We start from the raw sequence: 72,089 nt of genomic DNA on the forward strand, positions 1-72,089 counted from the left end.
GTAGAGGTTGTCTTCTTCGTAAACTGTATTAAGGGAATTGTGCAGTCAAAAAATATTTCAAATGATTACGATTATGGGTTCCTAAGTTAAGTGATACGTATTGTTAATGGTTCTAAAAACGAGCTTAAAATAGGAAGGAAATCTAAACAGAAAAGGCAGTGTTTGTGTTATAATAACACCTGATTTCTCATTTAATTTTTGTCATAAGTGCATACCATTTTTGTTTGTTAGGCGACATAATTATCAAATTTATATTTATAAATTAACAGTGTGTATTACTTTTGTTTATGTCCCCATTGATAAAATGACTCACAGAAGTTGTTTTTTTTTTCATTCTAATCAAATGTGTTTAAAACGTTTATCTGACTAATTTCTGTATCTTTTTCAGGTGATTATAATTGAAACATTCCATTCAATTGGACTCTCTATACTGGGATTTCTTGTGTTACCTGTGTTTGATCCAGCTTCTGCGTCTGTCGTTTATTTAGCAACTGGCGTTTTCCCGCCTTTATTAGACCTTTGTGATAAGATTGTCAATGCGATTGGTATGAAATTCCCTGACACATTGAATAATAAAAAAAATGCCAAGGTCCAGAATCAAACAAATGAGCAAATAAACGATGGAAATTTACAGGGAAGTAGTTTAGATAATACCGTAGGATCGCCTGTTAAAACTTCATTCTGTAATGAGACATCAAAAATATCCTTCTTATTGCCATTTATAGGGTTTACATTGCAGATTGCTGGAATTATTCTTATAACCATTTACATTAAAATTGGATCAGTGATGGCTTTATTTGTGCTGTCCGTCCTTTTAGTCTCAATTAAGTACTGGGAAAACTTCATTTCAATGGGGACAGGAGATTCGACTTTTTTCCGCAAATTAAAACGAGAACTACATATAGGAAGAACTAAAACCTCGTGTATAGTCAGTCTCTGGAAAATGCTTATAACTTTTCTTGCACTTATCACGATTATTACTAGTCGAGGTAACAACTCAATGCTGGTTTTTAGAGCATTGTTTAATAAAGGAATAGCATTGACAAATACCTTCTTTGGAGAGCAACACATAGGATTTAATCCAATTTGCCAAACTAATGTGCCATTTGTAGCAGCACTTATTTGTATTATATGTGACTACCTGTGTTACAAGACATCAAAAACCGTATGCGTAATCAACTGTCAACGATTTGGTTTTAGTCTACCCATGGCTGTCATTCCACCTGTCGTAACTATTGTAATAGGAGGCTTAATCCATCATCCGGATATTTTGAAATTAGACTCCTGTGATTTACTTTTTTCTGACTGGTGTATCAAGGACAATAGTCGTTTAGCTGAAAAGTGCAAAGAATTATTCATAGCATTTGTTTTGCTGTACTTGTCCTTTTTGTTAATAGCAAGACATATTTGGAAATCAAATGGACGGAAAAACGGCGAAACTGCAAGGTAAATATATTTCTAAGCTGAAACAAATGTGTAACTTTAATTAAATAGATGGATCAGCCAAAATAATGTGTTATGTATTATAAGATTTTTTTGTCAGGTCTGCTTAAAAAGCTTCAAATACATACATCTGCCTGTCCTAGCAAGTAATCACTTTGCATTTCAGTTGAACGTAGTTCGAAGATGTAGCTATGATACTGGAAAAACATTAATTTTACACGCGTCGTATGTTACATCTTTGCAACTTTTGTAAACACATCATATTGTATTAAAACCAATTATATTTCAAAACTATAAATAAAAAGCAATATATTTTAGTAAAGAATGAAACAACGATTGATTACCCAAATTTAAATTAAAAAAAAGTTGTTCTTTATTTTCTAAGGGTCCTATAAGCCTACTAATCAATACAATTATTGCTGCTTTAAAACATGTATTCTTAAATACTGACAAATATAACCCTTTCCTATACATTTTATAGAATATTGATTTCACCCTTTTACTGTGGACTTTTAACTGATTTATCTTTGATACTGAATCGCAGAAGAAATGATGATGAATATGACATTGTTCACCGTGAGAAGGTAATTATTAAGATAAACTTAACCTGTAAAAAGTAAAACATAAATACCGAACTCCGAGGAAAACTCAAAACGGAAAGTCCCTAATCAAATAGCAAAATGAAAATCTCTCATATTCTTGACTTGGTACAGGCATTTTCTTATGTAGAAAATGGTGGAATAAAGCTGGTTTTATAGCTAGCTAAACCTCTAACTTGTATGACAGTGGCATAAAAACCGGGATTTTAACTAGATAAACCTGTCAATGAAGTTCAGAGTCACAGAAACACGTACTAGTATAACGGGGTTAATGGAATTTAAAAGGCATATAATGTCGTATTCTCCATAGTTGCAGTTTAACTATTGCCATTTTTAGTGACCGGAACGAATAATCTCTAAGTTAATAAATGTTGCCGACAGTTTTACATCTGTTATTGTTAGTTTATGGTATTTTTGTTTCGTTCTCCCAAAAAATGTTTGACATTAAACCAATGCATAAAAAATTGTAGGAAAATATGTTCTCAAGTGAAAAAAAAACCCCAAACAAACAGGACAGCTTCGTTTGGAACTTGTTCGTGCATTTTAATGCAAAGAGAGGCCTCAGTTCCACCTCACAATATAAATAACTAATGTTTGGGAACATACATGAGTTAAAGTTATTTTGATGTGACTGAATACGTTTTACAACACTAGTTCAACTAGTAAAATGTGTACGCAATAAAATGTCGAGCTTTAAATAATGAACTTCTATCTTTCTAAATCCAAAAACAACTAGGATAGGAAAAGAAACATGATTGACAAATAAAAATCAGTGATCCAGTTGAAAATGACAAGCATGCAATAACTTACAATTGAAAATAAAAGGAAGACCTCTCTTCCGACGTACCATGTTAGTGCTGATTCATATAAAAGTAAAATAACTACCTCGCGTAATAATATCAACTGATCCACATTCGTCGAACATTGAAAAGCGAAATACTATGGAATACCTAGACGTTTATATAAAAAATTCCGTTTCATCTCTTTCTGCCTTTTTACAGAAACCCGACAAAGAAACTAAGAAAAAGAAAACTCTTTACGCCTGCTGTGCCACAATGTGGCATGAGAATGCAATTGAAATGAAACAGCTAGTTACATCATTATTAAGGTAAAATAAAAAATGAATAACTCTTCTGTTCTATTTATAAACAAAATTTTAAACCAAAAAGTGTGTTAAAAACAAGGTTCTACACACAGACCAGGCTGTCAAATGATCCTGAAATGTATATGAACCCTGACAAGATGTATAAACAGATATTATCATATGGCTTTTTTAATATAACATCCTTATCAACCTGAGACACCAATATAATCCCAAGAGCTCGGTGTGTGATATTGAAAAAAACATAATATATACACTTTATTATATACCTCAAGAAGATGTTTTATGTGACATGACGTTATACAGATAATTGGTTTGACAAAGCCTTTGCAAAGTGATATCGATGACTTGACGTCAAGGTGTGATAAAACCTTTGAAACGGTGATTGATTGATATCGATATCATCACGGATGGCTTGTACAGCCCGATTGCCGATGACCATATTACACATACAATTTATCTGTATTTACTACTAAGTATATGATAAACGAATTTACCAGCTCCTACTACGGATGTGCTTAAACTATTTACTGTAAAAAGTTTTAATACTAAAGAAAGCAGTTTAAACAGATAACAATGTCACATGTTTGTTGGTGGACAAGCTGCATAGATGACATGTGAGTTAAGAAATCCTTTTTTTGTTAACTACCTTAGTGTTTGAATATATGTGATGATTTTAAATGGCTATTACACGAATAGCGCTGATATTTGTATTAGCTCAGACGCGTTATCTCGAGTTGTGGAAAAGAAAACTAAATAACAAAGAATTTTTTTGTTACATACGCAGTTTGAAATCGCTTACAAAATATCATAAGCAATTACGGATCATGAATTTGCTTGTCATAAAAGTGAAAAAAAAATCTTTAATACATTTAATTTTGCTCTATTTAAGACTTTGTATATATTAACGAAGCATGAAATATTTCAGATTTAAGTATTGTTAAATCGATCATTGCAATATATATGACTGCATTGAGAAACATACATAGCATTATTTACATTATGTTTTAGAAAATAGTGATTATGGAGCAATTTATGTGGAAATCTTTTATTGCAAGAACAAGGCTTTTATCCGATATTTAAGTAAATTGTCGAATCTCAAATATCATGTGTATAATGGATGAAAATAAACTCTATTATTGATAATATAAAGACCGATAAGGAGTGTTTCATCAAATATTTAAGTGTAAAACAGACAGTTGAATTTGCGAATGTTCGTTGTCTTTATTGTCATTGAGTATAATGACATATTTAGGTGACTATCTAAAAATGTTGTTTTTGCTTTTAATAGTTATTGAAAACTTTTGTTCAAAGTTTTATTCATTTTAAAGGCCTAATTTGTTTTTGAAATAATCACACACTATTTAATAAATAATTTTGTGCAGATGTTTGAATTAAATATTTCTATAAAATGTATAATACATTTATGAATTTATAATCTCTTAACATATTAAATTATGAAGCAAACAGAGTACACTTAAGATGATATTCGTTTTGAAATAATCTTCATATGAATGGAAGTAGACAAGTTCATTTAAAACCATTTTAATTGAGCATGCAGTAATCAACACAATCCATTTTTAGTGACTTAGCATTCATATAAACAGGCGCACATTAATGCAAAAGATAGACGTTTTAGTAAGGCCTCTTACACAAAGACAAACCCTATCGTTAAATTGTTACTGGGAGAAAAAAAAATCTTTTTCCTTTATGTCACGTCTGAGGGGATATATGCTTCCAACATGTCCAATATAGACACCAAACTTTGACTTAATAAGTGCAAGGAAATATTCTATAAAGTCAAAATGAAAGTAGAGCTGGATGAATAAGGTGCCACATTTATTCCCTGAACCCTATATCACAGTTTGTTGAAAATAATTCATTTTATATGTAAACTTATTTATATATATATATACAATAGGACTTTAGTGCAGATAACAGCATATTTACCTAGAAAATGAGAGGTCAACGATACTCAATGGATAATCAAACTCATAAGTCGAAAACAAACGGACAATGAATGCCATGGTGGTAACAAAGAGACAAATAAAAAAAACAACAAGTCTTAAACATATGGCCTTTGTAATTTGTCTACGAATTTATCCACACAATATTTTTACAATATATTTTTTACAATATGTTGCTTGAAACTTAAACAAAAAATTGTGGAAAAAGAAAATCATACTATCTTAAATCTGTCTAGTTCAGTTTATAGAAAAGTTAAATGACACTTACATCACCAAGAAACGTGCATTAATCAGTCTGCATTCTTTTGGAAAGCAAAACTCATCGATATATTACTCATGCCTTTTTCAGCGATTCTTAAAAAAAGGTTATCAATAAGAATGAAAATAAACAAGTACTGAACGTAAGTGCAAGTTTTGTATATTCATTTCAGTTTAAAATTGTTCATTGAATCATCGTCCTTCTTCATTTTTGTTTGTTTTGTTTTCAATATGTAGTAGCAAGTTGCAGCATTCGTTTTGTTTTGTTGGAACAAATAGTTTTTCCATATTATTTTTGTTGAATCAAACAGTTTTTCCCTGTTCGTTTTGTTTTTTTATAGGTTAGACCAGCGACAGGCTAAAAACAAGTTTTTGAAAGAAGAGTTTGTCGAAGACGTCGAGACATTCGACTTAGAAGGTAGTGTAGATTTTCCATGTGCTTGAAAGTCCCCAAAAGGTCAGATGAGTTCGTATTCTTTCATTAATAGATGGTTGTTGTTTGTTATAACGTCTAGTGGAAAATATTTCAGGCATGTTAAGGACTAAATCAAAAACTCCAGACAAAGACGGTTAAACAATCGAGTTCTATCGACAATTTTGACCGAAATTAAAATATATTGTACTGTATTTATCTAACGCATGTTAAGATAAAGAAACTCTATCTGACACCCAAATGACTAGGATAAAATCATTGATTTAAAAATTACAAAAAAAATTACCCTGTGTCCCTAGATAATTTCCCTCCAATAACTATGTTGAATACAAATGGAAAACTTACCACAGATACTTTTGCACAAAGACTTAACAGAAATCTACCCCTACACAGAGAACAAAATGGTTATGTTAAAAATCGCTATATAGAATTCAACGTACGTCAAATTCAAGATTTTATACATTATGCTGAAAACTTTATTATTGATGGAGCTATACTATTCATACACTTTTCTAAACATTCGACTAACAAGAATGGGACTTAATGCTGGAATCATTGCAAACATTTGGATTTATTGAGTCTTTTCAAAAGTGAGTCACAACACTATATCATGATATAAGAGGATGTATTCTAAATAATGGCTGGATCTCTGACACCTTTTGGATTCAACGGGAAATAAGACAAGGATGTCCTTTAAGCGCTATTTGTTTGTTTTATCAGTCGAAATACTGGCTTGTAGAAAAAGGGATAATAATGATCTGAAAGGGATATAAATAAAAATAAACTCTCACAACTAGGAAATGATACAACTCTCTTTTTAAGATGAAATAAGACATGCTCTAAATTAAATATAAACTTTTGGATCTTTTTCTAGACTTAAACTCAATAGAAACAAAACAGAAGGTATATGGCTAGGTAAACTAAAACATTGCAAAGACTAATTTAGAAATATCAATTGGCAAGATAAAGTGAAAAGTCTTGGTATATATTTCGGCCTTAACAAACAAGAATGTGAAACACTTAATATAGATGAACAGTTTAAAAAAACAGAAAAAAAATACTAAACGATTGGAAGAAAATAAAATTGAGTATGATTGGTAAATAAATATAATCAAAACACTATATTCCCAATATATAACATATTGCTTTATTGATAAATCTAAGCAGCGAGACTATAAGTCAATTTTAAAAAAAAATCTTATTTAAATTTTTATGGGAGGGTGGTAGTTAGAAAGTTAAACGCTCAGTGTTAAGAAAAGATTAACCGAAGGGGGACTGAAAATGACAGATATTGCATACATTCAGGCTATCAAAATAAATTATGTTAAAAGATTAACTGATAAAACTTGTGCTAACTGGAAAATCATACCAATCTATTACTTCAGGGAGTTTGGGGATAATAATGTGAAATCTAACGTGTCTAAAATGAATCTCAATTCGCATAAGTCATTAGAAAACCCAAACAAATTACCTACATTACCTTAACTGAAAAAGAAACAAAACTGGATCGCTGAACTATGTACTCTTCGAGAAGCCTTACACAAAAGTTGGTCCAAAAAATTAAAAGAGTAATATATCAAAACGTACTAAAATTAACATAACACAAGACATTAAGAAGGTTTGTGATGGGTTGTATTACAATTTAGATAAACTTTAGTTTAAAGAAATTTATAATATTATATTCAGGTCTTATAAAGAGTTTCTAATGGTTTATGTTTTTCCGTTAGGTTTTTGCTCATGGATAAACCAACTATCATGCGAAAATGTTATTTATTTTATAAAAAGAAATCAATCTTTTACCTTTCTTTTTTTAAAAGATAATAGATTGAAAATGTTTAGATGGAAACTTTTTTAGCTATCAACCATAATCTGTATCATTGGAAAGTAGTTGATAATGAAAACGGTGAGCTATGTTTCAAATCTGATAGTTATAACCATTTCTTCTTTGAATGCACATGGATTAAAAAATATCGGACATTACTACACAAAATATTTATGTATTTTAATATTGGTCAACATGTTTTTTGTCTTAAAAATCATGTAATAGGATATAAAACTGAAGATGATGAATATAATTTACTTAACAATTGTTTGCTTTGTAAAAATCTGAAACTAAAAGCTTATCAAAACACGGTCAAAGTTACGCTTTCTTGTATCTCAGTCAGTAGACCCCCACACAGTATACATGTGTGTAGAATTACTCTGTAACTTAAAACTAACACGTAATAATATAGATGTATAAGAAGTTTGCTAATGAAATCCCTTGGAATTATTGGTAACTATTAATACTAAAAATAAAAAATAATAGATACAAAAAAAACCAGGATGACAGATGATGGGCGGGATAGTTGGAATACCACTAGAAAATGAGGGTATGTTGGAAAGGTACGAGCCCTCATGAAGTTGTTGCAATGGTTCTTAACGTTCAGAGAGCGTGGTTCTTTTTACCCGAGAGGCATCAGATTTAACATTCCTAATATATCCACAAATGGCGTCTCTTTTATACATCCCGCGCAGTCAAGAAAGATCTGGTAAGTCTATGTTCAGACTATGCAGCAGTTTTTATTAACCAGTACTTGGCCCATGCAAGTACATACCGACAACTTACTATATTGTGTGAAAAACTGCTGAATAGCACTGAAGTGACTGCAAGCAAACTGTCTGAACAGTACTGAACTTACCATAAGGGGAAAGGTCTAAAATTAACTGAATCAACACACATGACCTAGTAATTTGTTGTTTAGACTATTCAGATGACAGTAAAATAAAAAAAAAAAGACCGTTTCACACTAAAATATTTTACTATTGACCCACGATATTTTGTATAATTCAACATTTTATCACCAGTAAATTTACAGAAAATAGTTGTATCAATACTATTGAATATATCATGAACACAGAGGTGCTGGCTACTAAGCTGGTGATAGCCTCGACATGGTGGTTGTGTATGTTCATAGTTTTGTACGTCAGACGCCTGTTCGTCAAAATGTTTCACTTGGGTTCGAATAAAAAAAATTGGAATGCTGTATCAATTAGGAATTGATTATTGTTGGATAAGAGAAGTCCATGCGACCATATTTATTCCTAAATTCAACCTTTAAATTCTTTACGAGTAATAGAGTACTAAATAATGAAAAGAAAATGATGTCGTAGAATGTTCATCATTACAATGCAAAATACGTTTTTTTATTCACTCTAATATCAGCCAATATGTGTGCAATATGTTGCAACGAATTCATCATATTAAACCATATGTGGAACTACAAGTTAAGTTCCAAGTTTTCTAAAACTATTCACAGGCAACAGTATAATACTAATTTTCGATCTCATTAGTCCCTTTCACAACACATGAATCACGGAAAATATTAAATCTGAGAGAATCTCATGTTATATAGAGCGAGACTGTATGTGTCTGTAGGAGAAACGGAACTATAAATAATTCATTGCGTCAATAATATTTCGTTATATGAGTTTCCGTGATATCACCTAGTATTGCTTGTACTTTCGTCATTTGAAATCTAGTGGATAGTTGTCTCATTGGAAATCATACCACGAACACAAAACATTATCAAGAAACTCAAGAACGAAAAAAAAAAAAAAAACACAATAAAGTGAAATTCAAAACGACGAGAGAAAATAATTCGACTGAAACAAAAAAAGATTTAGCAACAGAGCCCCCATCACACACCAGGGATGAACTCAAGTGTTTTTAAAAAGTAATTAGTTCTGGCTCTACATTTGGCCCATGCAAGTACACTTCGATGGTTAGCCACAATTGGTAAAGTTACAATCGAATAAAAGAAGACAGGGTTATTGTTTCGATGAATTGGAAATAACCATGGTCATCTGCGACACAGATATTTAAGAGCCGTATATTAAATTGGTAACCATTACTTAACACTACCTTACTCATACCTTGCAAATAATAAGGTATTTATACAAATCTAAATATAATATCCGCAAATATTTTAACCGTTTAAGATCTTCTTTTGATTTTTAAGCTCATGTGTTTTTTGATGATGCATTTCTACCAAAGAAAGGTAAAGACGACACAAAGAAAGTAATGAATTCATATGTACAAACCTTTATTCAGGAATTACACGATGCTACTAGGTATGTTAAATATAAACACCTTTACACAGTCAGATCATTTCCTTGTTTGTTACAAACATGAAAACATAAAATACGTAAACGATTTGATTATGAAAAACCCTAATGTAATTCCTTTGTCTAGTAGAAAGAGATTAGATCTTCATTTTCATCTAGGCAATGGTCCAATTCATATTTTGGTCTTCATAATATCACACAATATCTTGCAATGATAACATATCAAATATAAATTTGATTAATAGCGTGTAAATTGCAGATGCTATGTAACCTTGTTGGATAAAGAAAACAATTGACATTCAAAAAATGATTTTCTAAACGCAATAGTGATAGGAATGTTTTTATCTTTCTATTGGGATCATCTGTGCCGATCTCTGACAGCCTTCATTTGGCAATGACTTATTTGTCATTAATATCACCACGTGTCTGTATATACATGTAGCTTAATTGTTTTGTATATATATACAACATAAGTACATCCATCGAGGTATTGAAAAGTGTCCCACCACAAAAACAATTGTTCAATTGTTCGCCTAGTACCATATACAGAGTCAAGTATCACTGCTTGATTTAAAGCGAAACAATACTATATAATATCATCTTCAGCAATACAAGGTAAATACACCAGATGAAATATTCAGGGTCCTTGAAGCCTGTATTTCAATTTTTAAATGATAACTTTGTTCATAACCGTTTTTATCCAATAATTCGGACTAAAATAATAAACAATATTAGACGAAACAATCGATTATAAACACAAGAAAAACAAAACAGAATTGAAAACACTAAAGTCTTCTTTTACAAACTAATATCAAAACTCCTGTTTGTATATCAACCCTAGTTCACGTCTACAAAAAATGTAGTTACAGAACTGTTCAACTTCATCAAAGCATAACAAGTTGTTGAAGTAGTTTTGAATATGTTTTAACCAACTTAGATACCAAAAGATCTGTACAATTAAAGGCAACAGTAGTATACCCCTGTTCGAAATTCATAAATCGATTGAGAAAAAACAAATCCGGGTTACAAGCTAAAACTGAGGGAAACACATCAAATATAAGAGGAGAACTACGACACAACAGAAACACAACATTAAAATGTAACACACACAAAAACGAACTATAATATAACAATGGCCATTTTCCTGACTTGGTACAGGACATTTTAAGAAAAAAATGGAGGGTTGAACCTGGTTTTGTTGCTTGCAAAACCTCGCACTTTTATGGCATTGTTAAATATAACACTACAATGACACCATTACATGACATGAATACAGTACAACATTACGGACAGAGAATTACGCAAATAAACAATACAATATAGTACATTTGGACAACGAAACAACAGAAACACTGAAGTGAACAAACATCAAACAACAATGCAGCACACACAGAAACAAACTATACGATAACAATTGCCATTTTCCTGACTTGGTACAGGACATTTTTAAGAAAAAAATGGTGGGTTGAATCTGGTTTTGTGGCTAGCCAAACCTCCCGCTTTTATAGCAATGTTAAATATAACATTAAAATGCCAACATTACATGACAGGACTACAATACAAATACATAGGAGAACATATAGGACAGAGAAACATACGAATAATAGCTAACAAAAGGTACCTGGTTTAAAATTTAATACGCAAGACGCGCGTTTCGGCCACACAAGACTAACCAGTGACGCTCAGATAAAAAAAGTTCGAAAGCCAAAACAAGTACAAAGTTGAAGAGCATTGAGGACCAAAAGTTCCAAAAAGTTGAACCTAATACGGCTAAGGTTTTCTGTCTGGGATAAGAACATCCTTATTATTTAGAATAATTCATACTTTTGCAAACAGTAAATTTATAAAAATGACTTTATAATAGATATACATGATAACACCGAAGTGGTGACTAACTACAGAATAAAAACGGATACATAAAACAACATAAACCAGCACCTAAAAATTCACAAACATTTTAAGCGTCATTTATATAGCCTAGTATTGTAGGTATTGCAGTACGACATTTTAACGGGTGTCTCCTTGAAATTCTGGGTCCTTAACGCTTTTAAAAGTTGTACTTGATTGGCATGATTTGGTCTTTCAAATAAATTTTATTTGAGCGTCACTGATGAAGTATTCGTAAACTTAACGCTCAGTTTCCCTTTTGTTCAAACACTCGGAAAGCATTTTTTCTCCAAATAACGGACGTGAATCACAAAACGCTTGAAAAACTCTTCAAAACAATTGTATAAACCAGAATTATCCAAAATACAAGGTGTTATATATTTTTTTTTACATAGGGAATTTTATGAGAAACAAATTGAATTACCAGATGGCGGTATGCTAAGAACTCCTTATGGTTCTAGAATTGAATGGACACTTCCTGGAGAGAATAAATTGTTTGTACATTTAAAAGACAATACAAAAATTCGAAACAAGAAGCGTTGGAGTCAGGTACTTGTATTTGTAAAAAATTTAAAACTATGACACAGTTTGGCATCATACTTGAATCAGTAATATATAACCGAAGTGGATATATGTAAGAAATAGCTGGTGACAAAAACATTATTAAAAACCTGTTGTCTGTGAAATGTTTAAATAAAATGGTCGAAATACTGCAAGCCTTACTCAAAACACATCTGGTTTTAGAAAAGTTATTATTGCTCATTCGTGAAAGTACCTTCCTTTTAACATGGTTGTATTGATTGTTCAACTGTTATTTTTCAAATATTTCCTTTCTTTTGGCCACAAACATGTTTATTTTTCCTCTACGAAAGCTTTTGACTGAATTCCTTGTTTTCTTCTCTCCTATTAAAAAAAACAAAACTTTTAAAATCAAAAGACTAATGCAAACTTATATTGGTGATTGTGCTGGCAGTGGTCAAAGCACATCCTTTTCTAAATAGGTTACTGTAGTTTATATCGATATAAAGTACGAATCCCTACCAACACCAGTATGTTGAATGTTGAATGTGCTGCAATTTGAAAGTGCTTATTGGTTGGAGCATATAAATCAAATTCTAACATTCTTCTTGAGAGTAACCGTTACGAAAAGATATGTGCCTGTTTAAATCATTTCGTTTTTCTTACATTCATGCTATCTTAAACCCATCTAAATGTATAGATATTCACAAATTATTTATAAACTAAACATGGTTTTCAATAACATTCATCATGCCAAACAAAAATATGTTTCCCCCTCCTCAACAAAGAGGGGCGAAAAATACCAAAGGGACATTCAAACTCATATGTCGAAAATAAACGGACAATGAAAATGAAACTGATAGTAAAACTACTTTTACGCGTACAAAACGTCGGGTGATTGTTCGAGTGTATGAATGACGTTGCGTGCATTTCATTGATGAACACGTGACGTTCCTAGACTGGTAAGTGACGTCATTGTCTAATATTTTCGAGAAACAAGTTCTCTCCATGATATAAAAAAAAATTTGGCAGTAAGATCAGAAGGAAAATGTACAAATTACCGATTAAAGCAAAGTTAATGTGAAAATATACCATCCAATTGAACAGTTTTTATCGACCACCTATCACCAATGGAATACTCATTAAGGAATCCGATTTTGTGCAGTGAAAAAATAAGTGTCATTAATGTTAAAAGACAATGAAGACTGATTAACTTTGCATTGCAGGTGATGTACATGCTGTTTATTCTAAAATGGAAAATTAAACGTAGATTCAAAAGTAAAGGATTAAAGAAAAAGGAAAAAAAGAAAGCAATACAGGAGGCCGCTGAAAATACATTCCTACTGGCACTTGACGGAGATGTTGACTTCCAACCAGAGGCTGTTCTAAGTTTAATGAGACGAATGGAAAAGAACGACAAAGTAGGGGCAGCATGTGGAAGAATTCATCCCATTGGAAATGGTCTGTATTTTTTAGAATAATTATTTGTCTTTTCTTCTAACATCATTCAGAGCTAAATCGCTGAATTAAGATAATCTTCATGTTAAGTTACAAATGACGACCTTTGTCGTAATGAAATGCATCCCCATTCTCAATTTATTATCCTTCATTTTTTCAAAATGGTTCTTATAATGGTCTATTTAGCAAGCAAATATAAGAAGTGTTTTATAGATATGAAAGACTATAAAACCATAATCTTGTTTTCTTAATTCTTAAAAATTTGTCTTAAGAATATATTGCCGCTTAATTCAAAGAAGAGTAAACATGAAATTGATAAATATTTTTCATTGCATTGATGTATTTAAAACGTACTTGAAATTTTGACTTTAGTAAACACTAAGTTAAGACCACAAGTTGATCTGAGACATACACGTATCAATGCCTTCGTGCCAGTTTAATGCGCATTTAGAAATATAGGTCGTTTAAGGTTTACACATTCTGATGTCAACAATGATTTCACTTAGAAGCAGTTTTTTTTTTTTTTTTTCAAATACTGTGAAGGTTCTTTTATATCGAGGTATATAGCAAAGAAGTATGTTAAAGCATGTCATATATACGCAGTCCAATTTAATGATTGCAAATGCAATTACTTTTAAAAAAATAACACCATGAAACCTTTTTCTGCATTCGTTTATATGATTAAAAACATCGTTGCTCATCGTCAAATATATATCTATCTATCAAATATCAATTGAATTTACGTGCGATTTTGTTTCTTAAACAGGTCCAATGGTTTGGTATCAACAGTTTGAATATGCTATAAGTCATTGGCTTCAGAAAGCAACTGAACACGTGATTGGCTGTGTCTTATGTAGTCCTGGGTGTTTCAGTTTGTTTCGTGGTTCTGCAATATTACAACACGAAGTCCTTGAGACATATACCTCAGTTGCACAAGAGGCAAGGCATTGTTTGCAATATGATCAAGGTAAATACTGTAATAATTTTCCTATATGTAATCGTAAAAAAATAACGCATTGTAAATGGTCAAATGTATCCTTTGTTAATTCGAAACATTCGAAATGTTCCAATGCTAATCCAATTCTACAACTAGTCTCATTATAAAAATTTTATGACTTTCTAACAACTTTTGCACCAATCAGCTTGCATGGCTGCTGAATTCATCTGGAATGTCCATATGTTTCATTTTCAATCGCTGTGAAAGATAGCCTTTACTGCTACTTGACTGTCCATGAATACACTAGCGCCAGAAGGCGTTCATTTGTACGGACATTTTTCTTTGCTTTTTCACATTTCTTAACAAAAATCGTTCAGTTTTAGTTAAACTTTGTTGTAGATCATTCAGCATAAGGAAATTATAGATTGATGAATCAGTTATATGCCAATCAAATTGTAACCAGATGCACATATTTTATTATTTAATATACTACTGTAATCTTATGAAACATGTATTAATATATATATTCAAATATTATTACTCATATGGCTATAGACTAGAAACATTTGCACACTACACGTGGTTAAACCTTTATTTGACAGGCGAAGATCGGTGGTTATGCACTTTGCTTCTTCAAAAGGGATGGAAAATTGAATATTGCGCAGAATCAGATTCATACACATTTGCTCCAGAATCTTTTTATGAGTTCTACAACCAACGTAGACGCTGGACTCCTTCAACTATGGCCAATATTTTAGAAATAATTCAAGATTGGAGAAATGTTACGAAGAACAACGAAAATATATCCTTCCTGTACATTGTCTATCAGGTGTTTTTGTTTGTTTCAACCGTTCTCACTCCTGGAACAATATTTATGATAATATTAGGAGCTCTTATTGTTGGATTTGATAGCATTCCACCATGGTTGGCACTGATTTTGAACCTAATTCCAGTAGTAGCGTTCATATTAATGTGTTTGTATACCTCAACTGAACGGCAGGTGTGTATGTTTGCTGTATTTAGCATAACACCTAATATTATGTTTATTTCGGCTTTTATTAAAAACAAAATGAAAATTCTGTTTCGCGTAGTTAATTTTAAGGCTATGGCCATAAAAGGTTTGATGTGTTAAATGCAAAAGCGATAGGTATAACTGAAAATGTAAAAATAAAACAAATACCGAATTCGAAAGAAAATTAAAAACTGAAAGTCCCTTATTAAATGGCAAAATCAAAAGGTCGAACAAATCAAAACTTTTTATCTTTTACTCAATTGCTTTGTTCGGGTAATCAGTTCTCTTATTAACCATAGGTCGTGTTTTACACACTTGGTGCTTGACGCTTTACAAAAACAAGTGCAAAACCCATTCGATGATGTTATAGAGGAACTATGGACGGACCCGTTGTCATTAATGTTTTTTGCAATCTGCGAGTTACAACAATCAAATCTTAATATGTGGCTTCATTTATTTTTGATGTTAAATATAAAAAAAAAAAGGGCGAAAGATATTTAAGATACATTCAAACTTATAAACCAAAAATAGGCTTACGTTAAAAAAAAGACCAACAGACAAACAATAGTAAACAAAACTAAAGACTGCAATCAACATATAGAAAACATTTTAAGTGTTAAGTTTGATTCATATAAACAATTGAAATGGTTTGTCAAATACAGTTGATTCTCACAGGATTACCGCTTCACTAGATCTATAAGTAATATCATTACACATAACTCATCCTAGTAATATAAAGCAGAGGGATTTTACAAAATAATAATGTCGATTTCAGTATTTTCAAGAAATTCAATTTGTCTTTAGTTTATGACCAAATGTCTATACTAGCGATAATAGGTTATAATTTAAATGTTTGTCTTGTGTTGCACGCGAAGAGCAGCATTTCTTTCTTTTTAATGTGTATTATACTGAATGCTCTGTTAAAAGAAAAAAAGAGAAATGTTAACATAATTTTGAAGAAAGTTATGCTCAACAAACCCTAAGCCTGTTGAAACCTGTCTTACATGTTTTGATTTTAGTCGGTTTCACTTGGACTCGCACTAAAATATGACATTAATATAACATCGGTTTAAACTACTTTAATATTTTTCAGTTGCAAATGGCAGCCATTTTATCTTGCATATACGTTATTGTCATGGTTGTTGTTATGATCGGAGTTGTGCGAGACGCCATAGTTGAGGGTTTATGCTCAACGACCACTATTTTCATAATGTTTGTGGCTGGAGTTTTTGTAATTTCCGCTATTCTTCATCCTAAGGTAACATTCTAATCAACTTTCAGGACTTATTTTATGGACGGAACGTTATAAGCCTACCATGTACCGTTTTTAGAATTAATTTAGTTATAATAAAACTTTTAAAAAACGAAATATTTGAGAATACTTAACGGTTTTGCAGTACACTAGTGCTCTATGTTTGAAATCTGCATCTGTATATCATAAAAAATATGACCGAGTGTAAAACATACGGGCGAAAAACCATTCCAACAATTAATCATTATATTGCCAAAATTATTATTATACAAGCATAAATTTAAAACAAAACAATAACATGGCGTGCCAAAGTAGTTATTTTCACACAAGGTTTAATACAAAATTGGGGAGTCAGTAAAAAATGACAAAACCAAACACTCCACTATATAAACCAAGGAAACGACTGAATAAGAACTATTAAATTTCTGACTTGATAATGTTGGTACATGTTTGGTATGATAAATATATTGCAAGTTATCATACAACAAATTTACATAATTATGTTAAATTTCGTTCATCTAAGCTCTTTTCATGATTTGTCTTCATCAAGAGCGCTCAAATATAAACATTTGAGATCCAGGATTGCATTAAAACGTTGAAACAAACGTTTACATGATGTTACACAGTGTGATAGACATTTTGTCTGCTTTTAGTAGTCACCTGATCAAATTCTGATGACAAAGATCAATCATTGATTATGAAACTGTACATGTGGTAAGGATGTAAACAAAATTCACTAGCTACACTGATTTCTGACATGGAGAATGTAATAAAACTACTCCATTAATTGTTTTTAACCGATTCACACTTTCGTTTCACGGTATCCCAATCGTTGATTTTACTTACAAACGACTGTATACTTTTGTTAATCGTTGTAGGAGATCCTCTGCTTACTCCCTGGAATACTTTATTTTTTGGCTATACCCTCAATGTCTATGTTGATGTTTTTATATTCAATTGGTAATCTTCATGTCACATCATGGGGTACAAGAGATACCAACACAAAAAAGGAGTCCGACAATAAGTCAAAAACGGAGAAGATAAATGAGAAAGAGGCCACGGAACATCTTTGTTCAATAGGAAAGTTTGTTTGGTAAGTCCATACTTTTATTTTGATGTTTTTCCTCGTAGATGACAATGATCTCGTCAAAATTTTGTGATTTTTGAATCATAAAACCTAGCTTGTTAGATAATCGTTTGCTTGTTCTGCTCAATACCGTTGTTAGCCAAATATACAAACTTTTATAGATTGCTGTTCGGTGTGAACCAAGACTCCGTGTTGAAGGCTGTACTTTGACGTATAATGGTTTACTTTTTACAAATTGTGACTTGGATGGAGAGCTGTCTCATTGGCACTAATGCCACTTCTTCCTTTATCTTAATAACATTTTGTCGGCTTCTTTATTTCACTAAACAGGAGCAAGTAATTTTTTCAAAGTAAATTATATATTTTCCGTTAAGTTAACAAACACATTTGTTTGGTACAACTATACTTTGAATAGTAAGGTACGCTATGTTTTGCTGGTGGCAAGATATCAAGAACGTTTCACTTACAGATCATTTTAGTGAAAAATAACACTGAGTTACAGGCTCCTTACTTGGAATATGTTTATACAGAATGTTGCTTTGGATTGTTGTAACGTTTTAAAGGAGTACACGTGCATTCATAAATGTAACATTTAATTGAAGCAGAAAAAAAAGACAAAGAACAGAGCAAAAACATAAAACTGAGCTACACGAATTACAAACCCGGTTATTTTACAGATTAAGATTGTTAAGGCATATCTTATATTTTACAGTTGTGCAATGTCTACTTCGAAAGATCACACAACAGATAAACGTTCGAATAAAGACCAAGATCAAAGTATGTATAACAGATGTATAAATAAACCGAACAATACATCTTAAATCAATATCGATCGTAAAAATATATTTTCCACAAATAAATCATCACAAAAATTGTGCCACAATATAAATATATGGAGATGTGGTATTATTGCCTCATAAGAAAACTATCTACTAAAATTCAAATGGAGTGGATATAAGCAATTAAAGGCAACGTGAAGGACTTCAACAATGAGAAAACCCAATGCCGTATAGTCGGCTATAATAGGCCCCGACACAAAACTTATGAAATTATTTAGACATATAAGTACTATTGGTAAGATATAATAGTTGATTGAATTTTTTTTATGGTTCTAATCTGTTTGAATCTACTATTGTTTTGTGCATATCTTTCCTTTTGCAACATAACATGAGAGTTACCACGAAACAAGTTTAAAATGATGTAACGCTGTATTAATACATGTTTTTCTAATCTTTTACAATATGGAATAGAAGTTGAAGCCAACAATGAAAAGTCAACTATAAATGATGAAAGGCAAGAGAAGATAGATGTTGAAGACGATGACAGTCAAGATAAAGATATGACTCGTTTCACCGTCGATGAAAGTGTCCCGAATATAAGCAAAAAGGAAACAACATTTTGGGAGGAAAAGATAGAGAGTTATTTAAAACCACATGATAAGATGGATCGGTTTACGATTGCACGAGAGAAAAAACTGAAAACCGAATTAGTTGAATTAAGGAATAGCGTTTGCTTATTTGTTTATCTTTTGAATGCCATTCTTGTAACAGTAATGTTTGGGCTTACACAAGTAAACGCTTTCAAAAACTCTCTAACAGCTGGATTTGACTGCGGTGGCGAAAATATTTCGATTGTTCCTATAGCAATATTATTCAGTGCAGTATTTGGAATTCTTCTTTTAATACAGTTCTTATGTATGCTGTACCATAGATTTTCCACGCTTGTTCATATCACTGCCAATACTGACTTACGTAACACAGAAGATGAATATAGTGCTGAAATATTAAAGAAAATTGTAGCGGATGCTGTAGAACGGAACAGGGATCAACCCGAAGACGGAACGGACACGGACATGAATAGATCTGTTATCAAAGCTAAGGAAAAGCATTATAAGAATTTTAAAGATTTGATGATGAAAAATCAACCGAAACTACGATCAATGATCAAAGGATCGCTTTACTTAAAGAATTTGTCAATGCAGAAGAAAGTAACAGACAAATGGCAATCTTTTTTGAAGAAACAGAATAAACCAGAACCAAAATTATTAAACGTTATAGACAAAATAAAGAGAAGTAAAATTGGTCCGGCGCCCACGAATGACTCTCAAGCGTCCAGTACTAACACCGACAGCAATGTTTGAACATAGGGTAGTAAAATGAAACAAACAAGTTGTAGATAATATTTTTTAGTTAATTCAAGTTGTAACAAATGAATTTTCCTCGGAGTTCAGTATTTTTGTGATTTAACTTTTTATGATACAAATGCAAAAAGGTAAAAGTAAAAAAAATGTTAAAAATGGCTGATTAGAGATTTTTACCTCCACTTGTTTTTTGTTGTGTTTTATATTTGTGGAGTTGGGATACAGATTCAATGAACCTTATCCCCGGCTAAGTATATTTCTAGGATTTTGATTGGTTAATGCACGTCGTTACAAAACCCATAGCCCCTGAGTGTTGCTAACCCATATACACGGAAGTTGCTACCAATTACAACGGGAAACAACACGCGCGTTTTCCTTAGTTCCATGGTTGTTCCTTGTGAAATATCGAATTCTGTAGATTATCTATGATGTCTGTAATTAAATGTTTAATCAACTAACTATTTTATCTTATTATGTTGATCATTTGCACTCTTTTTAGTAAATGCATTAGTTGGCTGCCACATTGTCAATGAATGGTACTACTGACCTATGTAGGCAATGGACCCACGTCGACGTCACATCGTCTATGATGTAACTCTCACAACATTGAGCGCCAAATTTGACCCATTCCCGTTTCTCTGTCTCTGGATTAAAAACGTCTTATTTTTGACTACTTGTAGAGTTCTACCAAAGGTAGTACCCTACAACCCGTTAAACATGTGTCAAATTCCCAAATTACAATAAAAGATTTTTAAGAAATGAAAAAAAAACGTTGCTTTCACGTTACATTTTGTGGTTGAATTTCTCCAAAAATCGCAAGATTTGGACTAAGACCGGGGATAAATTCGTTATCTACGTTCATATCCGTAGATATGGATATTTTAACACCCTTCAGTACCATGTACTTGGATACTTCAGGGTGTTAAAATATCCATATCTACGGATATGAACGTAGATAACTTATAATATCTTTTTATTCATTTATTCATACAGCTGTAGTTAGACATTTTTGTTGTTTTACAAGTTTTTTTTTTATTTATAGATTTAAGTTTATATTTTATTGATTTATTTTGAAACAGTATTAAAACGTGTACTTAATAATAAATATTAATATTTCATTATTGGTGGTTTATTCTGATAATTGTATATTGCTTTCAAATAAAGGTTACTCATTTTGATTTAAGTGACCGAAAGTTTTTATTTTCAGATTAACAAAAAAATCCTTGTGTTTCTTTCAAAGTTGTTAATCGATAAGTCTCCCAAAAATAATCTGTGGTAGTTACACAAAAATGTTAGATCGGTCGAGGATTGTAACACAGATTACAAGCTTCAATGAAAAAAGTCAAACAATATTTAAGTGCAAAACAAAACCTCAATCAAATCTGTATAAATACAACATATCATGCATTTGATTTTTACATGTTTTTTTTTTTTCTTGATTATCGAATTGATAGATCATCGTCGTATTTCTATTTGAAATTAGTACCATGACAGGTACCGCATGTGGACCAGGAACTGATTACCTATTGCTGACATACCACTTAATCCCAGGTGTCTTGTGTTGCTAAATATGTGTAGTATTTTGTTATTGTTATTTGTCCTGTTCGTCGTGTTCCTTTGGCTAAAGTGTTAATACATTTGTACCTGTTTTTATTGGATTTAAATTTTGTTGAGACGGTAAAGTAAAATAGGATAGGATTGCGATTTTAACCAGCGAAAAATATTCGATGTAATGTTTTGACACACCTAGTCCCAAAAGTTTTCCAAACCAATTGATTATAGTGAACATGTCGTTGGTGAATTTGGCTGAGTAATCAATATTATATAGGTTATATAAATAATGGATACGTAGTAGCCGTTGCTTAAATGATGAAGATAAATCTTGGGTAAGACTGATAAAAAAAGAATTGCAAATTACAGATTTTTCCAGTTTTCTGATTTAAACAAAGGCTTGAAATTTGTATTTGCTGCTTTTTTACCTAGCATACGGGTTTTATGTGTAAGAGTAAAATCTATAGTCCTCTTCATACTACCATATGCTAATACACGTTATTATGTGACACGTTTGAGATACTGTCATTTCCCTTATACCACAAATTGATCTTTAACTGTACAGAAACATGATATAACACGGACTTTGACATAGTGTTTTTAATGTGCTAAGCGAATGGTAACACTATAATAAGAAAGTATCAAATCTTAGAAATAAAATAACCAATCATGTTCGTGTTACACGATTTAACCAAAACCCATATTATATGTATAATATACTAAACCGTATATTTGAATTACACAAACAATGAACTGATAAAATGTGAAGGGCAGAATTTTGGTCGAATGATTTTTGTTTCAATTATTTAGTTTTGATATAAAGCGCAAGTCTTGCTAAAGGATGAAACGACGTATAATTTATAAGTAATTATATTTAGAAAACATTTAGAATAATGTGAATACATTTGTTGTGCTTTTTTTGTTTGTTAATTTTTTATTGAGAGATGTAAAGGAAAGATATTGTTCCCACTTTTTTCAATTCAAACCAGGAAGTTTAGGTAGTACGAGTATAATAAGGTCGTTTCAATGATATCAATTATATAGTATCGCTTACTTCTTTACCAAAGTAAACTAATGACGCGTGGTTTGTCTTTTAATAAAACGCATTTGAACATATGAAAATCAAACAAATGATAATTATATACATTTTTTATGATGTACAAAGATCACTCAAAGTTAATCCCATTACAGTTTACAATAGAAGAATAAAGGTTGTTAAAACCCCAAATAACTAATCCAGAATTTAAATTGGAAGATTCAAAACAGATAAAGATAAAGCAAAGTCCACTTTTTATCATACCTACTAAAGGCAACTGTGTACCTAAAACATCGGAAACAAGACGAAAAGATTGATAAACGGAAAACGGACTGATGTCGGTTATTTCGGATTTTAAGGTATATGCTAGTATATGTTCTTGGATTTGCGTCAAACAGTGCTGTTGGTAATGTAATGTTTGAATTTTCCAAAAAATGGCAAAATAAGATTAATATGTTTAAGACATATCTCCAAATTCTACTACTCTACAATTCGTTGCCTTATTGTGTGTTTTATCTTTACGGTTTGTGGCAAATTCATGATCTTGTTTGTTCGTTTTAAGACTTGCAGTACGTATACCAAATTTAGGCTATATGAAACAAACAAAGACTTCTTATTTTATGTTTTGTTTCTAAAGCGGTAAATTTTAGTCATCGATGTTAGCTATATATATATAGTTATCAAGTTTCTCTACTATATTGATACTTAATATAATACATGTAGGCTGTTTTTCTTTCCACCATTTTAATCTTTTAAAAACAATTTTTTTAAAGTTGACCTTAAAAATTAACAGCGCCATATTTTCGTAGTGTTAAATATTTCGACTCCAGAATACCTGTTGTAGCCCGTTAATTTACCGATTGTGTTCTTTTTCAAATCGTGACATGCTGGCGAGTTATGCGTACATGGCAGTCGATGCTTTCTGTGTTGATCCCAAATCTTTTCAAGGCAGATGTGTGGTATGTAATCAAACGCTTTAACTAAAAGTATTCTGGTTCATTGTTGTCTAAGTATTTGGCTATACCCTCAATGTTTGTTCCTTACTGAAATGTGTTTGATCGTTTGTCATTATAGCAAATGAGACAAATGATGTGGATGTAAGCAACTTGATTTATGACAATCAAATAGATGAAAAACAAATATGACAGTCAGCAACCATTGACAACTACTGACTTCAAGGGTCTTGTCATTGGACAGGCGACACACATATAATGCAGCAGGACTAATTCTTTCTGTCAGGTCTCAACATTCCCCTTACATTCAAAAGCGATTGAACAGTGTTATCACATCATCAGAACAATGTGTACAAATCACTTAAAAATGGTTGGCTCAAAACACAAGGAACAACTAATATAACGGTATTTTATGCTCATATGCACCACAATTGTTTTCAAATGTAAAAAAAATAGGGCTGTGCGGCATATTTTCAACATTTATATGCCCCGAACCTTTAAAAGTTTAAACTTATACTAACATTCTGTACTACCCTTCCCTTCAATTCGGGTCTTCCTTAGAATTCAAGGCGGTCGCTATTTATGTTTATTTATACTGATAACATTTACATAGTGCAACCTATATTCAACGATCCAATGAACTTTTCTTTTTATGTTTTTGTTTTGAAAGGCAAGGAACAAGTTACATTAAGGTGAGATTGATTGAAACTGTATACTTATATCTTCCTAAAGAGAATTTCATGAAACCAAATTTAGGTTCCGGAAAGGACGATTTGTCAATGCATTTTCCATTTCAAAATATAATATAATAACGAATTGAAATATACTCCTGTCTTATAAATTGAATATGCGAATGTAAAAACAGATACACACTAGCATGTCTAGTGAAAAGTAAAATACCAAAAATTCCCGAACTCGGAGGAAAATTCAAAACGGAAAGTCCGTAATCAGAAGGCAAAATCAAAAGCTCAAACACAACAATCGAATGGATATCAACTGTCATGTTCCTGACTTGGTACAGGAATTTCCTTATGTAGAAAATGGTGGATTAAACCTGGTTTTATAGCTAGCTAAACCGCTCAGTTGTATGATAGTTGCAAAAAAATCCATTATATTGGCAATGATATATGAACAAAACAAACAGATATAAGAGATTAAAAATGTCAAAAAACATGACATTATTCATTGTTATTGTGTTTATTTGAAAATGATATGATCAACGATACCACTTTTATTATTAATTCAGTTAAAAGTTAAAAGTTCACTAATTTCGAATAGAGAAAATAAAAGCATGTTATAGAAACACGGTAACTAAGCATTTAACTATCAAATTCCTTGATAAATCAGAACATATGATATTGTGATATAGTTTTTGTCGCTCTCTTTTTGGCAACATTTAATGGAAGATTGTCAGAATATACATGTAAGTACAGAATTTAAACAATGTAAGAATTACAGATTCGCCAAAAATTCATAAACATACAATTGAAAAGTCCTTAACTTTTTAACTGATGTTAATTTGATTGTACACTTTTTTAGTATAAATTAATATTTTAAGAATAAAAAATAGACAGGTTGTCGTAATCATAAAACCAAATTTCAGAAACTAAAGTAGAATATGAAATATGTAACAGTTACATGTGTTTACTTATTTGTAACAAAATTTCTCGAAAGAAAAAAAGAAGATTAGAATAGATAATAGATCATTTATAAAAAAAAAACATATGTACTATGTTTAGTGACCTGATCCACCTGGCCTACTCGGTTTATAAAATATAGCTTTAATTGATGATTTGTGTTTTTCCTTTTCGGATTTTATATTTTGACATGGTACATTTATGTAGTACATTTTTAGGGCTAGTTTAAGACGAAATGTATGTTGAAATGGCATAAGATTTGCTTGTTCGATGAGGCGTGAGTCGTAAAGCTGTTCAAAGATAAGTAATTAGATTGATTTGAAAGTAATGTATTTCGTCATTATTTACATGTACGGAATGTGAAAAATAGCTGATATCCATGAAGCACATATCATGTAGTGCGTTATACATGTTATATGTGTTTAAGCCTTAAATCCGCGACTAAGAATGATGAAATGACTATTGGATACGATATCTTTATTATAATGTTGAAAGTCGGATTATCTAGGTAGCTTATAGGAATGTAAAATGAGGTGATTCCACAGAGGAAAGGAGTACAAACCGCGCTAAGGGATGAACACATTTGCTTCAGCTGAATTGCACATCTAGCATTGTGTTGACCAATTTAAGACGAAGTAAACGTAATGTATTAAGTTAGGAATATAATTATATATTTCAATAATTTAGTCGAGCACTTGATTCATCAGATTCCATGGACTTCCTTCGTTTGCAGTTTACATTCGAGTTAGGTATTGTTGTTAATTTAGTTGAAACAGTGGCAAAACAGATTTTTAAAGGGAAGAGAGTATGTACATGTAAGTTGGTGAAAAAACTTAAGGTAAAGATGTATTCACAATTTCTTCCTAATCAACTTTCCGTCATAAATAAATGCATTAAAGGGTGCACCCAAAAAGAGCCTGAAGGATATTTGCTCCTCTTGTTTTTTTTTTTTTTTTATTTTTGCCAGATATCCTCTGGTTGTATCCAATGTGGTGCCATTAAAAATTTTGCTGATTAACCCCTACTTTTCTTTCCATAAATTCATTACACATAGTTTAAAATGTCATCGTTGAAAATCTAAAAAAAAATCCTTGTTATTTTTCCATCGTTTTGAAAGAAAAAGGGTGCCAATGTTAAATGTATGAAGAATCTGGATAGAATTATTTCCCGCTAAATTTTCAATGGCTTATATCTCGAAAACAAGCACTCGTACCTGTAATTTTTCCTTCTTTTTTAGTTTCTTTATATATATATGACATCAATTTATAACAGTCTTTTAAAAAGCTTGTTATTTTAAAACAGAGTAACGGATATTTTTAACGACAATTAGAAGCATTATAAAGTCAAGTGGTATTTCTTCTATCTTAACCACCTGTAATAAAAACCAATAGCATTTTTGTAATTAATTAACAACAATTGTAAACACTATCTGTCATGCATGTCCATTACATTGTCATATGAGTAAAATGAATAAAGTCTTTCTTATTGTATTACTTATCTATCAAATTGACAATCGAAAACCATTTAAACTAATATCTAAACAAATATTTGTAATATTTCCAACGAAATTTCAAATTAAGTTTACAAGGGTCAACAAAATGCCGTTAGTCACATACCATTCTAGTTTGTGTTAGTCTTATTTAACAATATTTACGTTTTTATTTTTTATTGCTGTTACACTGAAATCAAAGATTCGCCGAATACCATATAATTTATATGAAATATGAAAATTACATTCAAAAGTAAATACTTTTAAAGTATAACAGGAAAGGTGTAATAAAAGTGTAAAAGAACTGTAGATTGTTTTGCTGACAATTCCGATGACTGTAAGAACTTTCACATTGGTTTATGTATGATCTTGCATGTTGCTCTTTGTATTATTATAACATCAATATGATAATTTAAAATTGACAGCACATATATATGGTTTTCAGTATAGATCTGATTTTGACATCATGTCTAAAATAGCAGAAACACCAGAAGGAAATTCAAATAAAAGCAACCCAGAGACGTCAAATAAGTAAGTTGTAATACATTTCTTTTATCTATATTACATTTAGACCCTTTCGTATCTTTCGCCTTTTTTAAATTCATATATATATAGAAGTTTGACAAACAATAATTTAAATCATTGAGAAGCTTAACATTTCCATAATCACAGAATGTGATTAAAACGTTCAGCTGATTTTTACAGGGTTATCTCCCTGTAGTGTTGTGTACTACCTTAAGTAATAAAAAGTAAAGTAACTGTACGTTCCTTGTTTTGTAGGAACTGCATGCTAATATTCTACCAATTATTCGATAGCTCTACATGAATGAATAGTGTTATAAGTATTTCATCTGAGATTCTGCAGGGACTAAACGATTAACTTTACTTTCCTTAAGTCGACCAATATTACTACTTAAATAGATTGCAACTTTATATTTGGAATTGCGAGAATTTTGAAGAAAAAAAAACCTTCTTACCAGCTATTACAATTAATATCAGTTTCCGATTTACAGGATTTAGCAATGTCTAAAAATAAATCAATCGATCCACAGTTTGGATTTGTATGATTTCTTATTATTTTACATAGGACATGTTTATCGCCTTTTTGTGAGAACAAAACTGTGTTGCTTAGTAAAAGCTAACGAAATGATTGTATCGCTGTTTTTTTCATTTTGTCTTGATTCCCGATGCCAACCGACTTGGATGGTATATGGTTGTGAAATGTCTGAAATGTTTGCACTGATAGGTATATAGGTATAAGAAGATGTGGTATGAGTGCCAATGAGATAACACTCCATCCAAGTCACGATTTGTAAAAGTAAACCAACATAGGTAAACAAAAAAAGCTTTCAACACGGATCCTTAACTCACACCGAACAGCAAGCATTAAATGACCCAAAAAATTACTAGTGGAAAACCATTCAAACAGGAAAACCAACGGTCTTATCTATATAAAAAAAACGAGAAACGAGAAACACTTATGAACCAAATCAACAAACGACAACTACTGAACATCAGGTTCCTATACAATCTTCAATGCGGTATAATGTACTATATTTATTTCAGTAATGAACAAATCTGATCATGATTCATCAAGCCGTTACGCACCAATATAATCTGGTATTCAAATGTCATGTGTTTGATATTTACAGAGATGCTGAAAATACCGAAGAACAGAATATTTCGAAACTAAAGAAATCTGTATGCCCACAAGCAGAACAGATTCTTAAAATTGCCTTTGCAATTTTTCTTTTTATCCTGACGTTTGCAAGTGGATTTATAGGAAGGATAACATTGCATATATTAATATGGCACATCAATCCACCAATAGAATCCCACGTCTCAAATATCAATACTCTTGGAGGTCTACTGGAACCAAACTGCGCATGTGTCAGCGGAACATCATGCATAGTAAATACTCATTATACTGCTGTTGACGAATCGTGGATCTGGGCAGTGTTCCTGGTTGTAATTGCACCATATTGCTTAACGTTTCTGTCTACATTTTCTAGAATCTGCTTCAAATCAAATAAAGAATTAGAATGGAAAGTACTTATGGTAGTAAGTAAATTATAGACAGCTGTGTACAATTGTTCAAATTTCATGATTTTATCAAAACATACAAATCAAAATAAAAAGAAAAACTATTAAAAACCATGAACAAATGAAGGTCTTTCAACATGAGATGAGAATTATGGTTTTTGATTAGAAAGACAAAAAAGGTAAAAATAAACACCTATATACGAGTAAACACTGATTTCAAAAACATATGATTTCTATGCACTTTCATTTGAAATATCGGAGAATATTAGTTACTTTTTGGTGGAAAATTTCACCCTCTTGTCATATAAAAGGATATTTTATACAGATTTACCAAAGAAAATATTGGTTGCTAGAGACCTTTCTGTGAAATATAGTGACACTTATGTTTCAATGCCGATATCATTAGATAGTTCACTTTACACTGATAATGTATGACTTCTATTTATCTTGCCTAAGAGAGATAGTTCGCTATTCTAGTCATACATGTATATGTCACTTGAAGGCTACTGTATGCCGATTCTGAAAATATATAATTTCTTAATACTTTCACTTATATATAGTGTAGGCAATGAGTTTGTTACATACCAGAATGAAATAATAATCAATTAACCTTAAATTTCACATGTCAGGGGCAATAACTTATATAAGATGTCATCATATCGCTTTTGAACGAATGTATCATTTCTTCTTTTCAATAACCCAAACATTTTGCATAAGCTCTAATGTATCTTGATTTAATAGTTTGAGAGGAGACGAACACACAAGCAAAGGTCTTTAGATTACAAAAGGGGAAATAGCTCTCATATGCCAAAAAATCAAAAGGGTTCCTGTTGCTCAGTCCTTGGTTGTCTGTTTTGCTTTGTTTACTGTTGTTTGTCTTTACTTTTCTCTTTTAAGTCATTGCGTTTATTTTCGACTTATTAGTTTGAATGTCCCTTTGGTATCCTTCGCTTCAATCCTTCTTCAGATAAAACCGTCATAGCAAAAAAAAAAATAAAAAAAGAGACGACGAAGTAACAAAAATATCCACAAAACACAAAGAAATTTTGTTTTACTTCAGGTTACACTAATTTTATGTTATATTTCCTTTTTAATCTTCTTTGGCATGTTTTGGGAAAACATTATCACCCACGTAAATGGTTATTGAGGCATACTTATCTTGTAGTCAGTTGTTTAAAGATTAATATGCTGGAGACATCTAGCATTGCAGTCATGTGAATACTAATCCCGTCACATTCTGTATGTGACTGTCCAAAGTCAGGAATTTGTAAATCAGTTGATGCCAATCGTTGCTGTATATCATCTTTGTTTTGTATATAAATCAGGTCGTCAGTTTTCCCATTTTAAATGGTTTTGAATTTGTCTTTTGGGGACCTTTTGAAGCTTACTATGCGGTATTGGTTTGCTTATTATTGAAGGTCGATTGATAATTTATAATTGTTAATTTCTATGTCGTTTTGATATTTGGTGAGCTGTCTCATAGGCAATCATATCACATCTTCCTATTTATATCTGATTCCATTAGATTTCATTACTCTTGTTATGAATAAAAGGTACAAGGTAGGTTAGGGTCTTGCCTCTGATAAGCTTTGATATCGGAGAAACACCATACAACCGATATCATATACATATATACTATAAGCTAGGAGTATCTGCTAGGTCCCTTGATATAACGCACTGTGCATTGTAGAACTTTTAGTGTTTAAAAAAATGGAAATATAATTTTGCAATTTTGCCCGTCTGAATCATCATATTTGGAGCCTGATTTGCCTAACTTTCTGGAGCACTTGAGAACAGCCTCGGTTTTTGGTGGGGTACGTGTTGTTCAGTATTAGATTTTATATGTTGTGTTTTGTATACTGTTAGGTGTCTTTTGATCTTTTTCCTGTTTCAGACATGGCGTTGTCAGATTGTTTCCGATTTATGAGTTTGAATGTCTCTCATGATAGTTTCGCCTTCCTTTTGTAGAAAATTGCTCTAACATTTTCTATGCTCGTGTTATTCAGACATTTGTGTCAACACAATGCTCGTGTTCTTATGTTCATTTGAATCTATTTCATTAAAGCTGCTAATTTTGACCTTGAAACAAACTCGATGTAATCACCTTTACTTTAAATATAAGTTCTGCGCTGTCGATAAAAAATGATGAAATTGCTTGAAACGATTTCCGAAGATTTAAAAATATGTATTTGTTATGGTTTATTTGCAGTTACCTGCAAAAAATTGTCATTCATTGTAAATGTGTTGGTCACGGCGGTTGCCTTAATTATAATATGTTCTGAATTTAAGCTCATCGTTATTGAAACCCTTCATTCAGTTGGACTCTCGATACTGGGATTTCTTGTGCTACCTGCATTTGATCCAGCTTCTTCGTCAGTCGTTTATTTAGCAGTTTGTGGGATACCGCCGATATTAGATCTAATTAATATTATGGCCATGCAACTTAATAGAAAATCTTCTGGAACGAATTCAGAATCAAAACGTCAAAATCCTGCAGCTAAAACGAAGGAACAGTCATCATATCGAACGGATAATGAGGCAACGGATACTACGAAAACGAATGAACAGACTTCAAATGGCACGAATGCAGAATCAAAACGTCAAAATCCTTCACATGAAACGAACGAACAGCCATCATATGGACCGCATAATGAGGCAACGGATACTACGAAAACGAATGAACAGACTTCAAATGGCACGAATTCAGAATCAAAACATCAAAATCCTTCACATGAAACGAACGAACAGCCATCATATGGACCGGATAATGAGGCAACGGATACTACGAAAACGAGTGAACAGACTTCAAATGGCACGAATTCAGAATCAAAACGTCCAAATCCTTCACATGAAACGAACGAACAGCCATCATATGGACCGGATAATGAGGCAACGGATGCTACGAAAACGAATGAACAGACTTCAAATGGCACGAATTCAGAATCGAAACGTCAAAATCCTTCACATGAAACGAACGAACAGCCATCATATGGACCGGATAATGAGGCAACGGATACTACGAAAACGAATGAACAGACTTCAAATGGAACGAATTCAGAATCAAAACGTCAAAATCCTTCACATGATACGAATGAACAGCCATCATATGGACCGGATAATGAGGCAATCGGTCAACAGACTACAGCCGAGAATAACCCCAAAAATGAGAATACACATGGAGAAAGTTCAAGGGAAGGAACTGCATGTAAAGGAGATTCTACATTTACTCTATGTAATAAAACATCAAAACTATCCTTTGCATTACCATTCGCAGGGTTAATATTGCATGCTGCAGGCATTATTCTTATAACGATTTACATTAATATTGGAACAATGATTGCTTCATTTTTGCTTTCAGTACTACTTATCTCAATGAAATACTGGGAAAACTTTATCACCATGGGTTCACACGACTCAAAATTTGCTTGCCGCTTGAAACGAGAACTACATAAAAGAAGAACTAAGACTACATGTATAGTCAGTCTTTGGAAAATACTAATTACTTTTTGTGCAGTCATCGTGGTATTTGTCAGTAGGGGGAGCGATTCAATGGCTGCATTGAAAGCGTTATTTAACAATGGAATGACGACCATGAATACCGTCTTTGGAGAGCAACAATTTGGATTCAATCCGGTTTGCCAAACGAATGTGCCATTTTTAACGGCTTTTATTTGTATAATGTGTAACTATCTTTGTTATAAGACATCAAAAACAGTATGCGTAATCAACTGCCAAAGGTTTTGCTTCAGTCTACCGATAATGATGCTACCACCTGTGGTTACTATTGTAATGGGAGGCCTGATGAATCAACCAGATATTTTAAAATTAGAGTCATGTGATCTATTTTTTTCTGACTGGTGTATCAAAGATAGTAGTCGATTATCTGAAAATTGCACAGAATTACTTGCAGCATTTGTTCTGCTGTTTATATCTATTCTTCTCATCACAAGACATGTCTGGAAATCAGATGGCCGGAAAAATGGAGAAACTGCAAGGTTAATATTTTTGGTCTGAGCTGATAACATGGATACATTTGTAACTTTGATAAATTGCATTTGTCGACTTGAACGTCATTAAGGTTGATTATTTTTAGTAAATTTCTTATAGTTGGTCTGCTAATCCACAATGAAGCTTCATAAAGATTTATTTGATCTCTGGCTTTCAAAGCGTAAAATAAGACTATGGGGTATTTGTGATGAAAGCCCGTTAAAATAATACAAATTAATATGTTTTAGCATTAAATTACAATAAAAAAATTATGCCAATTACATGATAAAAGCATCATATGTCCTTTTCTATATAAGGAAATGCCTGTACAAAGTTAGGAATATGACAGTCGATGTGTTTGGGCTTTTGATTTTGCCATTTGTTACGGGACATTTTTCTTCGAGTTTGGTGTTTTTGTTATTTTAATTTCTCAAAACCGGAAGCGAATAATAATTTTCTTCGAGCATAGGTAATAAAGAAATCATTTCATTGTAGGACGTGGGGAATATCTTTCAAATAAAAACAATAGAAAAACTGTTAATTATTTCCAAAAGGTCCGATAGTCCTACATTTTCATTCAATTTGGAAAAAATATTAAACATACAAGTAATAGTATGGTCGAATGAGAGATCTTTGATAGTGTTTGCCTTATTTATTCGTCGTGTTTCTAGAATATATATCATATTTTAACCTCTATATTGTTTTTTGTTGTTTTGATTTGCTGATCATGGATTTATTTCAGATTTTAGATTTCAGATTTCGTTTACTTGTAAACTATTGGTTGGTTAAATTATAAACATATTAACATAACAAGTAACAGTGCAATTACTTTCATTGTTTTATAAAACAGCGTTTGTTTCAGTAGCATACACATCTTGAACATAAATACTCGTTAATAGATAACATGTGTATCTTTTTTTTCAGGATATTTGTTTCACCATTTTACTGTGGAATGTTTACTGAGCTGTCCTTGTTACTGAATCGTAGAAGAGATGATGACGAATATGACATTGTTCACCGTGAAAAGGTATGTTCTAACGTATGCTTAACCTTAAGATATAGTCCAGACAAAACGTAAATTTAATGAATAATGTATTAGGTTTCAATTTATCACCGGATTCAGCCGTGTATAGTACGCAGTTGTGTATAATACACACCTTTTTTCACCCCTCCAAACAAAAAGAAAAACAAAAAGTAGAAAAAAAGAACTAATAAAAATAAGGATGTAGTATGATTGCCGATGAGACAACTCTCCATCAGAGACCAAATGACATAGAACTGTACCCCTACAGGTCATCGTACAGCTTTCAACAATGAGCAATATCCAAACTACATTATTTCATCAAATGATTGATGTATTATGTTTCAGTTTATCACCGGATTAAGCTGTGCATATTACGCAGTTGTGTATAATATGCACCCTGCAGTTCATCGTACGGCCTTCAACAATGAGCAAAATCCATGTTACCTATTGTTTGTAATAAAAAAAAATATTAACAGAACGCGTTTATTAATATACTAATCCCAAAGAAATTAAAGGACAACATCCTTTTACACTACAATAAGTTTATTCAATTGATGGTATCCTGTCCAGGCATTTGTGTGCAACAGGTTTCAAATTCTAGGAAATATGTACCGCAAGTCTAGTTTAATCAGGACAAAAAATGCATAAAAACAAAATGTCAAGCTTTTCACAATATACTTGAAGATTACCAAATCAATAATTAATTAAATAATTAAGACTTAATGTTGACAATAATGATCTATCAAATGACTAACATTAAACTGTTAAGAAGGAAGTAGGGCATTTATAAACAGTGAATGAGTTTGAATAGCAATATACTACAATAACATAAATGGAGCATGTGCTTTTCCGACATACCATGTTGTTTCTGGAACATACGAAATTGAAATCGATATTATTATTTGTTCACTCATGTTACTTATATCAATTGACAAATAATGGTAGATAACTGCATTGTTTACATTGTCTTTTCCTGTCCAGTACATTTATATTTCTAATGTTGAATCCATTTCATAATTCTAAAACATTTGATTTCCATAGAATTAAAGAATATATATAAGTTTTTATTACAGAAATCAGGTGAAGAAAAAAAGAAGAGGAGAATACTCTATGCTTGTTGTGCCACAATGTGGCATGAAAATGCGGCTGAAATGAGACAGCTGGTAACATCTATTTTAAGGTAATTGCCGTAATTTGTTCACTTTGTTCAAATAAATGGTTACTTCATTGAGTTTCTGTTATGTTCGGTAGGTACGACGATATATCACAATTAAAGGTTCTACTAAAATTAGGGGGAACATTGCAAAATCGAATGAACTAACAATTGATAAATCTGATCGAAAATTTATTTGTTGCAACTCATATAAGCCTTTTTTTTAAAATGAGGAGGGTAAATATAGTTATCAAAGGTACCAGGCTTATATTTTGATACGCCAGACGCGCGTTTCGTCTACATAAGACTCATCAGTGACGCTCCGTTCAAAATAGTTGAAAAGCTAAACAAGTATAAAGTTAAAGAGCATTAAGGACCCAAACTTCCAAAAAGTTGTGCCAATTACGACTAAGGTAATCTTTGCCAGGGATAAGAAAGTCCTAAGTATTTCGAATAACTTTTACTTTTGCAAACAGTTAATTTATAAAGGAAAAAAACATATAATTGACATAAACATGATTGGTATACTTACTGAAGGTGTGATGATATTGATTTTCTCCTTGGCAACATTTGTGTCAGTTCTAATAAAAATTGTAATGACATGTTGTAGGAATTTCTGTGGACACTAAGTGACATTGCACAAGAGCGGCCATGTTTTTCTCTGACTCTGCTGCATGGAGAACAATGCCAATTATTGTTCTATTAATTAAGGACTTTGAGACAATAAAAATCATCAAATCAAAAATTGCTTCAGCAGAATCTGTAAAATGATGCTAAGTCTGTTATTTTGTTGATTGTAGTTATTTCTATGATTTTCTAATGTTGGTAATGGTTGTTATCAGTTTGAATTCAATTGATGAGGAATTATGTTAGTTTCTTTGATAAAGTCAGACGTTGTTTAATTTATCTTCATTTCAAAATCAAACTTGGAATAAAAAATAGCAGAAACACAGTTATATCTACTTCATTATTAAAATGTAAAAAGGAAGATTTTATCTTTTAAATATTAACATAATTTATACAATCTTGCATATTGGTATTTCCCACCAAAGTTTTATGTCATATCATAATCTCAAGGATGAAGGTAAAAGATTGTTTTTAAAAGAAATACTTACAAGGAAGCATGAATATATAACATGCTTTAAAAGAGACGGACACCATTGAAAATTTTTAATTTTTCCCTTATGGTGTTACATAAGTGAAATGGTATGTCTCATCAAATAAGAAGTTTCGTCCTTGTTATGACATCATTCAATGAGAATAACTGGACTTTTATTTTTTTCGAGAAAATGAATTCTTTGCGAAAACATTAAAAACATGTCTATATTTTATGTATCCATCGCACTTCAGGGTTTCAAAAAACGTACGTCGGCGTATAAATCAACGAAATATCTCAATATGAAACCATAGGACTTCAACATGATCCAAATAAACACCTCAGCGTGATTAAAAACGAACTTCAGCGTGACCAAAACCACACAACAGCGTAACCATATGCATCGCGGTTTATAGTCCTACAAGTACATCATGTTTGCCCCATATATCTATTCAAATAATTTAGTGTAAAAGAAATTTACAGATTAAACAGATCAAATTTAATTATGTGTTCACGTATTATATATATCTGTATATGCATATTAACATTTTAAAATAGTCCGTCATTCTTGGATCATGTAAAACGTTGTCTTATTGCATTTTTTAAAATCATCTTTCGAAAGTACGAAAAAGTACATATCAATTATTAATATTTTTTTTCCTAATCGAATATAGGCAACAGTAATATACCCCTGTTAAAAAGACATAAATCGATTGCGAGAAAATAAATCCGGATTACACACTAAAATCGGGGGAAACACATCAACTTTAAGAGGAAACTCTAATTCAACACTGTTATATGACCTATTCTCCTCAAGTCCTTTACTAATGTCTTCTATCTTAATATTAAAACATTTTGTCAGAAGTCGTTTGTGTTAAAATAGGTTAGACTTGCGACAGAGTATAAACAAATTTATGGAAGAAGATTTAAAGGAAAATGTCGAGACATTTGATTTAGAAGGTACTTTTTTAATTTTACTTTTAAGAAAACTAATTTAGACAGAAAAAAAAAAACAGTCATGGTGTGTTTCTTCGTAATTGAATAGTTTGCATTTTCTAATGAAAATAGCAGGTTGTACTTTTGTCAATTAGAAAATTACCCAAAGAAAAAATGAAACGTCAATGTGAAATAAAAACATAAAGCACTGATATTATGATATTTGAAATAATTCATTAGGAAATACACTTCCATGTTTTATTCTACAACATGAATGACAGTTAGATATGTCAGCCTGCAAGAAAAGACAACCACTGCAATACAGCTCATGAAATGGAAGAACACAAAATATATTTCAGAGCGCTCAACCTACTTCTTACATTAGGTGGAAAGTAATATAAAAACTGAAGAAAAGACCAAACTGAAAATATCAGTTTGACAAGGGCTGACTTATTTGGTCGTTATTATCAGAACAGCATAAACATTTAACAAAAGATCAAATATAGTACCGATCTCGGCGTTGTTGCAGCAAATTCAATTTTGTCTAAGGCCCAATCTCAACTTATGGATAGAATTTTTGTTCATAAATCAACATATTAATCTGCACAAATCCTACAGATTTAGTGAAAAAACGTGATTATGAAAGAATGTGAGAAAAAAACATGGCCATACAATATAAAACAAATTGATTTTTCAGCTCATGTATTTTTTGATGATGCATTTTTACAACCAACGGACACACAAAGTCAAAGAAGAGAAATGAATACATATGTTAAAACCTTCATACAAGAATTGAGTGATGCTACCAGGTATGTTCAACTTTACAATGAAAGGAATTTAGTTGTCTTTAATGCTTATTACAAGAACGCAAACTTAATATATTGATTGATTTTTCAAATAAACATATAATTGAACTATGCTTATTTGCTTTCTGTGAAGAATATGCACTACCTCTCAGTCGACCATGGCCAGTATTTAAAAAAAAATCTGAAAAAAAACTATACAATTAGAAAAATAACAAAAATAACGATCTCTAAGGAAAATTAAAAACAGAAAGTCCCTTATCAAATGAAAAAATCAAATGCTCAAACGTATCAAACGACCGGAAAACAGCGGACATATTTCTGACTTGGTACATTACTTTATGTATGCAGAAAATGGAGGGTTGACCTAGTTTAATAGCTTGCTAAATCTCTCACTTGTTTGAATGTGGCAAAGAGTTCAATATCATTGACAGCAATGCGTAAAACAGATTTTATATTGTTCTGTGTTTATTGTATCGAATTTTGCTTTTTTATGTTTTTAACAAATTAGTTTCTTTACTTGAAAAACCCATTGTCATCATCTTATCAATATTCTTCTATAAAAAAAACAAAAATTAAGTTATTCAAACTACAAATGTATAGTCTAATTTAAATTTAAATGAGACAGACATTCCAGGAAAACTTTAGTTTAAAAAAGACAAGTATTTGAATATATGAAATCGCCCTTGACGGATATTTTTTTTTATTATGTAATAGTTTCTCTGTATAAAATCTTTACATCAAATATTTTCTTTATCAGGGATTTTTATGAAAAACAAATTGAATTACCAGACGGCGGTATGCTTAGAACTCCTTATGGTTCTAGGATTGAATGGACACTTCCTGGAGAGAATAAAATGTTCGTTCATTTGAAAGACAAGACAAAAGTTCGAAACAAGAAGCGCTGGAGTCAGGTACATGAGACCATTAAATATTGATATCAATCCTTATCTATTTATAAATTATTTTCCTCGACCAAATCCATAATTTATATGAAGAACAAGAACTTGTGCTTTCTTATGTGAAAATGATCGGAGATCAGTGATATGATTCCTAAGTGTCATATAAATTGTTATATTTTTGTAAATGCATGAAAATATATAACAATATTTCAAATTATAAATAGACAAAGTCTTTTCTTGGGTTAAAAACATAGAATTATATTTTCCTATTTTTCTTTTCAAGAAAAGGGCAGCAATTGCAAACATTGCGCACTGTCATGTGAGCTCTTGAGACTAACTAATGTTGCACATTACACAATGCGTCATTACGAATCTACCGTTAAAAATCAATTTGAAAAGATAAATATTTTTTTCCTTCTAATAAATTAAAATTTTACACTACATTGTTAGGTCAAATTTTAGTAAGCACAATGAAAAGATAAAATATTAAAAACATTCCATTCAAATATTTTATGAAATGGAAGAAATATAGTCATATATATCTATTTTAATGTTTATTTTTTATTCATTTTGATAACTTAAGATTTCAAATTCAAGAACGCTTGACATACACATGAAACATTAAACTAGTTAACGGTGTGTCCGTCTATGTTTTTAGCTAAAGAACAAACAGTTAATCTAGCAAAATGTCTGTTTGACAATGTGTCATGGAAAATCAGTTAATTTTTCGGGCAAGAATGGGAGTTTCAATTATAGCATTTTAGTTGCACACGGTTATTTTAGCATATCTAATTTTGTTATGTAGAAAGATTACATCACAAGAATGTTTTACTTGATCCATCAATTTTGCTTCGTACATCTAGTAACACGATGTTTTGTATGACTATTTGTTTTTGATTAAAAAGATATTTTACATATTTTAGCTCCAAACCATAATTTATATGACAGTTGCTTTCTAGTTGGTTAATACAGTGTAACGTTGATTGTGTCTTTTTTTCTTTTTTTGTTGTTTTTATTTTCCCTTTTCTTAATTTACCTTCGAGTTCGATAATTTTATTAATACTTTGTTTGTGTATACAAAGGTATTATCGATTTAATCGAAAACGAGTTTATGATACAGATGCATTTAACATTTAATTATCATAGGAACAGTTCTAAACAACCCCAAAATGGGAGTCGTTGTGTATCTTATACGATAAAGAGTGCAATGGCTTTTGTTTACATTTTACTGAATATCACCATAACAATTCTGTTTATTACAAATTCTAATATGACGTTCTTCAAACACTTAGTACACACCCGTGTTAAAATTCGAACATATTCATATGTCAGTTGATTGCAAAAGTCATGCTTCGTTTGGGCTGTTCGAATCCAACTCCCACGTCATATGATTTTTCGGAATAATTAACCCCACGTCAGATGGTGTAAATGACGTCAGGATGTAAGGATTTTACGGGAATAAGCAACGAATAGGAAACTGAAAATCGTCAAAACACAAAATCATAAACAAACGATGGTAAGTGTATAAAGTCCATATCTACTAAATAAAATGAAGATAGTCAATTAAACTCATCCACATCTGTCTTAGTATGTTATTGTTTATCGATTAAGAATGTCACTTTTTCAATTGCCTACGTCGTTTACGTCAATATCAATAGTGTGTTCAATTACTGGAACAGCAAACATTGCCCTTCACATAGAGCGGTTAGATCAAATAGAATTGTGTTTGTCCTTTTAGAATAGAAATAATTCATTGGGGCTTGAATTTGTATTGATTTGTTTGATCCTTTATGCTGATACCCCCGTTGTCGCTAGTGGTAAACGTTTTAGCATAAAGGGCCAATCTGTGGTAAAATCACGATAAGTTCAAGCCCCATACATTATTTTAAAAAAAATCAAAAAACTGTCAAACTAATAAGGTTAAAAAACGATCATTCATTAAGGATTCATTCCAGGTTATGTCTTGGCAGGGTGCAAAAACTTGTGTTACTAGGCATTACAGAAAATGTATTTATATAATTCAGGTTATGTATATGCTGTACATTTTGAAATGGAAAATACCACGGATTCTAAAACCCGAAAAAAACTACAACAGTTCAGAAACCAAACGCAAGAAAGAAATTGATAAAAAGAAAGGAAAGTTAAATAAAACGAAAGAAGAGTTAGAAAGAAAGTTAAAAAGAAAGTTAGAAAGAAAGAAACAAATCCAGGAAATAGCTGAAAATACCTTCCTACTAGCTCTTGATGGAGATGTTGACTTCCAACCAGAGGCTGTACTAAGTTTAATGAGACGAATGGAAAAGAACGATAAAGTAGGGGCAGCATGTGGCAGAATTCATCCCATTGGAAATGGTATGTTATTGTGGGTTTATTGATATACTTGTTTTCGTTTTAGAGCAGAAAAAGACGTATTTGAATAAAAGTGGTTTATATTTAGGAATATTCAAATTGATTATAAAGACTTTTTTTATTGAAACGTGTTGTATACTTCTTCATAATGGTTTGTATTGATCTTCTTTGTGATGTCATCCACAACATTTGGCCTCCGAAGGGTCATAGTTTCATTGGCAATCAAACCTCATCTCCTTATTTCAATTTCAACAGTTTTTTTTTCAATTCATATTACTAACTGTAACCTGCACATAAATGACATAGACATACAGATTTTTTTAAACGCTGATATATATATATCGGATTTCATTTGGTGTTTTCAAATTTAAATTAGAATATTATAAAAGGGCATAACACAGGGATTCTTTTCTATACTTTACTTTGGTTATAATCTGTCTACATGTTACTTAGATTAAACACATAATGACTTATTAAAAGAGAAATACAGTCCGTACCACCAAAAAAAACATAGCAAAATGTTCCCTTTGCTATGGAATCAGAATTTACATTAAATAATAGTATAGAAATGTAGTACAGCTTGGTTAGTTACACATGATATCAAACAATCCGTCTGTCAAATGTTGTCAGATGAGTGGCGTTCACAAGTTGGGATTGTTTAAACATCTTAAAGCTGGCCAAAGTTCCATAACTGTTGTAAAAATGATCGAATGTGATGGTGAAGGTTGTTCAAGAAAAAAATAAAGACAAATAATCCTAAGTCTACAAGTTATCTGTCAAACAATTTAATTTATTGAATAAAATGTGTTTTGGGGTGTCTTGGAGACTTTTGATATCCCAACGGAAGTAGCCGTCGGCGGGGACAATTACTCTTTAAGAAATAGACAGATTTTCCACATCATGAGCGTCTCTATCAATATTATGACATTATTTAGCCTAAGTTTTTTTTATTTTGAACAAAGGCATGTTCATGTTTTATAAACAGGTCCTATGGTTTGGTATCAACAGTTTGAATATGCTATAAGTCATTGGCTTCAGAAGGCAACTGAACACGTGATTGGTTGTGTCTTATGTAGTCCTGGCTGTTTCAGTTTGTTCCGAGGTTCTGCAATATTACAACACGAAGTACTTGAGACATATACTTCAGTTGCACAAGAAGCAAGACAGTGTTTGCAGTATGATCAAGGTAAGTTTATTTATTTAATATGTGAATACTTCATCATGTTATGACACAATGTCTCCGTCATCCCCTGTTCCTTTATCAAAGTGTTCGGGTATAATTATAAGATTGAATGATTGTTATTGAGATTACTATTCAAAACCAATCAGCTTCAGTGATCTGCAGATATTTTTTCTATATAAACTGACCAATATATGACCAAACCAACATTACTTCAGTACACAGAATGATTAAGGGAATGCTGTGGTTAAGAATAGATATCTGATCTTGACTGATTATTAAAATCTGTACTATTAAATATTGAATAATCTATGATATTTGATTAAATTTCATTATTTTGAGAAAACGTAAAACTTGATCACAGTGGTAACATAATAAAAGATAAAAATAACAACTGTTACGCTGTATTTATATTGGGCAAAAACAATAAACTGATTGACCAGAATAGTAACAATGGCAGACTTAAAGTAGATGATCTAGATTATGTGCCACAAGATAATTCGAGGGTAGAAAAATGAATCTTTATAAGAAAACACGAACAATTAAATTTCAAATTAGTAGAAATGATTTTTGGCAAGATTTGTTGTACGTTTTTCTGCCATCGTTGTCAGCATAATGAAATTGTATAGGACATACAAGTGAGAGGTTTAAATAGCTATAAAATTAGGTTTAATCCACCTTTTACTGCAAAAGAAAATGCCTGCATCAAGTCAGGAATATGACAGTTTTTGATTTTACCATTTGATAAGGGCTTTTAGTTTTCCTCGGGGTTCGGTATTTTTGTTATTTTACTTTTGATCATAAAGTAACCAGGGCCATAACTTCTTCAAAACCGGGCGATATTTACGAGAATCTGTATTTGCAATGTTAATACTTGTGCTTGTGCAATGAACATGTGCCGTTGACATTAAATTTGGGATTTCGTCGACTGCCATACTTTCTTCCCAAAGTTCTGAAGTAGAGGATGTTTCAGGCATTTTCTCGGCATTTCTTGTATAATTATTATTTTATCGCGACCAACAAATTTAAATGAGAGCGACGTACTTTGATAAGACAAATCAATTTGCTATAGGCATTCTTACAAAATGTACACACGAACCAAAAACAAAAAACTGACAAGGACTGAAAAACGCCTTTAATGGAGACAAATACTGCATTTAAAAATACCTTTTGGTTTTTTAATCGAAATTATAGCAAGTATACTCTAAAGATTATGATTTGAGAAAATGATAGAGAAAATGATTGAGCGTAAATTAAATTCATTCCATGATAACATTAAGACCGCGAAAATTAGCTAGTGAGTTGAAATACCGACCTATCGTATCGATGAAAAAAATTCGTGATTACACTTATATAAACCGTCGATTTCAGTTGTCTTTCCCATATCTCTGTTGGGGTAGTTTTCATGAAAGGAGCACTTCTCTGTTCATGAAGTCCGTATAGTGTGAACATGTACATGGAAGCGCGTATGTTCTTAATGTGATATTTAACATCAATACGAGTGTGGTTCTTCAAGGAGAATGATATTTCTTTAATTAACGCTAGGAATTTGCATATAAGTTTCACATTTTTGTAGGAAAAGCTCTCGTTAATGAGATCATGTAAACAATCTTTCTATTGAACATGGGGCATACATGTACATAACAATTTTTTTATATATCACTGTAATCTAATTTAGATTGGGGTAACGATTTTAAATTAACACCTAAGATTTGTTAACTATCCCCATCTTATAGACACCACTGGTTGATTATACCGCATCCCATTACTTCTGCAAGCCACTTTTGAAAAGCATTTAGGTGAACACCTGATTAGAAAAAAGTCAGGAACCATACTGATTAAAACCATTTTGAAATCACAATCATACTTTTTGAATGCTGAAAAACTTTGATATTGAAAATATTTTGTTTTCATTTTTACATTGGCCAAATCAAATCTGAAGTTGCAGACAACTTAAAATCAATAAAAAATTTCAAAAGTTATGACAAATAAGACAAATGCAATCTATTCCTCGGGGAAGAGACACCTTGATGTTTCGAAAGGCTCGATATTTTAAAAACAGTTAACTTACAGAAAGGAAACATGCCAATGTGATATTTAGTTTATTCATATTATCTTTTCCGGGTTGTTTTTTGTTTGTTTGTTTTTGTTGGTCTTGACATTGGTATTATAATGTTTCGTGTCAACGGTTGTAGTTAAATCAAACGTTTTCAATTGCACTGGACCAGATCGGCATTTTCATGATCAAGTTATTTAAAGAAATAAAGTTTCTGCTTTAAAATGAAAATGTGATTTTATTTAATTTTTTAAATATCTAATCTTACTTTTGTCAATGTTTACGGTGTATGAATGCGTTTGCTTTTGTTGTAGTTCAGTGTTTCTATTGCTCCGTTGTTTTCCTCATATGGTTGATGTGTTTCCCTCGGTTTTAGTTTGTTTTCCGGATTTGTTCTGCTTAATTGAATTTCGACTATGGATCCGTGGTATATTACAGTTGCCTTTATTTACTATCCAATGAACAGTCGACTTTCAGTTTCAGCTTTCATTCTTCTCAGTAGTCTACAAATAACATACACAAGCATGATGTACTATTCGTTGCTATTCAAAATGTCATGAAAATAATTTTTCGCCTGTAAAAATGAAAATTATCCGTCAGGTAAAGTTTACCACAGAAGTAGTTAGCAGCTCTACATCATGCAGATGTAATAATGCCCTTTTTTGGTTTAAATAACCGTACCAGATCCAGAAACATATGTTTTGCACACTAAAATATGTATCCAATATCTGTATTTTGATAACATTCTATGCAAACAAATATCTTATACACCGGCAAGGTTATACATAACATACGTTTGTAAAATATAACTCTCACTTATTTTTATATATTTTTTCAAATAGTAATCAGAATTGGAGAATGTGTCAAAGAGACAACAATCCGACCAAAGAGTAAAAAAAAAAAAAAAAAAAACAACAGCCGAAGGCCACCTCTGGGTCTTCAACATAGCGAGAAAAATCCCGCATCCGGAGGAGGACTTCAGCTGGCCCTTAATCAAAAATGTGTATTAGTTCAATGAAAATGGACGCCATATTAAACTCCTAAATATACAAATGAACTAGAATTAAAAAAAAAACCATACAAGACTCAACAAAAAAACCATCCATACGCACGCAAAGCAAACAAAGGCTAGAGGTCTTGACTTAGGACAGGCGCAAATATGAGGCGGGGTTGAACATTTTTAGTGAGATCTCAACACTCCCCTATACCTCTAGCCAATGTAGAGTAAATAAATACACAGCAATACGCACAGTAATTCGTAGTTTAAAGGAAGTCCGAGTCAGTTGTCAGAATAGGTAACAAAAGAAACTAAGCAAACTGTGTGTTTAAGCACTTGTAAACGAAATTTGATCTCAACTTATTTTGACAGGCGAAGATCGATGGTTATGCACTCTGCTTCTTCAAAAAGGATGGAAAATTGAATATTGTGCAGAATCAGATTCGCATACATTTGCTCCCGAATCGTTTAATGAATTCTACACCCAACGTAGACGTTGGACACCTTCAACTATGGCCAACATCTTAGAAATTATTCAAGACTGGAAAAATGTAACCAAAAATAATGAAAATATATCCTTCCTGTACATTGTGTATCAATTCATTTTGTTTGTTTCCACAATTCTAACACCAGGAACAATATTCATGATTATCTTGGGAGCATTAATTGTTGGATTTGAGAGCATTCCGCCATGGTTAGCACTTATCTTAAACCTCATTCCAGTAATAGTGTTTATATTGATGTGCCTGTATACCTCAACTGAACGTCAGGTATGTATGTTATCTGTATAAAAAAAGATACAACTCATATGTATATGTATGTTATCGATGAACATAAAAAAAACGTAATCAATTCGGGGGATTAGTTAAGATTAGTTCACAGGAATATAATGAAATTCACATAAGGACAACTATTCAGTGTTAACAATTCAATTGGTCATACAATCAACCTCTCACGAGGCAAATACTGTAAATGATGTATGTAGTTAGTGTATCGCCTCTATGAAGTACTAAAATTAAGACTTATGCGTGCCAAAGCATTGAAAATTGGTTAAACATTATGGTCGTGTTGGTTGTTTTGGTACCCAGTAATGGTAAGTCAAAAATATTAGGCATGTACTAAGGCAAACCTAATACACATAACATTACAATGGAGTTTATTCCTCTTATCTTTAGACATTAATTATCGAAATGCGCAACTGGTGCAGAAAAAATAGTATACTTACTGTTATACCTACACTGAGCCAGGACCTCGTAAGCCGGGTAGTATAAGTAGTTCAACAGCTGTATGACTATCCTGTCAACACTGAGGTTGTGAGTTCGAATCTAGTATTAGCAGGTGTATTCGACTTCAATCTTAAATGATGGAGATTGTCAGTTATCCTACCAAAAAGTCAGTGGTTCTCTCCGGGTACACTGGCTTCCTCCACCAATAAAAAAACTGACGTCCAAGAAAAAGCCAATAGTGCTAGAAGTGGCATTAAACACCAAACAATAAAAAAATCAACGAATCAATGTCACTTGGCCGAACCAATGATTTCGGCACTGTGAAAATATGGATATAGTTTGATTGAAATTTGCTGATGTTTAGCTTATATTTTTGAATTAAGAAGTGTATCTCCCTCATTCAAACTGTTTTTTAATCTAAATCAGAAAAAGGAAGAGGTTAGAATGTTTTTGGTTTTCGTTTTTTGTAATAGCGTTGTCGGTTAGCAATCGACGTGTGAGTTACAATATCCCTTTATTATCAGCTGACACTCTATGAAAAGAAGAACACACAGTTTTGACTTTTACATGAGTACTGAGATTCTTTCGAATACTTCTGTTCTTCAAACACATCAAATGAGTTTTCAGATGTGAATCTATCATTTTGATGGTGTCAATTTTTGTACTTCGTTAATATTTTGTTAAACTTATTGTCCAAACATACCTTATTTGTAAAATCTAAATTAGCCATCGCTTTTTAAAACGAAAATTAAATACCCGTGTTCAAGTGAAAAGGTCAAACGTTCTTATCTTTGTCATCGAAAAGAGCATCGTTTTTTTGCACTAACAGATATATATAAAATTGAGAATGGAAATGGGGAATATGTCAAAGAGACAACAACCCGACCAAAGAGCACACTACAGCCGAAGGCAACCAATGGGTCTTCAACGCAGCGAGAAAATCCGCAGCCGGAGGTGATCTTCAGCTGGCCCCTATATAAAATTGTGAACTAGTTCAGTAAAAATGGACGTCACCCTAAACTCCAACACATATAAATGAACTAAAATTTAAAACATACCAGAGGCTCCTGACTTTGGACAGGCGCAAAAATGCGGCGGGGTTAAACATGTTTTGTGAGATCTCAACCCTCCCCCTATACATCTAGCCAATGTAGAATAAAGAAACACATAGCAATACGCACAGTAAAACTCAGTTTAAAAAAAGTCCGAGTCCGATGTCAGAATAGGTAACAAAAGAAACTAAGCAAAATGACAATGATACATAAATGAACAAAGGACTACTAGCAGTTACTGACATGCCAGCTCCAGACCTCAGTTAAACTGATTGAAAGATTATAACTTCATCATATGAAAATCAAGTACAATCCCTCCCGTTAGGGGTTTAGTATCATACCATCATAAAATATATGAGAATAACATAACCCGTATCATGCCAACAACTAGTTTTAGAATAAATGTGTGTAATTCCGATGCAAAGACCCTATGAGTGAATCAATATTAATACCAAAATATGCAATCCTTAATGACTTGACAACAGTATCGTAACTATATCCTTTCCAAATAAGTCTGTTTAAAGGTTTGGTTAGCTTTTGAGGTGAATGCCGACACTTTTGTGCTTTGTAAAGAATATTACTATAAAATATTAGTTGTGAAATACCTGAACGTATAAGATGTCTGCATGTTGATTTATATTTAAGAATGATGTCCTTGTACCGATGATAAAATTAAGTAAATGTTTTGACCAGTTTGTGATATCGAAAACCCTGGTGTAATAATTTTTCAGTAATACAGAGATTTCTTTCGTTGAAATCAAATACGTTGTTACATACTCGAGCGCATCAAACAAGCTGAGATGTATAAACACCATAAGATGGCGACAATAGGAAATGAAAGATCATCTCTTTTATCATAAATTTTGGTATTAAGCTTCCCGTTAAAGATAAATATATCAAGATCCAGGAAAGGGCAGTGTTCATTGTTAGTATTAGCATTATTTAAAATTAGTCTCCAGGATAAATCTCTTTAGTGTACATACTGAAGTCGTCATTATTGAGAACCAAAACATCATCTAAATATCTAAAAGTGTTGTTAAATTTTTGAATCAGATGTTGTTTCAATGGGTCTTTGCTGATTTTATTCATAAATTGTAACTCATAACAATACAAAAACAGATCCGCAATAAGTGGTGCACAGTTAGTCCCCATGGAAATTCCGATAACCAGACGATATACGGAATCTCGTTAGCGAACAAAAATGTTATCTAGTAAAAATTCAAGGGCAGTTATAGTATCAAAGCAGGTCCAACTGACATAGTTGTAAAATACATGTATACTTATTTCTAGTGACTGTATAATGAATTGAATCATTATCTCAAACGGTATATAAAAATTGCTGAGTTAGATTGCTGACAAATAAAAATACATTGTGTATAATATGATAATATAACATCTTCACACGCTTATAACACATATTTTATGTCTATCTCTAGATTCGCCTTCCGTGACAAGGTAACACTATGACTATTGAAGTTATATTTTATAGCGGATGTGGTCGAGTGGTCTAGAGCGCTGGACATGAGGCTAAGCGATTGGTGCTGTACAGTATCAAAGGTGTGAGTTCGAATCCTGTTAAGGGACAAACATATGTCAGCATAAAAATCTAATCCTAACACTGCTGGGTGTAATTTGCAGTTTTATATAAATATCTGTATTAACTCTGTACCTCAAACACACTGAGATCCAGTGGGCATATATATGTATGGTTGTCACTTGCTAAGACCTGTGTGTATGATATACCTATTTCTAGTGACTGTATAATGAATTGAATCATTATCCAAAACGGTATATAAAAATTGCTGAGTTAGATTGCTGACAAATAAAAATATGTTGTATTGTCGGGTGGTCTAGAGCGCTGGATATGAGGCTAAGCGATTGGTGCTGTAGTGTATCAAAGATGTGAGTTCGAATCCCGTTGAGGGACAAAAATTTGTCAGCATAAAATCTAATTCTAACACTGTTGGGTGTAATTTGCAGACTTATATTTATATATATATATAGAATAGAGAGTGGACACGAGGAATTTTTCAGGGAAACAACGACCAGATCAAATAGCATAAAACAGCCTACCTGCATCAATGGGTCTTCAGCGCAGCGATAAAATCATACACTTGACGGTGGACTGCAGCAGTTCCTAAACAAAAAACAAATACTAGTTCAGCAACATTAATGTCACATCAAACTCCGAAACATAGATAATATATGATGACGATTTTTAATGATATTGATTTGTTTGTTTAAAAAAAAAAACATCTTTATGTCTACAAAACAATGCTATAAATTAAAACAGGATAATCTTGTCTTTCTTTCTTTCTTCTGTTAAAACTCAGTACATTCAACTTAGACTTAATTAAAAAAAATTATTATACTTGGTGTTTTTCACGGATTTACGAGATTAACCTTACTTCTATTTATTTACTACCTGAATTTTTTTCAGTTGCAAATGGCCGCCGTATTATCTTGCATATACGTGATTGTAATGGTTGTTGTTATGATCGGAGTAGTACGAGACGCCATACTTGAGGGTTTGTGCTCAACGACAACCATTTTTATAATGTTTGTGGCTGGAGTGTTTGTCATATCAGCTATTCTTCACCCAAAGGTAAATGCCTGGATGAATTCCCAGATATCTTGTTTTGAAAGATAGGTTATTACAATTGTGGCATGTACATGTTTTAATAGAAATAATCAAAGATTATTATACTTTATCGAAAACATAGCTGATACATGAAAGAATTTAATCCAGAAAAGATATACAAAAAAATTAATTAGTAATATATAAATTCTCCTCATGATAGACTACGTATACTAAAGTTAATGATACAATGAGTTCAAATGGTGCTCAAACTTTATTTAAAACTCACCAAAGATACTGGGCTATAATTTTGTAACGCCAGACGCGCGTACAGTCTACAAAAGAATCCTCAGTGATGATGTAAGCAAGTAGTAAATAAACAGTTATCGTCTTAAAAAGACTCATCTGTGACGCTCGAATAAAAAAGTAAACAAACAGTTTTTTTTTTCTTTTCCCCTTTTGTAAATGACCATTTAGTATGTTATTGTACACTGAATCTTGTTATCGTTCAGTATAAATAAAACAAGTTCATTTTTAGTTCATTGTTGCGCATGTTTGTTCTGTATTCGACTATATAGTTTTCCAATTACTGCATAGCTTTTTGTATGAAATCGTTGTAGGAGATCCTCTGCATTCTTCCTGGGTTGCTATATTTTTTGGCCATACCTTCAATGTCTATGTTGATGTTTCTGTTTTCAATTGGTAATCTTCATGTCACGTCATGGGGGACACGAGACACCGAAACGAAAAAGAAGCCAGACGATAAAGCAAGCACAGAGCAGATAAATGGGAAAAATGACGCTGAATATCTTTGTTCGTTTGGAAAGATTGTTTGGTTAGTGAATTTGTTTTTTTTTATTTTTTCTGTGTCAATTCTTTCATTTCTTTCTTTCCATATGGTTAACATTAATATAAAAATAAGTAGATGTAGTATGATTGCCAATAAGACAAACTATCCAAAAAATTTCAATTTAATTGGATGCAAGCAATTATAGGCAACCGTACGGTCTTCAACAATGAGAAAAGTCCATACCATATGGTCAGCTATAAAAGTAGAAAAATATGAAACAATTCAATCGAAAAAACTAACGGCCTAATTTATAACAAAACATTTTACGAAAAACAAATATGGCACACATTAACCAACGACAACCACTGAACTACCGGCTCTTGACTGATGACATGCACATAATTATGAAAACAACACGTTAAATAAATTTCATGCGTCCGAAGCGCTTTTCTGGATTTACATTCATCAGGAACAACCAATGCCAAATAATTGAAAGCCAAGGATTTATAAGAACCGTATCAATTGAAAAGCTATATGACCAAAATGAACCTAAAAAATAGCCAAATTCATATAAGGCCAACTTTGACTGAGGGAGTTTAAACCTTAGTTTATTTACAATTTATAAGTTTATAGACGAATATTTTTAGAAAGGATTGTTATAAATCGTGTCAGTACCGAAGTACTGACTACTGAGCTGATGATATCCCCGAGGACTGCCAACATTAGAGATTTGACCCAAATTTCACGGTCCACTGAACATAGAAAAATGATAGTGCGAGTGGGGCATCCGTGTACTATGGACCTATTCTTGTTTATTTTACAGTTGTGCGATATCCCCTTCGAAACCAACCTTAACCCTTACCAAAATCAATAGTGTAACATCACAACATAGAAAGACATGATCCTTATGATATGATTTTTCTAATTTTAATGCCAACATTAGGGATTTGACCCAAATTTCACGGTCCACTGAACATAGAAAAATGATAGTGCGAGTGGGGCATCCGTGTACTATGGACATATTCTTGTTTATTTTACAGTTGTGCGATATCCCCTTCGAAAGATAGCACCAATGATGAACGTACGACTGAAGAACAACCACAAAGTATGTACATGCAATATAAACAATACTTAATGCATGGCTTCTATTATTTTTTTTATTAAATTGCTGTGCATTTTATTACATAGTTATGTGATTTCAACTCATTATTTTTTCTCTTCTGCTTTTTAGTCGTTTGAATGTTTTAAATTGCGTTAAATGAATTATCATACGATATTTATCAAACTGTACACTCACTAGAAAAAAAACAATTTTGAATAGAAATGGTAATCTTAAAGGGGCACTAGCTACGAGATATATAAAAAATCTAAAATATAATTTTTTTTGTTCAATCATTAATGAAAGTGAAATAGTGAAATAATTATTCGCTTTTAGGAGCCAGTATGGTTCAATTTTGTCAAAATAAGCTAAGAAACTTTGATGATGAATTATTCACTTGCAAGTGAATAATTCGACCTCATTGAATCCGTATTCAAGTGAATTTCAATTTAACCCCTTAGCTATCGAAAGATAACGCATGAATTGTTCGTGTACAGTTATTTAAAGAAAAAGAATGTCAACATTGAAAGTGAAACAAAGGTAAATCATTTGATTGACTGATTCGATCCACAAAAAAACTTTCTTATTCAGGTAAAATCGATGTAAACATATATTTTTAATCTATTATAATACGAAATTAAACAGACCTAGAAAAATCCATTTGCACAAGTTCGCTTAATCTTTTTATATCTATATTTACGTTTACATTGCTTTTATGGTGATCGGAGGACATCGGAGGTCAACTCGATAGTTAATTAGATGGCGTCTAGACTAATATGCACACGAAACGAAGCTACATATTATCGAGCCCATGCCCTGTAAATTGTTTATTTTAGACTTTAATAGTTTGGATAACTGTTTTACATTGTTATAAATCAAATATGAGAATTTGAGTCAAATCGGTGAACATGAATTTGACAGCAAGTGCCCCTTTAAATTAACGTGTATATAACAAAATACCCCGCATTTATTTTGTTTTAATTTCACGTATAAGTAGCGCTTGTATAGATACATGTATGATATTCCACCGATTCCGTTTGTTCCATCCTTGAAAACCTAAATCAAAGCCTGAGTGTATATTGATTGATCAAAGTAATTAATTTGAAATAAGCAAATCTGGTACGATGGCAAATGAGAAAATTGAACGAGTCCGAATGACTAGGATTTTAGCAATTAGTTAATCTAAAACAAAGACGACTTAAAAGCGTTTCAAAATAAAACTATGAAACTGCTTTTAAAAATTTGACGTTGTATTATCAGATCGTTTATCATCTATTTCTTTTAGCAACAAAAATGGATGACACCAATAAAAAATCAAGTTTAAATGACGGAATGCACGATAGGACAAACCTGGAAGATATCTCTGATTTTATCGTCGATGAAAATGTCCCCAATATCAGCGAAAGAGAAACCAAATTTTGGGAAAAAAAGATAGAGAAATATTTAAAGCCACATAATGAAAAGGACCTGTTCAAAAGTGAACGAGAGAAAAAACTAGAACATGAGTTAGTTGAATTAAGGAATACCGTTTGCCTATTTGTCTATCTTTCGAATGCCGTTCTTGTAACTGTAATGTTTGGATTAACACAGGTCAATGCGTTCAAAAGCTCATTAACGGCTGGATTTGATTGTGGCGGAGAAAATATTTCGATCGTTCCCATAGCAATATTATTCAGTGCTGTCTTTGGATTTCTTCTTCTAATACAGTTCTTATGTATGCTGTACCATAGATTTTCTACTCTCGTTCATATCACTGCCAATACGGACTTACGTAGTTCAGAAAATGAACATATTGCTGAAATAATGAATAATATTATAAAACAATCTATTCAGCGAAGTAAGAATGAACCGGCGGCTGTATCAGACAAGTGTAGAAAAGTTTTGGACGGGAATAGATCTGTTCTGGAGGCAAAGGAAAAACCGTGTACAAAATTCAAAGAGCTGATTATAAAAAATAAAGATAAGTTAAAGGAAATCTTGAACAAAGAACCGAGTAATTTAAAGGATAAGGAAATACACGAGAAGGTAAAAGCAAAATGGCAACTATTTTTTAAACAAAAATTTCGACATATTGTCAAACTGGCGGTAGAAAAAGAAAAGAAAAATGCGAAAGAGGTAGAAAAACGGTCTTCAACTGCGGAACCAAAGACAAACCAAATTTGTCCCGTGTTAACGAATGATTCGTCGGAATTAAGTTGTAACGAGGCAGTTAACACTGACAGCAATGTTTGAAAATTGCATACTCAAATGGGCAGTTACATTTTTTTCTAGAAAAAACAAATGTAGCAAAACAACACTAGCACACACGTCAATTATTAAACCAAAAAACATGTACTATTCCTTTTTATATAAACAATCTTAGTGCTATTTTATTTTGTTACTTTTTCAGTATTTTGATAACAAATAACTTAAAGTATGTTGAACATTGGCAGATGACCGCTGTTTAGTTGCCTTTTGTAATGTTAGGTTAGGGACTCACTGATCATCATCTCAAATACTATTTTTATTTATTTTACAAGTTAAGCTGCAACGATGTTATAAATGAGAGTGTGTTTTTTTTTATTTGTTATAAATTTGATTTTAGTCTTTTTATTGTAGTAAAATGTGTTCTTTGATACTACTATTATTATTTTGCAAAAGGTATGGTTTTTGTTTAATCGTTTTTATTTACCAATAAAATTTTCTCACATTGAATTAAGTTACTGATTAGAATCAGCAGCTTATTGGCGTCTGCAGTGGAACGGGTAATACACATGTTTTTAAAAAAAAAACCCATATCGTATGGTCGGGTATAAGACTACGACATGAAAAATATGAAACAATTTAATTCAGAAAACTAACGGCCTAATTTATAACCAAACAATTTACGAAAAATAGATAATGTTTATGACAGACAATGAACCAACGACATCCACTGAACAACAGGCTACTGATTTGGATCAGACACATATATAATATGGCGGGTTTACAAATTGGATCTCGTTATTTTAGTAGTATAGATACAAGAAGCAACCTGTATGTCCATGACAGGACCAACTTCTTTATCTGTTCTTTGATTCGCATGAAACTTTGTAGAATAATTGATGAAGATATGCCAACATGCCGATATAAGGGTTTTCATATTCTGTTCAGTTTATCTTGATTTATGACTCTTTGGCTTAAGAAATTTTTATCCTTTTCAAAACTGGCATGTCATCGCCATATCCCTATCATCCCTTTTTGTATCTAACTGAAATTTATATGGAGAACATGCTATTTACCAATATGTAGATTTGCATTGGGTAGGATGTTCCCCTTCGGTGAATTTTAAGACTAATTCCCCTTTCAAAATGTTCAACTTATGATTTGTGGTCCTGCCAAGTACCGACCTTGTTATAGCAATGCTTCCTCCAAGTTTAATCGTATCTAGACGTAACTTGATAATTTTTTTTGATAGAATCTAATATAGAGATGAGATGGGGTTTCGCGCTCCAGTCAAGTGGGCTTCACGAAAGACAAAGCAACACGAGATCTACATGTATGTAAAATTAGCGACCGGTTTGTTGTTCGCTATTTAATGTTCAAAATGTTTTCGTAAATGATTAATAAAAAAATTGGTATCAAAAAGAATTCATAAAAAGAAGGCTATATTCAAAGAATGGGTATGTAAAAGGTTAAGGAATTGTTTGTTGTGACCCCTACAGATAATAGTTGACATCGGAAATATTGGCTTATAACCTTTTACAGAGAAAACGATTCTTATAGTTTATTAGTCGTTATTGAATGGATCCCCCTTTGTTAATATTTTTTTTTTGTGTTTTATTTTTTTGATGTGAAAATTCCTTAAAACGTTTCTTAAATAAAAATAAGAAGGTGTGGAATGATTGCACGGTGGGTAATGTTTTCCTGCGAGAGAACGTTCTGTGCTGGTGATTCGGTCCTGACTGGTGCTGGTGGGTCCTGATTCTGTGCTGGTGGGTTTATTTACATTGTACCAAAACGGCAATAAAACAACCGTTCTGTTGCTTAATTTTACTCTGATACGTCCTAAGTACCATTTGCGGTATATAACAACGATTTTTTTATTGCAAAATTCGTGCAAATTCGCCAAACGAAATTGCCCCGATCCATGCTGGTGATTAGAAAAACGGTCCTGGTTCTGTGCACTTATGTCCTGGTTCTGTGCCTTTATATTTTACTTAAAAGTGGCAAATACTCAAGATCATTGATGCAAAAAATAGTGTAATTGATAGAAAATATACCTAGCATATATTTGGTGGATATTTCACATGAGCAAAGTTGAGTTTATATTGTTTTAATTTGATTTTTGAGAGGGGGCAAGATCTTTTCTGTTAAGGTATTTTACGCATTATTAAACTTTTGTTAAATGTTATTGATCGATGAATTTTCCTGAGTGAATCTATGATAACAATATTCATCAACAAACATGACCACTGTTTGTTAAAATATATTCGAGTTGTAGAACTCCAATTTTTGGTTTATATCGGATTTTATCACTTACTGCAACAAGAAAACTTTTAGAATTTCATGCAAAGAAGGTTTAAAGTCTTTCGCCAAAAAATACTTTAATTTTTTTCTTCTCCTATGTTTAACTCCATGCAATTTCCATCCCTTTATTATAAATAAATTGAACTGTAAAATACTACTATCTTCCACATGACTTTTTAATGTATGATGTTTACATATTTATGACAATAACTGTTGTGAGCACAAGATTGACTGCACAGTTTTAAAATTCTGCTAAACCAAAATGTGAACTTAAGTTTTGCGAAATGTATGTTGGGAGGGGGAGAGCGCAAACAAACATGTTAAGCCCTGTCACGAGTGCTTAAAACCAGTGGTTGTCGCTGGTGGCTATCTGTCATATTTGTTTTTTGTTCATATTTGTAATTTAAATCAGGCCGAAGGTCTTCATTTTTAATCGTTTTCATTTTTATAGCTTATATTCGTTATGGTTTTTGGTTCGATGTTGAAGGTCATAATTTGACTTCCAGTTGTGCACATCTTGTTCATTCTAGTAATTTTTATTAGTCATGTATGAAAAACAAGTCTAGGTAGGTTTTATATCCAGTCTGCAACCGGCCAGATATTTTGTCCAGAATTTTCATATATTCTGAGTATTTTTTACTTGACACGAAAAACAATATAATTATTCAAACTATTTGTCGCGTCTATTTATATGGCGACTCAACCGGAGGGACAAATGCAACATGGCTGTTTATCGTGAGTGCCAAATGGCATATCCATGCATACGTTTTCATCATGTTAGGTGTCGATTCAAATCGATAAACAAAATCCAGCTTGATAAAAAGAAAAAAAGTACAATTCGAAGAATGATGGCAAAATCTAAAAACTAAAAACCTTACCTATGGAAATATTCTTGATGTAGTTGATGGTGTCTGGTAATCACAGCCGAATGCGGAGATTTTTAGCCCTTTCTCTGATTTCGCTCCGATATTACTATTCCGACGAAGTTGTTGTTATTTAGGAGAGAGTTTTTTTTCATATTTGAGGGCCTCCGCCAACGTGAGCCAATAATTTCTTTTCTTTGTCAGAAAATCCCGTTTAAATGCAATCTTTATAATAATTATTCTGCTGTAAGTTTCCTTAGAGTAGTATATATAATACATGTACGTATAGATGTTTAAAAGACAAATATTGATTAGAACAATTGTATCCCTTTGATATCAACAATTCTTCTAAATGCTTGAGTTCGGGAGCATTTTTCCTGCAAAGATAAATAAAAAAGAACTAATAACTGGGCAAATCCATCAGGACAGCCGACGCCAACAGTAAAAATAACTAGGGGAAATAGACTGGTATGCAGTAGATAATAACAGTTTTCTGTCGATCCGATGAGTTAACCAAAAGTTGATGTTGAGTATCATTTTGTGGTGTTTATAGTAGTTATTATTTCAAAGATTATGGTTATGTTTATTCAGTATTGCTTACAAATAAAAGTTTCTCACGTTAAATAAAGTGACCGCTTAGGAGCAACAGCTTGTTGGCGTCTGCAGTGAGTTACTGCGGAGGAACTGGTAAACAAATGTTTTTATGATTCTTGGTATTTACGCCAGACTTACCAAATCAAAACAAGCACATCTGTGTGTGATTCAATACTGTAAACGTATAAGTCCCCTATCAAAAATATTCATCGCTAAAGCTTCTACTCGGAAATTTTAAAATTCAAGATGCTTACATAGGTCATGCCCAGTGGTCATGCAGTTTACAACAGATGTCAAAATGTAAAGAAAATAGTAAAACAAATGTATTGTGCATAAAAATTCCTTACTCGAAGCCGTATGAGTACAACATAACAAAACATGTTTGTCTTGACTTTTGTTTTTATTTGTTTTTCTTTGATTACCGATTGTGACTTATAACCGTATTTTAATTCGCAATGGGTAATACGACGATCGGTAGAAGTGGAACAGCTCTGTTACTCGTCCTTACCCGCCAGATTTTGGTGAAACTTGTGCTGCTCAATCTACATGTATTCTGTTTAGTGTTTTGCTATTGTTGATTGTCTTTTCGTAGTCTTCCTTTATGATCATGGCTTTTTATTGACTTAAGTTTTTTGATTACACAACCGCCGCATTTTATCGCCCAATAAAATTTGACCAGACTCAAGCAAGCGACCATTTCTAGTGACCAATTCTAGCTAGCGACCAATTCTAGCGACAAATCAAGCTATCGACCAATCAAGCTAGCGACCAATTCTAGCGACCACTAAAGAACACAATGAGAATCAACTTCTCAAATAATCATAATGTGGTATATGGGAAAACCACACCGGACATAGCTCAAATGAAAGATAATAAATCAGAACAAGGTCCACTGAAATAATTTTTTGGGGGGTTAGAACCTTCTGGGAATTCTAAGAGTTCAAAGTTGATGGTAATTTCTTTTTTACGTGTCCACCGTATATTCTTTCGGCAAGCCTCATCAGCTCCGTACGACAAAGTTTGCCACCGGACATAGATCAAACGAAAGGTTATAAATCAGAGCAAGGCCCACTGAAATAATTTGTTGGGGGGTAAGAACCTTCTGGGAATTGTAGGAGTTAAAAGTTGATGTTGAAAGTGTACGTATTTTTGTTTAAATCAAAAGTCTTTTTTTCTTGTCGATACATTTCTTTTGAATAAGGATGCATGCCGTACAAAATAGTGTACGTATAATTTCAATTGAAAGTACTTTTCGTTGGCATTAAATGCCCTCCTACATGTTGTTCTTCTGTATTTTTTTCATTTTTGGTATAGGAAATAGACATTAAAAGTTCCTATTCTAGAAAATACAGGATATTTGAGGATGCCGAGTGTATGGAAAGCTAGTATATAGTAATTCTATCGCACATAGTATCTTTTTTATTTCGTTTATTTGAAAACTTATACATTGTACAAAGAAACAAGTTTAAGTCAATTCACATTAAATATCTATTTTATGCTCCGCCTACGACAGGAAAGCGCACAATATTAGCTGGTCTGTGTGTTGGTTCGTTTGTCCGTTCGTCCGTTTATTTGTCCGTCCGTCCGTCCGTCCATTCATACTGCATTAGATTGACGTTATAGTCTGATCAACTTGAATCTAAGTACACATGTTCATTCTGATATAATCTTTCTAAATTGATTGCCAAAATTACCATTTTGACACAAATTTCACGATTCACTATTATGGAAAATGATTGTGCGAGCCAATCATCATACTCAAAATATTTTTTTTTTTTTTAATTCAATTTGTTTACTTTGTATTCTCATTTCTGATCCGCCATGAGCTATTATATAGCAATTTTGTGCTTGGGGGATAGACACTCCGTCTTTGATATTTTATTTGCAATAATTGATACCGGTTTACAATCTCGGTTTAGAGTTTAGAAAACACGGAAAACGTAAATAAGACGTACAAATATGATTATTTTCCCAACTAGTCCCTTTCCCGATGGTGTAAAATCCGGTAAGGGGGCGCACTTTCATTCATATAAATACATAAATGATAATACATAGTATGTGTTTGAATGTAGGGAAATAAAAATAGTTCGTTAACAAAGACTGTCCTAATAATAGACACATACAGAATTTCATCAAACATTATACATCTGACACAGGCTTTATTAAGATGTTTTGATTTTTTTCGAATTGCTGGCACGTAATTTGTTATAGAAACTATATATTTCTTTATTGATTGATATCAATATGCGAGCATTTAGCAAGCAAGCTAGTCGGTGCATTCAGCTACAGACGAGTCATTGGTGTTGTAGTGTCCCCCTTTTACTTCAAATGCTGGACATCTCTGGTCATTTAAACGTTAAAAAACAATATATACCGTACTGGTGGTCCGGGTACACAGTTATCGTCCTTTGATTTTCGTTGTCCACGAATATAGTCCCTAGTGTGGACAGTGTGTTACTTGTCGATTTTTTTTATACCCCTTCCAAATTTATTTCTCCATGTTTTATGACTCAAATAGTAAGTAGGGGGGTGAAATGACACTGTAAAAAAATTTGGGTCATGAATTTTAAAGTAAAGTAGTGATTTGGTCCAGCTGAAAAATGTTAAAAATTAGCACTTCGGAAGCTGTCAAAAGATTTGAAGACCCCCTTAACATGAAATTGTCCATATTTTGAGTTAGAGCCGATGAAGTTTTCTATCATTTTGATATAATTTGTCCCAAAAGTAGTACAACACACTGTAAAAATATTATTGAGAAAGCGCAAGTGGGATTTTTTTTATTTTCATTTATTCTCTAAAAGAAATGCACTACGAAATAACTGTGTACTCGGACCTGGTAGCTAGATTTTCTTTTTAATAGAACGTTGTTTCATAATGTGATTTTGTGGTTTTCCCATATACCACATTTTGATTCTTTAAGAAGTTGATTCTCATTGTGTTCTTTAGTGGTCGCAAGAATTAGTCGCTAGCTTGATTGGTCGATAGCTTGATTGGTTGCTAGAATTGGTCGCTAGCTTGAGTCTGGTTACAATTTGCGATAACAGTACAATTTCATATCGACTTCTTAAAGTGAACTCATGAACTCATTATTTTACCAAACCTAGCAAAAAAGATTAGATTTAAGAATAAACCTGTGTGTTCGTCTCTCCAGCCCATCTTCTTTATCATTATTTTGAATTTCTTAAAAAATTGTTGAATAATTGATTATAAAATGCCAACATACCGATATGAAGGATTTTAATTTTTGTTAGATGATCTAGAATTATACCCCTTTGAATATGAACTACCGATTCATACTTATCACCAGTTTTTTTTACATGAGCAACATGACGGGTTCCACATATGGAGCAGTATTTGATTACCCTTCCTGAGCTACTGGGATCACCCTCGGTTTTTGGTGGGGTTTGTGTTGCTCAGTTTTTAATTTTTCTATGTTGTGTTTTGTGTACTTTTGGGCTTTTTCTATTATTTTGCCATGGCGTTGTCAGTTTATTTTCGACTTGTGAGTTTGTTATATTTTGTCTCTCTTTTTTTTACCTAAATTGTTTACTCTTTTAAGAACCGACCTTTTCCTCGCAAATCCTCATATATAGTTTCTCGTATCTACTCGTAATTTACATGCAGTACATTGTTATCTCCTAATATACAGTTCAGGTGCAGATCCAGGATTTTAAAAAGGGGCGGCCTTCCAAGCCAACGTTTGGAGTGATACTTGTAAAAAGTCTATGCATTTATCATATATGAAGCTACATAAAAGAGACCAGGGTAACTACCCCCCTCCCCTTAATCCTCAGATGTGCATGTTAGGATGATGTTTCGATTTGTTGAGTTTTGTTTTTAGAGTAATGCCCCTTTCACCATAACAATTTTGGCCCTGTGCAGCATCGACCTTGTTATTTTAACAACTCCTTCTATACGTTTTATCGTATTTACACTAAGCTTGGTAAATGGTTAGATCCTATATGGAAGAATTTTACAGCCCATTGATTTTTTTCAGAGAAAAAAAAAGACATTGTATGTGAAGTAAGCGGCCGATTTTTTGTCCGCTATTCGACATTTCTATATCGTCTGCTATAGGCCGAATCGATATTTGAAATGTCTAACTAGAAAAAAAGAAACAAATGGGTATTTCAAAGATTTTTAAATGACAATTATATTCCAAACAGTAGATATGAAGAAAAAAGGTGATAGAAATTGTTTGTGTGACCACTACAGATATTTGTAATCGCGTTGTTTTCAAATATGGACCCTTACATAAAACACAATTCAATCGTCATCGATAAAACAGAATCAAAATAAGATTTTTCCACATTAGTACTTTAAATACACGCACACCTAGTTCATCTGTGAACAAATATCTAATAATGGAAAAATTAATAATCAACAAAAAGCAAGGAAAATGGACCAGGTTCGTTGGATATACCTCTATTGTCTCTGATCTTTCGATCTTCGTGACATTAATTCGAAAGATCTTTAAAATGTAGATGCAAGTGCTATTAGGAGGAATCTGCGAAAACTTTTTGTCTTTGATATAAACGGGAGATCGTGAGGCATTTGAATTTCTGATCGTTCAATGTCTATAAACTTTAGCTTTCAGCTAGGCTTTACATACTAGATATAATTCCTATAAAAACCTTCTCTGACACTTTTCGTTGTCGATATGTATAGAGGACTTAAAATGTACCTTTGCTATTAAAGATCAAGGAAAAAGACCTGGTGTGTTGTATAGACCTCTTTGATATTTCAATGTTTATGAAATTTTGCACAAACTTCGAAAAAATTTAACTTTGGTCCAATCATTCAATTTCATTACGAGACTTTTAAGGACACAACTCTGACACTCCTCCGTCAAACCAACTAACTGTTACTAACAGTAGATCAACTACATCGTAACTGTTGTGAAATTGCATACTCAGTGTTGATATTGATAAACGAGCACTGGTCTTAACCATTGTACACATACCCATTTCGTCTGCAACAGTATCATGAGAGCTGTGCCACTATTTTAGGGTCGTCGAGGCCTCGGTGGCTGAGAGGCCTAAGTAGTTCATCTACAGAGATTAATAGCTTCTTAACACTGAGATTGTGAGTTCGAACCCCGCTCTCTGAGTATCGTTAGTTGCTTAAAATTATTATTATTTTTAGAATCACTACAAATAAACTTTACTGGTGTCTCTTTTGGAGAAGGAAAAGTTGACTTTTCGATAACATAAGTTCAATCTCGGTGTGTGCCGGGCAATCTGTAGGTGTCTAGAGTTTTTTGTTCTGTTTTTTCTTTTAGTTTTTCTTCATTTTGGTCCTTGTTTTTCAATCTTCAACCCGAGGTTTTCAATTGCTCATCGCAAATTCTTAATTTTTAAGTAACCAAGAAGTTATTATTTGTGTATTTGTTTGAAAGGAGAACAATAAGAGAAAAACCTTATTTCTTGGTGACACTTTTATGATTGTCATAAAATCGTACCTTACAATCAGGATTGCAAAAGTGCCACCATTCATTTCAATGTATTTAGTACTGTTATATATTATATAAAACATATCTTAAAATTAAAATCAGCAACAAAAACGTTCAATATATTTTATAGTTGTTTATTATTTAAGTGTACATGTTGCACTTACTGAGATTAAAAAATATATTCTGTAACATATAAGGTGAGTATTGTGCTCTTTTACTAACTGAATTGAAAGGATAGAAATTGATTCGCAGATTGCAGAAAATTAATTATAATCAGCAACGTGTTTATGTTTCTGTCCTAATTTAGAAACCTTGTCAATGATTGTATTTTGATGGCAGTATGATGACGTCTATATTATTAAACAGATATATGTCTTACTAATTCATAACTGATTCCAAATATTTTCATGAGTCAAAGGTTATATGACGTCTTTACACTAAATCCATTGGATGTTGGATGTGTACTGTTTGATATTTTAGTTTTAGATGCATGATTTTTTTTTGTTAGTTCTTATTGGCTTTGAACTAGATGTTAGTAACTGTGAGTACTCTCAGATCTGTACTTAGTGTCTTTTTATTGTGAGGCTGTATAAGTACCCTGCCACGTCCACTTTTTGTTTTTGTTACTTGTTTTAGCTTTGTATCTATATGATCAGTTAAGCCCTTTTCAACTGATTTTTATAGTTTGTTCATATGGTGAACTGTTACACCACTGTCCAAGGTTAGGTTCTGGTGTATATATTTCCCAGTTGATACAATATTCAAGAACTTGTATTGATAGATGGTTGCTGTCTACAAGGAAGCTATTTATTCAAAAGTTTCGAGTGGAGCAGGATCTACTTATCCTTCCGGAGCACCTGTGAACACCCCTATTTTTGTTTAAAAGATGTTCGTGTTGTTTTTTCTTAAGTTTTACATGTTATTCTTTATGCTTTTTAATTTGTCAATGTCTGTGCCGTGTATACCGGTAACAGTCTGTGTCGTGTATACCGGTAACACTCTGTGTCGTGTATACCGGTAACAGTCTGTGTCGTGTATACCGGTAACAGTCTGTGTCGTGTATACCGGTAACAGTCAGGAAAACGTGTTTCTAATTCAAATTCGGTCAAGTTAGGGCTTTTATAATTTACTTGACGGATGGTTTATTAATATGATGATGTCTTAAGGTTAAATAAGAGTTTACTACCAATCCGCTATTTTGTGATGCCTAATCACTTGCCATAACTCATGCTTGTATTGTATAGGAGTTACACGACAGGTGTCGCTTGTGGAGCAGGGTCTGCCTACCCTTCCGTTGATCAGTCTTTAGTTTTCTATTTTGTGTTTGTGTACTGTTGTTTGTCTTTTCGTCGTTTTTTTAAATATATTTTTGGCCATGGCCATGGCATTGTCAGTTTGTTTTCGACTTATGATTTTTGATATCTAGTTGGTATCCTTTGCTTTTCTTAACGACCCCCTTCCATACACGTCAGACGTTTCTTTTTCTAAAAGTAACCATCGTACATTTGAATAAAAAGAGCAATCTCCGGAGGATAGATGAAAATGACTGTTTTTCGTGGACAATATCGGTGCCCACTCATAACATCGTTTATTGGGGAAAAACATGATGTATATTGCGATGTCATATATATATATATATATATATATGTCTGCCTGAGACTCAGTGGTGAAAATATGAAAAACATTAACCTGCTCAACTTTACATTAATTTAAGGTCAAAATGTATAATGGTGCACGAATAAAACATTTGTTTCCCTTTTTCTGTTCTGATTTTGTATGAATTAATTTGGTTAAAATGCACTAGAAAATATTATTAAGCGGGGATAACTCTGTAATTTGCTATCATTCTATCCAAAAGTTATCAGGACAGTTCTCGCATTACCAGACACGCAGAAACGAAAGACCTACCATTTGTAACTCAGGATGAGTGTAACTTCAAAATAGGATGGTTAAGTCGGCGGGATTTTTTCGACCATGTTTTAAAATTCTTCTAAATTGCCTGATTCTTACAAAGACTGGAACTTTTAGCACTTAAGTATCCCCGATTCCCATAACCTTGAATACCAATAAATAAAGATGCAATGACTTGCAAATTGATCCGTTTTATTTGTTCGAAAGTCTTTCATTATTAATTAAAAATATTGAACCTTTCAGAACATTTTTTCTTTTTTTCAAGATTTAATTAAATTACTTGATGAATAGTATGCATGATTCAATGCATTAAGTAGACTCTTTTTTATACTGATATTCCAAGAAATAAACATGAAAATGATTTTTAACTGCATTACATTTTTCTAGATTAATAAATACCTTTTATATATTCATCAATTTTCATATTCATCATGATATACATTCATCCAGTATTTGAACGATAGATATATGTTGGTTAAGTCCTTGGGTTTGATTAACCAGACTTCATACTGTTCTTCGTATAGTCAAAATAGTATACATGAATACTCAAAGAGCACACTATTGCACCAGTGGTTCGGATTGATAATTTATATCAGGGATTTTTCAATGTGTATCAAGTTACAACAGCCATATTGAAAGTGGTGTATTGTACATTGTAAAGCCATACAAAATATTGGATAATAAAAAATCGTGCTAAATTAAATACAAGTTAACCGGATGGTACAATTGCTTATACTGTTTAGCGTTACCAGCTCTCAGACCACTCGTTTACCTCAATGATATAACCACTTACATTTGTGAATAATTTCGAACAATATGATGTTTCATATATATATAATCATAGCGTCATTTGTATTATGTATGAACGGTGAGTTTTACTTGTAAGATAAATACCAGTTTTTTTACTAACACTTAGTATACACTAGGTCAATGCCTCCGCTGATGGGCTGATAGTCATCGAGGGTATCACAAGCCAAGTAGCCAGTTCTTTGGTACTGGCATGAAAAAACGGATTTAGTGTTATTAAGATTTGCTGTAACAAAATTTAGGAAATTATTTTAAATTAAGGAATATATCTCCCTCATGATAAGCTCTGATTCCTTGCCCGGCTTTGGCTATAATTTTTTGACCGTTTTGGTTTATAGCTCTTCATCTTTTTAATAAGCTTTGGATTTTCTAATATTTTGGCTTCAAGCATCATTGAAGATTCATTGATTGTCGAAATGCGCATCTGGTGCATCACAAGTGGTACCGTTTATGTTATTACTACCACTGGGTCGATGCCTCTGCTGGTGGACTGATAGTCCCCGAGGGTATCACCAGCCCAGTAGCCAGTACTTCGGTACTGACATGAAAATACGTATTTTGTGTTATTAAATTTTGTTGTAACAAAATTTAGGAAATTATTTTAGATTAAGGAATATATCTCCCTTATACAAAGCTCTGATTTCTTGTCAGGTTTGGCTATAATTTTTTGTCCTTTTTGGTTTATAGCTCTTCATCTTTTTAATAATCTTTAGATTTTCTAATAGTTTGGCTTCGAGCATCACTGAAGAGACATTGATTGTCGAAATGCGTATCAGTTGCAGCAAAATTGGTACCGTTTATGTTATTACTACCACTGGGTCGATGCCTCTGCTGGTGGACTGATAATCCCCGAGGGTATCACCAGCCTAGTAGCCAGTACTTCGGTACAGACATGAAAATACGGATTTTGTGTTATTAAATTTTGCTGTTACAAAATTTTGGAAATAATCTTAAATTTAAGAATATATCTCCCTCATGCAAAGCTCTGATTCCTTGCCTTGCTTTGGCTTTACTTTTTTGTCCTATTTGGTTTATAGCTCTTCATCTTTTTAATAAGCTTTGGATTTTCTAATATTTTGTACTCGATCATCACTGAAGAGATATTGATTGTCGAAAAACGCATCTGGTGCAGCAAAATTGGTACCGTTTATGTTAGTAGCTGTCTCTTGTTTGGTTATTAAATTATCTTCTCATCTGATGGTTTTTTTTTTTTTCTCAATTAAAGGAAGGATTATGATGCATGAAACGAATTGCTAAGTCACATTTACAATATTATCTTAAAAATTGATTTCTTAGATGAAAGCAATTCAGAAATAATGTATTAAATATGAACTCCTAAACGTCATGTCTAAATTATCAAAGTTATTTATTTCATATATACTTTTCTTATGTTTTTTTTTATTTTAGTGTCGGTCGATTACTATCTCAATGACGTATATCTACATTTCCTTTACTCATATATTTACAGGAGTAAATGGCAGTTATTTGGCATTTACAAATGTTAAGTTAACCCGTAATGAAGCACAGCATTGTTGTAACAAACAAGGTATGACGTTGATGACAGTGAAGAATGAAAAGGAACAATACACGGTAGAGAAACAATTCCTTCCCACATTTGGGTAAGTACATTTTTTACTTTAATAGAATTGTGGGCGTTTCTCCTAGTCCTTTGGTAGGTACATTTTGTATTGCAATAGACTTATGGGCGTTTCTCCCAGCATTTGGGTAGGTGCATTTTGTACTGTAATATAGTTGTAGGCGTTTCTCCCAGCATTTGGGTAGGTACATTTTGTACTGTAAAAAACTTGTGAGTGTTTCTCCCTGCATTTGGGTAGGTACATTTTGTACTGTAATATAGTTGTAGGCGTTTCTCCCAGCATTTGGGTATGTACATTTTGTACTGTAATAGACTTGTGAGTGTTTCTCCCTGTATTTGGGTAGGTACATTTTGTACTGTAATAGACTTGTGGGTGTTTCTCCCAGCATTTGGGTAGGTACATTTTGTACTTTGATAGAATTGTGGGCGTTTCTCCTAGTCCTTTGGTAGGTACATTTTGTATTGCAATAGACTTATGGGCGTTTCTCCCAGCATTTGGGTAGGTACATTTTGTACTGTAATATAGTTGTAGGCGTTTCTCCCAGCATTTGGGTAGGTACATTTTGTACTGTAATAGACTTGTGAGTGTTTCTCCCTGCATTTGGGTAGGTACATTTTGTACTGTAATAGACTTGTGGGTGTTTCTCCCAGCATTTGGGTAGGTACATTTTGTACTAAAATAGACTTGTGGGCGTTTCTCACAGCATTTGGGTAGGTACATTTTGTACTGTAATAGACTTGTGGGTGTTTCTCTCACGAAGGTATCAACATCTGGTAGTTAACACTGTGGCATACTTTGTTATTAATGTTTTGATTAGAGGGTCACTGGTGAGTTTTAAGTAAAACGATACACGGGTCTTGCATGTAACATTATACGTCAGGTATCTTAAATGACTTTTTACAGACATTTGGTCGAAAAGCTCTGCTGGTGGACAATTTATCTACGAAGGAATCAAAGCAAGAAATTAACACTGATTATTACACGAAATATAACTAATGCAGTCGTTTTCTTCTTAAATTTGAATTAATGGCAAAACTAATAAAGAATAGAGAAAAATAAGCCACAAAAAAAAAAGAATAAAGAATAATAGGGTGTCAAAATATTAAGAAAGAGAGAATAATGGGGTAAAAATTTATAAAGAATAGAGAAAAATGGCCAACAAAATAAAACAATACAGAAATGAAGGACCCCCCTCCAGACACTTACACATGTGCTGTAATTAAATAATAATCAGAGGCGTAGCTGGGTTCATATAATGTGCACGCACAAATAAAGAACAGGTTGTGTGGGGGAGGGGGTGCCCCGAAGAATTTTGTTTCCCTCAGCAGACACAGAATGGTACATTTCAGACTTGAATAGAAGACTTATTCAGACATCATTTTCTGCCGAACAAAACACATGGACTATAAAAAATAAATATTCGGAAGTCTTATTTTCAGCTGTCACATAGTTATACATTTCAAAAATTACAAATACTAGTAGTTAAAATTAATTTTTATCTTTTATATGAAAGATAAACCTTTTTCGTCACGAAAGTAAACAAAGGTTTTCGCGACCAATTCTTTCATAGGTGCCGAATTTCAAAATGTTCTGGTTTTAGATCACTTGCGGGAAAATATGCGACATAAATGAACAACGGACAGATGAAACAAAACTAGTATTCCTGTCTTTTAAAGCTGATTAATAACGAAACCAACTGAACAAGTTAATCTGTAAGTTACTGCTCACATTAGTACAAATAATTATGACGTCATAATTATTCGGACTACTGCTAACATATGATACCCCTACTATAAGAATTCAGTAAACAGGAAGTTGAATAGCAGCGTATGTGAAAACGCATAACACAAGAATGATGTTAGTTTGTTCTAATCTTTAGTTCATGAGAAAGACGTAATTTAAATTTCGTACACGACTATAATCTGTAATGATTCATAAGTACATGTATTCAGTAAACAGGAAGCTGATAAACAATGAATGTGAAAATGCATAACACTGTATATCTTGCCTATAAGAAGCTTGCTACAAAAAGCTTTGATTTCCGTAGATAAACAACACTTTTATTTGACGGACGAACGGACGGACAGACAGGAGGATACCAGTATACCTCTCCTTTCGGAGTGGGGATATAAAGAGAACTAAGTAACAACTGTTCTTCAAAATAGTCGACCAAACGAATGAATTCGCAAGAAAATAATATTTATTTTCGCATATCAAATAATTTTGTTGGGTCATGCTCCAGTTACCGACCCAAACAGATTTGTTCACGAGACATTCATATCTGCATATTAAGGGAATGTTTAAACAAATATTAGTATATGTATGTAAAGATTGTCAAAGCCATAAACAAAAACCTGCGTCATACGTGGCTAATCCCGACAAAATCTTCGTAAAAAGCCTTCTCTTGAAAATATAAACCTGGATTTTCTAATCGCGTGAAAAACAGAAACGGGTCTGCACAAGAAACTACTGTTTTGAGTTCTTATTTTTCATGTAAGGCCAATAGAGAGGATGAAATAACTAACGTATAGTATTCCAAACTAGATGAAAACAGTCCACTGACGGAAACGTTAAGTGTTCACAATAAACACAATACGTTTTAAAATTTAATCAACCTATAGCTATAAATTAATACCAATAAATTATTAATGACCAGTAGCATTAGACTGACTAGTTTAATAGTTGACAGTAAAATAAAACGTTAGCGTAAATGGAGCTACGCCCCTATCAAGCCTGAACTTGTTCGCGATACATTGATACGGGTCTTGTATGGCTATGTTGAAAAAAGAGAGAGAAAATACCGAGGGCGCAATTCTATTATTCTGTCTGAAACTTCAGAATGGGAAATACTATTGTAAAAGTACATGGATAAGTCAAATGCGTTTGTACTCATTTTAAATCATTGAGTAGAGGGACGTACTTTGATCGAACGTAACAGATCTTTTTAAAAAAACATTTTGTATCCACATCACTTCCAGAGTTAGAATACTTTTTGTTATTGTTGATAAAATGTATGCTTATATATTCCAAAGAGATTTCGTGGGGTTCTTGGTAAACCCAGCAATATATCGTTGTTTGTAAGGACATTTATGTTATTCAGGTATAACGTATATATGAAATCCAGTTCTTTATCTTTAGTTGAAATTCCAACATAAACACCAACCACTGGTTGTTCAGGATTTCCGTGGTTAGAATGTTACATTTAAAATTTGTGTGACGCTAGTGACATCTGTCGCGTTGCTTAGTCTTTAGTTTTCTATGTTGTGTCGTCTGTACTATTATTTGTCTGTTTGTCTTTTTTATTTTTGGCCATGTCGTTGTCAGTTTGTTTTCGATCTATGAGTTTGACTATCCCTCTGGTATCTTTCGTCCCTCTTTTTTAATTCATGTAGTATCCATCGAATCAGAACTGAATGATAACGCATTATACAGTGTACTATATTGGTAACTGTCTCTTTTTTTTTTCTTTCTTGTAGATATGAAACTTTCTCAATTCTCAATTTTAACTACTGAAAATTCATATATTTTTGCGTAAATTTATTTTTGAGATCTTAGAAGAATGTACAAGTTGCGATATTAATTATTCAGATTTTAGTAAATACTGCATATAAATAATGATATCTGAATTTGAAAAGCGTATTCTTATTTTTTTGCAATACCTGTTCCGTCGAAATGTTTGCGATAATAAAGAAATCATAAACATTTTTGAATTTACATTATTTTTTTCTTTTTATTTTCCTCATTTTAGCTATTCTGGAGCATTTTGGATTGGTGTATATAGTGACGTAACTACAGCAGATATATATGATGCTAGTAAGCAAGTATACACATGGTCAAACTGGGACGAGTCTAGTTTATCGTCAGATAACATTGGCAAAGACGGAACTTATTGGTTTAAGACATATGTATGCGCCAAAGGAGATCTGAGTCAGTCCTTCAGATGGGTGTTAACAAAATGTGAAGAACACCTACCATATGTCTGTCAAACTTCCGGTACGTATCAAATACATTCTGGTTAGTGCTTTCTTATGAAGTAGTCATTGTCCACCATGAATCGAAGCGGTGGTATCAGGTTTTAAGTCTGTCAGTTGGTCCGGCATTACTTTTTGTAACCCTTGATAGCCTTCAATTTTTACAAAGGAAAATAAAACAGACCATGTTTTTTCTTCTTCAAGTTTAGATAAAGGGGTTTTAACTTATAGAAACCGTAGTTATACGGAAGCATATTAGCGCAACAC

The 72,089-nt window shown here is 32.4% G+C and overlaps 2 protein-coding genes across 3 annotated transcripts; both read left to right on the plus strand.

The window, feature by feature from the left end:
* The first annotated feature begins 394 nt into the window (after positions 1-394).
* On the plus strand, positions 395-20,338 carry LOC127717733 (chitin synthase chs-2-like). Of its 2 annotated transcripts, none has more exons than XM_052223499.1 (13): positions 395-1,446; positions 1,925-2,027; positions 3,044-3,150; positions 5,711-5,787; positions 9,804-9,915; positions 12,192-12,345; positions 13,542-13,776; positions 14,540-14,740; positions 15,313-15,710; positions 16,816-16,980; positions 17,853-18,067; positions 18,774-18,838; positions 19,312-20,338. In XM_052223499.1, the coding sequence occupies exons 1-13, from the start codon at positions 548-550 to the stop codon at positions 20,199-20,201; spliced, it is 3,621 nt and encodes a 1,206-aa protein (XP_052079459.1). In that variant the 5' UTR covers positions 395-547; the 3' UTR covers positions 20,202-20,338. The 2 variants fall into 2 exon arrangements, with proteins under 2 accessions (XP_052079459.1, XP_052079460.1); XM_052223500.1 differs by having other exon boundaries at positions 19,315-20,338.
* A 4,787-nt stretch (positions 20,339-25,125) lies between these two features.
* Positions 25,126-55,882, plus strand: LOC127718701 (chitin synthase chs-2-like). The gene is made up of 16 exons (XM_052224755.1): positions 25,126-25,164; positions 27,313-27,398; positions 28,520-28,928; positions 31,200-32,905; positions 33,822-33,924; positions 34,983-35,101; positions 37,054-37,130; positions 37,804-37,915; positions 38,670-38,823; positions 40,836-41,163; positions 42,146-42,346; positions 45,766-46,163; positions 50,112-50,276; positions 50,870-51,084; positions 51,863-51,914; positions 55,865-55,882. The coding sequence occupies exons 1-16, from the start codon at positions 25,141-25,143 to the stop codon at positions 55,880-55,882; spliced, it is 4,167 nt and encodes a 1,388-aa protein (XP_052080715.1). The 5' UTR covers positions 25,126-25,140.
* Positions 55,883-72,089: the final 16,207 nt, after the last annotated feature.

Source organism: Mytilus californianus, unplaced genomic scaffold, assembly GCF_021869535.1.
Source record: "Mytilus californianus isolate M0D057914Y unplaced genomic scaffold, xbMytCali1.0.p SCAF_10, whole genome shotgun sequence".
In the NCBI taxonomy this organism is placed as follows: Eukaryota; Metazoa; Mollusca; class Bivalvia; order Mytilida; family Mytilidae; genus Mytilus; species Mytilus californianus.

Bases quoted from the DNA above. Each gene is read 5' to 3' on its own strand.
- LOC127717733 (XM_052223499.1), top strand. From the start codon at position 548: ATGAAATTCCCTGACACATTGAATAATAAAAAAAATGCCAAGGTCCAG. The intron at 1,447-1,924 runs GTAAATATATTT...TACATTTTATAG, and splicing joins AAAAACGGCGAAACTGCAAG to AATATTGATTTCACCCTTTT. The intron at 12,346-13,541 runs GTACTTGTATTT...TTTGCATTGCAG, and splicing joins ACAAGAAGCGTTGGAGTCAG to GTGATGTACATGCTGTTTAT.
- LOC127718701 (XM_052224755.1), top strand. From the start codon at position 25,141: ATGGAAGATTGTCAGAATATACAT. The intron at 27,399-28,519 runs GTAAGTTGTAAT...TGATATTTACAG, and splicing joins AACCCAGAGACGTCAAATAA to AGATGCTGAAAATACCGAAG. The intron at 33,925-34,982 runs GTATGTTCTAAC...AATATATATAAG, and splicing joins ACATTGTTCACCGTGAAAAG to TTTTTATTACAGAAATCAGG.